The 72,089-nt window shown below is 40.3% G+C and overlaps 3 protein-coding genes across 3 annotated transcripts in view; 2 read left to right on the forward strand and 1 right to left on the reverse strand.

Annotated features, from left to right (window-relative positions):
* The window catches only part of slc30a8 (solute carrier family 30 member 8), a 6,326-nt gene extending 5,807 nt beyond the window's left edge, over positions 1-519 (forward strand). Inside the window, exon 9 of the mRNA XM_062435898.1 lies at positions 316-519. Within this exon, the coding sequence (XP_062291882.1) occupies positions 316-461 (146 nt within the window). The 3' untranslated portion in view covers positions 462-519. The remainder of the gene's footprint in view (positions 1-315) is intronic.
* A 5,191-nt stretch (positions 520-5,710) lies between these two features.
* On the forward strand, positions 5,711-47,328 carry med30 (mediator complex subunit 30). The gene is made up of 5 exons (XM_062435974.1): positions 5,711-5,779; positions 6,768-7,045; positions 10,520-10,678; positions 18,115-18,222; positions 46,370-47,328. Exons 2-5 carry the CDS (start codon positions 6,863-6,865, stop codon positions 46,463-46,465), a joined length of 546 nt encoding a protein of 181 aa, XP_062291958.1. The 5' UTR covers positions 5,711-5,779; positions 6,768-6,862; the 3' UTR covers positions 46,466-47,328.
* Positions 47,329-53,997: 6,669 nt separating this feature from the next.
* Positions 53,998-72,089, reverse strand: part of ext1b (exostosin glycosyltransferase 1b) — a 121,974-nt gene continuing 103,882 nt past the window's right edge. Inside the window, exons 7-11 of the mRNA XM_062435973.1 lie at positions 70,904-70,999; positions 62,449-62,538; positions 60,067-60,227; positions 57,759-57,930; positions 53,998-56,975 (exon numbers count right to left, since the gene is read on the reverse strand). Of these exons, the coding sequence (XP_062291957.1) occupies positions 56,790-56,975; positions 57,759-57,930; positions 60,067-60,227; positions 62,449-62,538; positions 70,904-70,999 (705 nt within the window). The 3' untranslated portion in view covers positions 53,998-56,789. The remainder of the gene's footprint in view (positions 56,976-57,758; positions 57,931-60,066; positions 60,228-62,448; positions 62,539-70,903; positions 71,000-72,089) is intronic.

Below are 72,089 nucleotides of genomic sequence, written 5' to 3' on the forward strand. Positions count from 1 at the left end.
CACTAATTTAAGACTAGAGCCTACAGGCAGGATCAAGAGCTTTTCTTCCTCCAAGAAAAAGCTAACGTAGTAACTGACTGAATGCTCCACTCATCTGTGAAATGGTCACTTTACATTTTGACTTAGGTCTCTGATGTTACCCTCAGGCAAAATTTAACTTCTTTTCTGTTACAATTGGGAAAAACTCGAAGAAAAAGTTCTTACACTCTGTCATTACAGCCTAGTGTTACTCAGTATTTTGTCTTGTCCTTTATATACAGTATAAAGCAGTGACTAAAATTCTCCATTAACATTGTCTTCCTCTCCCTTCTGCAGACGAGTCAGTGGATGCTCAGACAGTTTTAAGAGAAATGACACAGGCTTGTTACTCCTCTTACAACTTCCACTCCATTACGATTCAAATGGAACGACAGGCCGACCTGAAGCCTGGATGTACCCTGTGTGAGGATCCTAAGAAGTAGAAAAAAAACCTACCTACAGTAATGTTTAGATGCTGTAACCTGTGGTGATAACGGTATTTAATTGTTCTGCACTGTGAATTAAACCCTGCACTGTGAGTCGCAAGACTTTGAGACACATGACTGTGCCTTAAGTGCCTTTTTGTGGTGACTTTCCCAAAGAAGTGCTCGTATTAAAATAATAATAACCAGCATGTGCCTAAATAAAAGACAAGCTGGCTAATGATGGAAATTATTTTAAAGGAAAAGCTCCCTTTACGTATCCTCTTGTGTGAAGTTTTAAGTTTATATTCATGAGATGTTTTTGCTTTTAAGTGTGTTCATGTAGAAATAGAAATCCCTATGCACTGTACAAAATAAATGTTTGTTTTTTCTGAATCTTTATATTGTATTAGATCAAGTGTGGTAAGTGCCTGCTGATTTTATTCACTATCCGAAACGCATTTTAAAAAAACGGGTTCACAAGTCTTCAAGTTTGTCTTGAAACAACTTTCAGGTGCCAAAATTAACAATGAAACAGGTTTTTCTTGCTGTAATCATTCTTCCTGTAGAAGATCCCTTCATAATGCACTTACAGTGAAAGTTATGGGGGATAAAATCCACTGTCCTTTGCAAATGTATTTAAAAGTTTACCTGAAACTAATGAGAGAGACTATGAAGCTTCAGCCATCCAAACGAGTCAAATCAAGCAGATATCTTTTTAAAGTTACAATCTTTTTAGTGCCAAAGTCCTTTTATTATTATACTCCCACTGCAGCTCAACAGGGAAACACAAAGAGGGAATTTCATCCTACACAGACTGTAAACAAAATGACTGAAAAAATGATGAATTTTGGCCTTCATCTCTTACATTTAAAGTGCATTTGAATCTTTTAACGGAGTATGAACAGGAGGAATGATTACAGCAAGGAAAACCTCTTTTATTATTCATTTTGACACCTGACTACTGTTTTAAAACACACTTGAAAAAACGGTGAACCTATCCTGTAACTACTGTGTTTGTGTGTTTACTGTTTTTTGAGTTATATCAACCTAAGTCATAGGATACAAACAAGGCCTTTTGCACATACATTTACTGTACATGTAAATACTGACCAATGAATAGTTGTAGGCCTATGCATGAACTATTACACCAGCACACAAGTACTGTATTTTAATACATGATCACACTGCCTGAAATGAATTATTCAATAAAATATTTCTTATCAGATACTTTCTCTTAAGAGTATTGCTTTAAAAGTCTTGATTTACACTGTCATAAAGTCCTTTGTGAAAAAAACTATCCAGTTAACCCCTTACTACCAACATGCTCCTCTGTTGCTGGGGAACAACTCTACACATTCGCCCACCTCTTTCACCTTGAGCCGACCACTTTTTGTGTGATTTTTCATGGACCTGAGCGACCATGTGATACCAGGGGCCCCTGACATGTTACTGACACTGAAATGTTTACTGCTCGTTTCCATTTGACCTTCTTCCATGCTCAGGTTTCCTGGAGTGAGAGTCATGAGTCCTTCTCTGCAGTAGCATATCAAGGGCACCATTAATAACACCTGACTCATAGATGGCCATGTGCCATCTTCTACAGTCTCAATTATTCTTTATGGAGTCTTTATTATATCATAGATTTCAATTCCATCTCAACTAATTTACATAGTTGTCCCCTTAAGTGGCTTTAAGGTCGTAAAAATCTTCTTGTTCCACGCTGTCTGATGATGATATGTTATAGTATTTTCTCTATTACTGTAACTCCTAATAAATACAATATTCAGTCAAGACAGACCAACACTACTCCTGCTTTTATGGCTGCACATTTCTATCAAATGGAAATGTTCCAGGTGCACATTTCTCCAAAATTCAGACTGACATGTTTGATATATTTGGAAACTAACTTTGGGATCTCCACTTATACTTCAAAGGTTATGTGGTTTTGAGTAATGATCAGCTGCACCCCATGAGGTTTGTGCCTGCTAATAGATTTTTAAGGGTTTAAATATAGGTGCTGTAAGTGGACTGTCTATTTAACTTAGTTTGTATGACAGTATAAAAAGGGATTTATTGGTCAGGTAGCCTTTGACACGTAGATATCTAGATAGTTACTTTATCAAGCAATTTATAAATGAACTTACATTGAATTGTGACAACAGGCAAGTTATATAAATCACAAAACATATAACACTAGAACATATAAAATCATAAATAACAAAATCTAAATAATTATAAACTAAAATCTTAATAAGAAACAGAGCTAAACTGAAAATGAGGTCATACCCTGAAAATATGCAATGACAGGGTCTGGTAATATGTTGTACATCAGTACTGCAAGTATAGTTCATATTTATGTATTTTATTGGTATGACAAGGTGCTTTATTTGAGCCCTAAGCATAACTAGAAATAATCTCTGTATGGTATGTAGAGGTATTTATTTTGATTAAATACTAATAATACTAATATTTGAATGGATAATGTAGTTTAGATCAAGATCTCTTTATCAAAAGAGGCCTGAGCACACAGCAAACATATTCAGTATAAGCATGGATAAACATGGTGAAATACACAACACAACTTTAACATGCAAAACAGACACTAGTTTGACATTAAACAAAAAAAATCATGTGTGGTGTTCACATTTGCTTGAGTTTAATGCCTTAAAATCCTCAAAAGGAATGAAAAAAAAGTCATTTCAATGTAATACACACATATATACTTTACTTTACAATTGAATATAGGATTATAACATAATGTACTACAAAGATTAATACTGGGATATTAAATAAAAGAGGCTTTTAATTGCTGTACTTCTTACATGCCTGCTTACATACACACAGTATATATGCACACCCGCTCATATCCTCACACTCACACACTCTATCCCTGAATCCCAAACCTTCAGCTATTTTAATCTCATTCTTGCGTTTGGAGACTTTTGGAAGTGAAATTTTGCTGTCAGCAGTTGAATGGACTTTGCATGCTGCTGCATTCAGAGCCGACCATTGTACTCTCTCTCTCCCCCCCCCCCCCCCCCCCCCCCCCTCTCTCTCGCTCCATCTGAACTTAGCCCTGGAGGGACCAGATCAGTGCGTATTTAATTAAAGCGTGAGTAATGCAGTAGGTACCTAGATAATCCGTTTTTAGGCCTGATACCCCCTCAGCTAATAATTATTAACGGTTTGTGTTTCCTCACAAGAGGTGTTATGTCTGTTACTCTTTCAGGTTTTTGTTACTGTACCTTTGGCTCTCTCTCTCTGCCTCTCATCTCTTTTCCCTTTGTGCCTTTCCTTCTCATTCACCACCTATCCATCCTTCTCTGTTTCTCTTTCACTCTCGCTCTTTTGCTCTCTCATGTTCAAGGTTCAAGCCTTTGCAGCATTGATGAGATGATGCGGTGTTATGAACCTGCCGGCAGTTTCATGGTAATCTTTGTTGCCTGGCCTCAGTTACATGCAACAGCACTTCATGTACAGTACAGTATGCCGCATGAAACACACAGAGGTAAGGAGATATAGTACTGCCTATTTGTTCATGATTTTTATTTCATTGTAATCTTCATCCTCCTGCTTTCTCCTGTAAGGTTTGTCACTGTGGTAACCACACAAATTTGGGTGAAAATGATAAGAAACTCTTGAGATTTCTGATGACATTACCTTGTGATTGAATGAAGTACTTTGATATTTACAAGAATGTTTTGTCTCCAATGTGGTTCAATTACACTGACATGAAAAAGCCTTTTGAAATCAATGCATTTTCCATCAACTCGCCTTGATGTGATCAATGCATTCTCACTGCTTCTCTATACACATTAATCAGTGATGATAGATGGGCTCTCAAGTCGCTATGGTCCCGTAGACAGCTGTCTTATCACATGCTCAACCAACATGATAAACTCACACACACACACACACACACACACACACACACACACACACACACACACACACACACACGCACGCACGCACGCACGCACGCACGCACGCACGCACGCACACACACACACACACACACACACACACACACACACACACACAACCCATTGCATTCTCCACCCTTTTTTGTAACGTGTGAATGAATGTAGTTATTTTTAAGATTCATTCTTACGTTGTCAAATGTAAAAATTCAGCCTCGCACTACCTGCCTCCACCCACCCACTCACCATCATGTCTCCCAATTAAACACACCAGGAGGACATGCTGGATGACTATGGAGAAACTAATTTATAGATGGCATGGCTCAGATGGTCTGGCGCTATGGCAGATGGGGATTGTAAGAGTAACACTCATTCATCCTGGCAAGCTAACCTGCACTGCTTCTGCAATTAAGAAGTTGTGGGCAGTCAAGTGAACCTGAGACAGTGTTTTTCATATCAGTGTTGTGTATTGTAGATAGGATGTATTTTTTTTTAGAGAAAGAACATATGAGAAAGGAAATTACTTCAGGTTATTATTACACAAAATGTGTTCCAGATAAAAGGAAATTGAAATCCAGCCTGTAACCCTAAATTTGAATGAATAATGTAAATTAAGTAATAGGCATCCTAATCTACTTTTTCAGCCCCACTCAAGCCTGAAGGCAAAGCCTTTCGTTTTTTCAATAAAGCTCTTATTTCCAGTCTCTGTAAGTCAAAGCAGTAATTCTGCATGGCAGAGCACATGCTGGAGAAGCAGCCTTGTGTAACCCAGTGTCTATTTAAGACACGTCTTGTATTTCAAATTAATTTGAATTCTGACGCCTCACAAAATGATCCAAGCACTATAGCTATACAGTATAAGTAATGGATGGATGGATGGGTGCATTGAGGGATTTCATTTAATACAGAGTACACAACGTAGGCAGTTATGGGATGAATTTGAATAATGCTTTCTAAAAAGTTATAATGACCCATGAGAGGCAATCATGTGGTGTAAATTGGCTTGCGGGCTGATGAAGTCAGATGTGTGTGTGTGAGCTTGCTGCTATGTATAAATAAACCAGACAGTGGTGCTGTTAGTCTGGAAGCATGGATAAAGGTGCGGTGCGCTTTGTTTTACCGTAATGTTCTACTACATGATGAAGCATTTAGAAGAAAGGACGTGATTAAAAAGATAGATATCGAATATAGTTTGTGTAAAATGATATGAACTCTCAGTTATGTATATTTTAATATTATCATTTGGTAAGAAAATCACAAAAACTCCTTTTAAATTGCGCATCTACTTCATTCATTACCATCACTAATCTCGGTGCTGATGTGTAATCTCGCGATAGTAGCAGCAAGCTGACATCCTTGGAGCAGAGCAGGAGAGACTTGACATGTCAACAAATCAGATAAATTATCGGCACACAGGTAACATTTACACCTCCTCAAATGTGCTATTAAATAAATACGAACACTCACCGTGATGTTAAGTGTGCCGTCGTGCCAGAATAGTTTTAAAAAGACACCATAAATAGACCCGAGAGAAAAGCTGGAGATGTCGTGGTTGGCTGTGACTGTGTCCACTTCCACATGGTACATTTTTTAACCTCTGTGTCAGGTCAAATAACCCAGTTACACGACTGAAAGCATTTGGGTGTGGCATTTTAGGTTTAAAGATAGCATCTGACACACTTTTATTAATGTAAAGGCATGTTAAATAGTGTCTAAACCTCTTGTGAATACAACTATTATAGAGAAAGCTAGGATGTTAGCACTGTGTCTACTAGTGTTAAATCATTTAATGTTAAATCTGAGCCAGACAGCTGTTTCGTTTTAGCTGATTTATAACAGCTGTGAAGTTTTTAGAGAGCTCTACCATATTTCTGTGTGTCAAATGCATTTAAAACATGTTATATGGTGTGTGCCTCTTTATTAGGTACACCTGTGCTATCTTATTCAATCCAGTACACTAGTTCTGCTTCTACATTTATGAAGCTTATACATTTGCAGAAAGGTGATAATTCTGCTTTCTGTCTTATTATTGAGGGTCATAGTGGGTGATGGTGGTGTATAAGGGTGCATTATATTGTATGGTGTTTCTAATATTTTTGTCCACTCCAATAACATACATGAGAGGGGGGTTAATATGAGGAACATCAGTCAATATAATGTACTTCAGTACGCCACCACCACTTAGTACGACCTCAGTAATAAACATAGAGTAGAATTATCACTTTTTTGACAATGTTAACAACAACTTAAATTTATAAACCTAAAACAAGTAGAATTTGTAGCAGAGCGGTGATTGTATATTCATTTTATTACTGTTTTGTTTTTGGATACTAAGCTAATATCTGTCACTTTGTCCCACTTTCCCCTTTCTTTATCTTCTATTCTTCTTCTGTCAATCATCAAGGCATGTAAGGGTGTGCCAGTGGTGTGAAATAGCCTGACAGGTAACTTCACCTGCCCCTGAACCTCCATCCTCCATCATCTTCACCTGCTGTCTCCATGACAACCCCTCCTCTGGTACCGCCTTTTGGCGGGCAGCCGCCTTCCCAACAGCAGCAACAGCAGCAGGCGCAGGCGGCACGCGATGTCAACACGGCCTCGCTGTGCCGCATCGGCCAGGAGACGGTCCAAGACATTGTCCTCAGGACCATGGAGATCTTCCAGCTCCTCAGGAACATGCAGGTCCATCTCCATCTCTCTCTCTCTCTCTGTCTCTCTCTCTCTCTCTCTCATGCCTGTCAAGTTACATTCCCCTTTCACTTTTCTGTATGCCCTTCCTTCAGTTTTTTTTATGTCACATAGTCGCAACCCACTTACAAGAAGAACAGCATAAAAGGAGTAAAAACAGCAATATTTAGATGCAACATGATCAACCACATCAGTATAAAAGATTAAACAGCAGAATATATTAATACAAAGCCCACAAATAGACACAAAAGAAAAAAAGACTAGAATAATATATGCCAAAATAGTAATAATAGGTCTGATGATAAGATGGCAGACGACTATTGTACAAGTAACAATGCAGCTGTCAGTCAGTTCTTTTAAAATATGTTTTGATGCTCCATCACAAAGCAGACAGACTGAATATTTAAGGATAGGCTCACAACTTTTCAAGTCTGTCTTAAAACAATTGTCATTTGCCCAAATAAACATTGAAACACGTTTTACTCACTGTTCATACTGACCACTAGAAGATCCCCTTTCAAATGGTCTTTCAGTGTAAATGACTGGGGACAAAATCCACAGTCCTCGTCTTGAACAAAAATGCATTTTGAAGTTCATCTTAAAATATAACGAGGCTCCAGCCACATAAAGTGGATATCGTTAACAATCACAGTCTTTTTAGTTAAAGTTCCCTCTTTGTGATTCGACAGACAGCGTTCTCATGTCCAGCTGCAGTGAAGGGATAGTAACAAAAAGGGAGAACTTGGCATTAAACTTTGAAAGATATTGAATTGATTTGACTAATTTGAAAATCTGAAGCCTCAAAATCTTCAAATTAACATTTAAATACATTTTTGCATAGAAGGAAGACTGTGGATTTTGTCCCCCATCACTTACATCGACAGCACATTATGATGGCATCTTTTTAAGTACCAGTCTGTAAGATTTAGTAACATCTAGTGGTGAGGTTGCAGATTGACACCAAATGAATACCTCTCCACTTCCAAAAGTGTGTAGGAGAAACTATGAAACTCACCAAAAACACATAAAGTCCTCTCTAGAACCAGTGTTTGGTTCGTCTGGTCTGGCCTATTGTAGAAACATGGTGGCCTCTGTGGAAGGGGATCCACTCTCTATGTAAATGTAAAGGGCTCATTCTAAGGTAATGAAAACACAGCAATTCTTATGTTCACCTGATTTTAGACTAATTAAAACATGCTTATAAATATGATATTCAATTTCTGCCAAGTCTTTTCGACCAAATGTCATTAAATATTACACACTGGTCCTTTAATGGCCAGTATGAGCAGGAGGAATGATTACAGCAAGAAAAACATTAAACATTAATGTTCATTTGGGCACCATTATGGTTAGAAATAAGACTTTGTCAGATTTTAGAGTTCATTCCAAAAGAATATGACAACCACTGCAAACACACCAAGCTAGTGAATGGATTTTGGTGTGAGGATACTGACAAAGATTCAATGTTCTCAATATAAAGTTGAAAATGGTTTGAGCTGGCAAAAACATGACTGAAATATGTGTTCAGTGTTTTCGCTTGAGTGCTGTCAGAAATAACAATAACAGTCTTATAAATGAAATGAGTCGGAGTTCAGGTGCAACATTCGATCTGTCATCATAGCTAAGAAGCTTCACGGGGGGGGGGGCTTGTTGAAATTAAAAGGTTTTACATGACAATGGTATAAGTCTAGCAATAACATAAAGTAGACACTTTAAAAAAGGCTACAGACTTAACTTTTTCCCAGTGGTTCATTTTTCATAGAGTCATGCAGTTATCTCAAATATGTCCCTTATTTTTATGTAGGGCAGAAGCTTACTGCAATCAGGTGATGGAGGGTAGCTGTCAAGATGCCCTCAAGACATGTTTTAAGACCTAAAATACTCTCCTTGAAATACTAATTTGTCTCTTAATGTGGTTTCTCCTAAAAAAAAAAAAAAAAAAAAGTTTAGTTACCTCGTTAAAATCCTTCAAATGACATTACCTCTCCTTCTCTTTTAGTGTCAAACTCTGCACAGTGAAGCTCAAACATCCAAGTGACGCAGTGATTACAAAACACATTTTTGAGTGGAGGGAGACTTTAAAAAGTGACGCTAGCTTTGTATTCAGGATATTAGTCTCTACATCTTTAATACATTGGTCTTATCATCAGTTTGCTCTGCAGTTCTTTTGTAGTTCAGCTCGGATTGTGTCCGGCAGACGCGGTCAGCAGAGTTTATCACAAATGTTTGCTTTTTCTGCAGAGACAATCCTTCTGCACCTTGTTAAAAATCACAGCCGGGGACAAGCCAAACAAGCACGCCTCTGCCACAGAATGCACAAACAGCATTGTTGTGACTTGTTTTTTGCTTTCTTTATAAATCACAGGCTGTCTTTATACTCATAAAAATTCTTCATCTAGCTTCTCCTCCTCGCCTCCCTCCCTCTTTTTCTATCAGTCTGTCTGCGTGTCTCCCCCTTATTTCTTTGTGTCTGTCTCTCTCCTCCCTTTGCTTGCCCCGAAGGCAAGGCTTGTTTTCATGTAACGCAGGATGTTAATAATCAGACAGTGCTGCCCCAGAGGCTAGTCGATCCTCTCAATAAAAAAATAAAATAAATCCTGTCACTTTTTTAACACCCATTGTAGTTACAAGGCACTGCAGCCTCAGTTTCAGGGCGAGAGAAAACATTCAAATCTCAGCAACTGAAGCAGTGAAACATTTGATCTTCTGAGTTTGTGTTTGGTGGTTTTAAGATGTGATTTTTATAATACCGGTAATACCTTACCGTAACATGATCATAACAGTGTTTCCTCTAGGTTGACTGCTGTTGGCCGGCGGTGGTGACGAGTCTTTACTTGGTCTTGTGAAACTGCAACATTTATTAACTGAGCTGTAAATTCACTGCCAGTTTGACAACTTACTGCTAACCTTTTCCTCTGCGCCACTCGCTTTCACTGTGACTTTTCTGCCACTCGCTACACACACACACACACATGTATAACGTGCTCTGCCCTGTGCCCTTCGACAAAATGAGGAGCGGAGAGCGAGGAATCTGGGATGCACTCGTTAACGACTCAAAACAATTCCACGATAACTTAGCGTGTTATCGTCCTCTCGCAGTCTGCAAGTGAAAATCATTAGTAGCTCATTGGTATTAACGACCATTGATATAAATGATCGTTCCTATAGGGGGAAACGCTGCATAAAGTGGTTTCATAAACATTTTTCTGTGCAGCCTCCTTAAGCAGAAAAGAAAATATCACTTTTGTTATCAGTATAAATGAAAGTGCATCTGTTGTGCATTAGTAGAAAGCTTCTAATGGACTTTTACCAGCTAGAGAACAACAGAGGCTTTGTAGTGCATTTGGCAGTCAGTGGGGATCAATGGCTGTAGCTTTTTATTAGCACTAGCAAAAAAAAAAAAAGGAGAGAGATGTAGGTCTGTACTTTGCTTAACACACAACCTTTTTCCTCTGTGGTGCTTCTCAGCTGCCTAATGGAGTCACTTACCATCCGAACACCCACCAGGACCGGCTGGGAAAACTCCAAGAGCACCTACGAATGCTTTCCGTGCTGTTCCGCAAGCTGCGCCTCGTCTACGACAAATGCAATGAAAACTGTGCTGGGCTGGACCCCATATTACCAGAGGTGAGTCCTGGCCACTCTGACAAATATAGGGTTTATAATAAATAAATAAATCAAGTTTTCATATCGATCTGATTGCAGCTATAACCGGGATGTTATCAGATGTAATTTGAAGACTTCAGTTCATTAATAATTTAAAGTCAAAGTCAAAGGTGCCCCTGAAAAAAATCCTGCATTCTGTCATACACTTGTACTGCTAATATTAACAATGTTTTGGTCCTCAAATGCAACACAAGTCATGCAACGTGCAGCCTGTATCAGACCGAAGAATGAAGAAGAAAATAATAATTAAGGATAACCTATTAAACAAAACAGACAGATAAAAGCAGTACCAGTCAGGGTGCAGTTGGCCGGGAGTGAATGTGATAAAACTGCTGCAGGTTGAAAGATTTTCAATGCAACTCACGATAGTATGCGTCAAGACTACACCAGTGTGTAAGGTTGCATATATAAAACAGTCGGTGATGGTAGTGTTTGGACGTATGGCATCATATTTGTATAACATTCATCCAGTAAGAGTCCACCAGTCTGAGGAGACCAGCAGTAACACCTGGGATCCTCACATGTAGCTCAAAAACAAAACTTTATCATGTTGACGGATACAGTACTCCTTTAATTCCTGTAGACTGAGGTGTGTAAATGTATGATATAACATAAAGTTTAAACATGAAGATCAAAGCAGTTCTTACTGGTTGTAATGTTTCCCCAATTTATCTAATAACTTGTGCTGATAGAAGAGATTGTAGAAAAATACAGAATAAAATAACTTTATAATAATAACAGATTTCAAAGTGGTTATTGCCTAAAAAGAAAATAAAAATAAATAATGTCTGTTCTTAATTTGTGCTCATAGAAGAGACTGTAACACCTCATCTAATAACTTTTTAAGTATATAGTACAAAAGTAAAAGTGATTATTACAGAAAAAGAAATAATGATTAAATACTTCTGCTCACTTGCTAAGGTACAGTTATTTTTATATTATTTCTTTATTATATTGCCACTTTAAATGTTACTCACACTCTATTTATTACAATCTTAAATTAAAATATTCCAACCTCCATATGGAGAAATACCTTGTATTGAAAGCAGCAGTGCGATATGTTATATTTTCCAAAGGGTTTTGCATGCTTGCTACATCTTTAAAAGATTTTGGACAGATTTCCTGTTCTGTCAAAATATAATATAATATAATATTATATCTTCCATATTTCTCCAACCACCATAATTCCCGTTATGCTTTTGTAAAATATGTCCTGCACACCTGTCTGTGCAATTAAATCCCACATGATGTGGCTGTAATTACTGAACCGTTTGAGCAACATTTTTAATTTTAAATGATTGATTGATACCTCCAGATGAAAACGTCAAAACATTCTCTGTTTGCTCGTCAAATATGTAGGTTTTTTTTTTCTTTTTAGTGCTCTGAGCCACTGCCGCACATAACTCAGCATTTCACACAAAATTCAGGCTAAATTAAGAAGCTGTTAGTATAAAGGAAGGAGGCAATTGTTACTGCTACACCTTCTTGCTCCCTTACTCTTGCTCTCTCACGCGCACACACACACACACACACACACACACACATACACACACACACACACACACACACACACACACACACACACACACACACACACACACACACACACACACACACATAGCCACACACATATTTATCCCAGGGGGACTCTTATCTCACCTACTCCCTCTAGGTCTGTCTTTTCTCGGCTCGCAGCAGATTCATTGGTTGCTTCAGGTGAGTCTCTAGAGTCTCTTTACCGCTGGTTACGGTCACCATCCACCTTCAGGATCAACAGCACTTCAGCTCTACCTGCATTCCATCCCTGCCTGCATGCCCACACACAAAGTAGATACACATGTGTGCACACAAAACAACAACATACACACGCACACAAAACAACAACATACACACACACACACACACACACACACACTCACACACGGACATGCATGTGGTGCACTTCTAGCATGTTACCACAACACACACACACACACACACACACTGGCTCTCTGGACATGCAGTGTGCGAGGCTCCACGCAGGGCTACAGCGAGGCTATCCACCACTGTTTGATTGGATTTATGACTGCGGCAGTCCCTTCCCAATTTCTACAGATTGGCTCGGAGCTAATCTCTCTCACCAGACTCCTACTGAGGATAAAGGAGGATGTGGGAGGAGACCAGTCTTAAATTGGAACAAATTTGTGATGGCTGGCACTGTGTACATTTTTCCGCATTGAATAGTACAGTCACTCAGAAGCATTTCAAATGATGTATCCGTCTTTATCAACATCTTCTTCTTCTTCTCGTTCTCGCCCTTAAATCAAAGTCCACGAAGGCCACGCTTTGACGTTTTGAGTCCGACGCCGTCTACCCGTTTTTTCCTCCCTTCTTCTTTTCACCTTTATCTAAATGTTTATTTGTTTCCCCCTTGAGGCATGAGAGCCAGCCCGGTGCTGACCAGCCAATAGCACAGCTCACTGTGTTTGTCTGGGACTGAGGGTTGTTGATCTTGGCCCCAGCACGCACGCCATTTATCATCCCGGAGAATTCAGGTGCCCGCCTGACAGCCGCTCACTATTGGCTGCCCGAAACAGGAAGTGGAATCAATGACTCGGGCAGTGTGACCTCATCACAGCCTAATTAGCAACAGACCCGTTTAATGAACAGCTGGACCAAATGCACACGTCAGCGCTTTCCTCCGTTTTTTCTTTTTTTCTTTCCAGCTGTCGTTGCAGTCTGGTTGTTTTTTTTTCTTCTCTCTCTCTTTCTCTCCTTTTCCTCAAAGTCTTACATGCCTTTCCTCATGTATTTATTCCGTTTTTCTCTCTCTCATCCCTCTCTTTCTACCTTTTCTCCCTTCACACTCTCTCTCTGTTAGCTGCTCAATATTGGCTCTCTCTCCATTATTCTCCCTCTTTCTTTATATCGGTTCGTTCAAGGCTTAATTTCCCTCTTTTTCTCTCTCTCTTTCTTCAGCTTCTTCTGTTATCCAAGTCTTCCTCCTCTCTGTCATTTCTTTCACTGAACAGCCAAGCCATTTTCATTTCCACCCACCCGTACATGTTCACCCTGTAAATTTTCTTCTCTATTTTAGAGTTTATTTTCTTCTTCTTCTGCCAGTTCTGTCTTTTACCTTACCTTTTTTTCCCCTTCTTTTTGTCTCAGCGAAGGCAACCTGGAGAACTTCATTAGCCCATTCTTCTCTGTCAGGCAGGAAACCACATCCATCTTTCTGTGGAGGAGGCAGGGGTTATGACTCACACAGTCACACACACACACACACACACACACACACACACACACACACACACACACACACACACACACACACACACACACACACACACACACACTCTCTCATGCTGCATGGGTACACACACTGCATATGCCTGAACACGTACACACACACACACACACACACACACACACACACACACACACACACACACACACACACACACACACACACACACACACACACACACACACACAAAATACACCCTCCATCCATCTTTCCCACCCTACTCAGCACATTTCATTTTCCCCCCTTAAAGCTGCCAAAACCAGCCCAGTACCTTTTAAAATTTGATATTTCATTGGCTTTTGGTCTGAAATTATCTAATGAAAAAACATTCCTCTCTTCCTACTAAAAGTTTTTCTCGGGCCAGTAGACAAGCTCAAAGTATGTCTGATTATAATATCCTGCACATATCCTAGCTGTCTTTTCTCCCTCCAAGAGTCGGAGCTTTTAGTTTTTGGAGGCTGGCATGGAGCTCGGCCTGGAAACTGACAGGAGCACAGAAACTTTTACATCTTCCTGCCACTCTCTTTTTTCCCCTCTGCGACTCTTTGTCTCTTTATTTTTGTGTCTTACATTCTCTTCTCTCTTTTAATCTCTTTCTGTCTTCCTCTTTTCCCACCCGTCTCCCTGCACTTTTCACCCCTGTTCCACGTCCCTCTGACTATCAAACTTTTTTTTTTATGTTACCCATCTCCTCACAGTATTCATCTGTTTGTCTACATTTCTGTCTGCCCACTCTGTCCTTAGTCATCCATTTCTTCCAGACAAAGAGGCTTACTAAAATCATTGTCTAGTATCCGCAGGGCGTCCGCTCCAGCTGCATAACCTCAGGTCAAACAGTTGTAGTCTAGCAGAATAATCTTAAGAACTTTGCACGATTTAGATTAGCATTGTGCCAAGTCGTTATTGGAGCGAGGTTTGTTTTCCCACTGTATAGCAGTTATCGTTGGCTTCTTAGTTGTTAAGAGAGTCTCCCACCTAATCTGTGTTTGTGATCTTGTCTGGTATGATCGTTTTTGTTTTGGAAAGGAAACCTCTGAGATGTTAGTTTTTTCTTGTCACAGGAACTTCTTGCTTCCTGTGCAACAAATTACTGCAGATTATCATTTCGGCTTTAATGAAACACATTAAACGGGAGGGGTATTATACGCCTGGAAGTTTTGGAGCAGGATAGGCATGTAGATTTTTTTTTTCTTAAGATTTATTTTTGGGCTTTTTTGCCTTTATTTATACAGTATCTGGCAAAGAGGCCAACAGGAAACAGGGAGAAAGAGAGGGGAATGACCTGCAGCATCGGTCCCTCGCTGGATTCGAACCAGGGACGCTGCGATTATGTGCTCTAACCACTCGACCACCAGGGCGCTCCAGGCATGTAGATTTTTTTTGAGAGTGTGAAACTAGAAACTTCAAGGGAAAAAACACCACTGTGAGTTTAATTTATTAAAACTAGGTCACCTATGTGGTAGAAATGTACAATAATTTTTTTTAAATTGGTGACCTATGACTACAGAAGACTAAGAAAAAGGCTGTATATTCCCTAAACTGCTCTTACGGGGGAATCCTACAACATCCAGAATGCATTGCCAGTGTCCCGTCCAATCAGACTGACTCTTAGGGCTCGGTACTCGATACCAAGTAGTATTGAAACATCTCCGATCAAACGATACCTGCAATCGATCCTATCTGCACCTAGAGCTAAAAAATATGACTATTTGTACAGAATTGCTCACAGCCAATCAACAGCAAGCGTTCTTCGATTTAATGCGACATGTGATTGGCCCACTGCCACAGCAGCTACGACCCGTCTGTGGTGGTGAATTTGAGTTAGCGTGCTTAGCAGTTCAGGAGCCAAGATGCCACCTAAACGCTCTAAAGTGTGGCTACACTACACGCCTGTTACACCGGATAAAAGCAAGTGCACCAAATGTGTAATGGGTATCGAACGAAGCACTCAGTTGGAATCAGTATCACTTTAAGGTATCATCATTTTTTAAACGATATCCAGCCCTACTGACTCTATATATGGTGTGTTTATGGTCAGCAGAACGGCCATTTAGCAAAGATCAAGCAGCGTTATGTCTCTTTACTGAGGCTTATTTACATTTATAAAATGGTTTTCCTCATGGAGTCAGGATATATCATACTGGTATGCAAATATTATAAACCAAATGGCACACTGGAGTCAGTTAAGTTGATCCATTCAAACTTAATGAGAGCTGCACAGCTGCACACAAGCTGCTGATGAACACACCTCAGAGTCCATTTGAGCTTGTTTTGGAAAACAATAGTGGATGAAAGGGTTAAAAATGCAACCCAACACTGTTTCTTCTACACATAATTGATGATGAGAAACCGGATTGTGCTCAAGCTGGACGCAGCTGCATGAATGAACTCTCAGGTAACTTAACACAGTCGCTGTTCGCTGTTCTGTATACAGAGTTAAAGTCTGATATAATATTCTGTCAGAAAACAAAGACAAGTTTACCAAAGCACTGCAGAGTTTGTTGAAGCGTGATGTCTTCAGTCTGTCTTCATTCTTCTTCCTGACCATCCTCACCAGGCGGGTGCCGGTCATGCCTCTCCAGTGGTGGTTGCTTCCTCCTGTCACACTGATGTCTGACTCCACAGCAATATATTCGGCCTCATAAGTTGTAAAAGTTGCCCCTCATCTCTGCTCCGACATTATATTGTAAAGCTAGTTGTTTGCATTAGTGCTGACACAGAAACCGAGCAGCTGAAGTTTGGGTGTCAGACTGCAAGCTGTAACATCCCTGCAGCAGCTTTGTATCTTTGATTTAGTTTTTAGTAGTATCTGGTAGCATGATAGTGTGATAGAAGGCAACAGTGTCTGCTTTTCCTATTCACTGGCATAACATAGAAGACTGGAGTGTTTTTGGGAGACCCACATTTGACCGTCCTTGAAGGCACCAGCATAGAAAATTAGGCAACATTTGTAGACTGAGGCAAATCTTCAAAGACTTTTGCTGGTAAATGAGCGGGGAGCTCTGAGTGCAGGCAACATAGAGGGAAGTTAAACATTGTTTATTTGCATACACAACCCACATTGTAATGATACAACAGTTGTTGAAAATCAGCAGTTTCCCTCTAACCTAATGTTAACATAACTGGTTTAAAGTTGTGTGTTTTGTGGAACAACAGCATAGACATTTGACTGCATTAACACTGTGTAGGCAGCACTGACTGGCTTGTTTCAGTCAAAATGATATTCCATGAAGTATTTTTGCAAAGATCACCAAGTATACCATCAATCACACATTCTTGGTATAAGAATCTTTATGTCCTGGCTGTGTTTTGTATCAGGAACAGTGTGTTCTCAAGATTTTCACACATTACTTGATGTGTGACTGCAGCAAGCCTCCTGCCCTCCTCCTCCTCCTCCTCCTCCTCTAAGAGGTGACCACTAGGGGGCAGTACGATGTAAAGCAGCAGGCACTGACCCTGTCGGGCTCTCAGGAATGCCGCCTTGCCTGAAGCTCTTGCACATCAGCCTCACTGTAGTGTCAAGCAGACAAGGTCAAGCACACAGAGCGTTTAAAAATGAATTAATCTCCCACTCGCTTTTTCTCTCTCTCTCTCTCCCCCTCACTCTCTCTGTCCTGTCTCTCTACGTTCATGAGAGACGAGTGAGACTCGGCCTGTGTTCAAGAGCTTACACAGAATCCCCATTTTCACCACTTCATGGGAACAAGATTATTAGACAGCACAGGAATATCTTCAGCGTAGCCTAGCACTCATAGGTTGAGATTGCCCATACGCACATTATTCTGAACTATAACTGCACTCAGCAGGCATATAGGAAAAATGTGAATGTGTAATATAGCGCTTTTACTGCCTTTGGACTATGAACTGAATAAGAGGAGAGAGGCGTAAGAGAAAAGTGCAAGTGAGTTTTATTCCTGTATAGCTACCAAAGTGAAACATTATGATACTGTCACAGTGTAGATTATTATATGCACTGTAAGTGATAAACTTAAGGCAGTCCAATTCAGTGAGTATGTCAGCATTTTGGAAATGATCCTCTTACGGTTGTCTTGCTTGCATTGAATAGACAATTGAACAGCCCTTTTTTTGTTTTGTTTGCTGTCCCTTCCAGCAACTGATACCTTTTGTGGAGGATGACAGCTCCAAACACGAGGATCGCTCAGCCGGCCAGAGCCGCCCTGCCTCCGAGGAGAGGAGAGAAATCCTGGAGGTCAACAAGGTATTGTGTTCTGCAGCTTAACACCGCCACACTGTCAGGGGTCAGAGGTTTAATTTCCAACCCTGTAGTAAAGATGTTAGAAGGTGAGGCTACTTTTAAAAAAAAAACATAGTTGCATTGGTTTCCTGTGTATTTGCCATATAAGCTTTGATTAAGGTATTGTGATATGAAACTTCATCACAGCTTAACATGAATTTATTTCATATCAGTGAAAGACGCATCGACCTCCAGACAGAAAAAGAGTTAAATCTACCTGAGCCTCTAGTCTAATCTTGGGGGAAACACTGGATCTAATATAATTCTAAAGAAAATGATAATTAGGTGTGAAATTCATTATAGACTAGTCAATTTACACACCATCATTAACCTGCAGCTTTAAAGGAAAAAATCCACCACTGAATGTGATGATTTATTAAAACTAGGTCACCTATGTAGTTGAAATTTGCAATTATCTTTGTAATTGGTGCCCTACGACTTGAGAAAACCGAGAGAAAGTCTGCAGATTCCTCTCACAGTTCTTAAAGAGGAACCAGAACACATGTTGTGTGTCTTGTGTGTTGAGCTTCCAGTGTGTAACTCATGGTGTGTTTACAGGGGGCGCTGTGTCAATCATTGTATTTAAATGTTGTCCACAACTGACTAAACAGCAACGCTAACATTAGCAAAAAAACCCACAGTATCACAATATATTTCACATGTTCTACTACTATTATCTAACCTGACTGTGTAGTGGTGGGTGTTGGTCCTTTGTTGATGTTATTGGACTCCATTTCTAAGCTAAAGTTAGCTATCTGAGTGGCTCTCTCCAAAAGCCACTTAGAATTGCACATAAACTTCACATCTTTTGGATTTTTGTGGAAAAGCCAGCCTTTACATTGAAAAGCTGTTATAGGCAACTGAGACAGTCAGGGAAGGTGTAATTTATTAATCTATGTTACAATCCGTTCACTCACTGGCAATAGAAAATGATTAACACATGTAAATTGCTTCTCAATTCTTACATATAGCACCTTTCTAAGCAGATTTAATTGCGTGACCACAGTATATTTAGAAGAATGTAATTCTTTATTTTTAATTCACAAATGTATTCTGATTTAAAATGATTAATTTAATAAGTATTCATATGTAATGTTTACTTGTGATTCAAGTACAATTCATAATCCCCATCATAATATCATATTTAAGTGCCATATTTCATGGTTTCATTTGTCTATTAACAGTCAGAAACTTTTAATTTTGTTCTTTTTTAGGGTTGCCTCTTAAAATGTAAGTTTTTTAAAAATCCTGTTGTTAGAGCTCAGATTAAGGTTCAGACTTAAAATGTGTTGTTCAGTAAAGGGCTTAAGTTGTTGCTAGCAGTCATCTTGTCCTAATATAAGTGAAATATAAGGGGAAGTTGTGTCTGTAATCTTGATAATAAGTCAAACTTGTTTATAGTCAGCTTTGGTTTCTGCCTCGTTGTGCTTTTCCGAGGACCGAGGAGAAGACAGTGTATGGTTTTGGTATCCTCAGGACTGCATCTCAGCTCTTTATTGATGATGTAGTTCTGTTGGCTTCACCGCGCCGTGAACAACAGCTTGCACTAACGCGGTTCGCAGCAGAATATGAAGTGGTAGGTCAAAGCTTCCAAATCTGAGGCTGTGTGATGCCGTACCAGAAAATAGTGGATTTCCCTTGTCAGGCGGGGCATATGTTCCTGCCCTGAGGGAAGGAGGTGAAGTATCTCGGTGTCTTGTTCGTGGATTAGGGTAAAAATGAAGTGTGAGACCCGACTTCCAAATGGGTGTGATGCCAGCAGCGATAGCCTATTGTACTGAACTTTTGGAGTGAAAATGAAAGCTCGGCCTGAAGCTCTCAAGTCGAACCAGTTAATTTACATCTCAAGCCCTCACCTGGTTGTGGTAGTTAAATGTGACACGGCTGTGATTCGAGCATGTCTGGTTTCCCCTTCACTGAACCCAGATTATAAAAAAAAAAAAAAAAAGAGTAAAAGAATGAATGTCTTTGTGTTGCCAGTGTGCATGAAAAGAGTCTAGTAGCCATGAAAATGTGATAGAAATAAGGAGCTACCTGTGTAGTGTATAAATATATTTCAAAAGTGAAGGGACGATGGGCTGACCATTGGATACAAAAGAGCCAACTTGAGCGAGATAATAGCTGAATAAAGAATGACTTTTGATTTCCTTTCTTTTTTCTCCTTGTGAGTGCAGGCTTCACTTTTGGAGTGGTTTCAAGTGTCGGACATCAAACACACCTAAGAGCTTTTTCAAATCTATTCACTATCAGATATGTTTTCTTTTTTGCCCAGCTGTGATAGAGAGGTTGTTTTATGACACTCTTAAGTGCAATGAACACAGCTTTTTTCTAGACTGACACACGGTAATGCTACATCAAGATAGAAAGTTTGTTGCAGAAAGATTGAATCCTGAGTTATAAATAAGTCAAATGAAAACAAGTCTGATTGCAACCCCTACTTCCTCTTTGTGGTGACATCAGAATATTTTTGCATGCTTACAAATTAGGGGATGCACTGATCCGACTTTTTCAGTACTAATAACGATACCGATACCTGGGCTTTGCATATCTCCTGATACCCGCTACAGATCCGATACCATTGTTGAATGAATTAATAAACTGAATACCTCGTTGTGTGGAAGAGACTGAAAGCGTCAGGCTTGACTTAAACATTACTTTCCTAACTTTATTAAACAAAATGTAACAAATTAACACAGATATAAATGTACTGAATTGTTATTTATTATTAAAATAATAAATCATTGTGCACCGGCGGCCACTTGTAACAGCATTCAGAATAAACAGGAATCAAACTACTACGTGAATGTTTATTTTTGCATGACGTAGTACGCCTCGCAAACATAGTATTGAAATGAATAGATCGGCCCCATTATCCAATACTTGATCTAGCTATTTAGTCAATATATTTGTATATATTACAAATAGCTGTCCATAGCTTTTGTTGCTAAAGTTGTTGAGAAGGTTGTTCATTGGGTTTTTCCCCTTGTCCACTCAAACATGTACTGATGTTTATTATTATTTATTTATTTCGAACCTGTTAAAATAACGCAACAAAATAAACTGTGGCTGTGGATTACAACAAAACAACAACCATCCAGTGTTCGAAAGGGTGTGGGATGAAGAAAATAACTTTTCCAGTGCTATTTTAAACTGTAACAGTCACTCTCAAGCCAAAAAAAGAGACGAAAAAAACAAAACAAACAAAAAAAACCAACAACAAAACAAAACAGCCAAACAAAAAAAACCATACGAGTGAATAATGAAACAATAACAAAACAAACAAACTTTTTTTTTGTATTTGAAAGGTTTCCATTTCAAGTAAAGAACAACAAAAAAAAAAAGAGGTGAAATCCTATTACTACTATTTCTTTACCCTTCCTTAGGGCATACTGTAATGTCTCTCTGCCTGTTAGATTGTATTAGCTGCTGGTACACTGCACTGCTCACTTTATCATTATCTGTTTATTTTATGTACTTATTTATTTATTGACTTATTATGCCCTATTGTGTAGATGTTGTTGTTTTATTATATATATATATTTTTCCCATCATGATCTGCAGGACCTGAGTACAGTAATTTGTTCTCTTTCATGTATCTACATGTATGGAATGACAATTCAAATCTTTGATACTTGAGTCTCCCAATAAGCTGGCCAATCAGTACAGAGTGGATTCAGAGGAGATGCCTTAAAGACACAGGAGCTGAAACAGCCTGTTACAAACAGAGGCTGAACTGAGAGGCTTCAGTAAGGAGCAGTGTAAGATAAAAGGTTTTTTCGAACTGCAAGTCATGCGAACATATACCAGCTGAGCATCAGATTACGAATATAGACTTGAAAGTGTGTTTGGTATTTCCCCCTTTAAGAAAAATCTACGATAAATGACAAGTTGATTTACATGAGAAAAGAAAAGGCAATTTATTCTTGGACAAAATGCAGGAATATGGCTGTTTTTGTCACAGCGCCGCATCGCATAGCTGAGCTTACAGATGGGACATGATACAGGCTCTCTTTACACTGGCAAACCCTGCCCCTTGATGTTCTGGTATTTGCCATCATAGATTATTTTGAGTCCAGGATTACGTTTAATCTCTTCCTGGGAAACAGGCCCATCAAGATGACATTAAAGCACTGTGTGCAAAAATCAGCCTCGGGTCGATGAAACCTATATCCTGTATAGATGCAGGTGAGGTAAACAACCAGCAGTCAAAGACAATACCTCCCAGCACTTCCCATATCTCACCAGAGTGCAGTAGTTACGGACAGTGGAGCATGGCTAAAGTTCAACTAAAACACATCATGCATTATTTAGGAGGCCTTTTAGTTCGCCTCCTCTGTCATGGATTTGTTTTGTTTGTATATATCTGTGTGTGTGTGTGTGTACATTGAGTGAGACAGCTTTTGTTCTTTCTTCAGAGACACAAGATTGTGTTTGCACTTGCCTGCACACACATGTGCATGCGAGCTGAAGCCCCTCTCTCTGTCTCTCTCTCTTTCTTCTCTATGTATATGCTGTATTGTGCTGGCTCTGTACAGATTGTGCATGCCAAGCTGTCTGAGTGTGCTGCAACGATAATGGTCCAAGGTCAGGAGTGTCAGCAACAGCAGAGATGAGAATTGGTTATTTTTAAGAGCTCAGCACAGCTCCCCTGGCTGCTTTTAAATGTTAACACTACAGTGAAACATTGCAGCGAACCCTGCATTCAGCTGCACTCAGCCTCGTCCAAAACAAACAGCGTCTCCTTTTCACACAAAGCCACCATACCCACAAAGAGCACAGTAAAAGCCTGCTGATACTGTAGCGGTTAAATAACCAAAAGCTTATTGATATATCTTGAATGCAATACAGAAATTTGTCTTCAGCATTCTCGCAAAAAAAAAAGAAGAAAAAATCCCTAAAAGCATAAAAGTTTTGCCTCTTTTCATCTTAACTGAACTTATCTTTGTGAGCTTCAGCGACAGTAAATAAAATATTGGACTTGAAAGTGAATGTAATTTAGTACTATTAGAGACCTGTGTATGCATGTGATAAATAACCTTGTTTGTGATGTGACCTTCCCCCTATGCAAAGCATTAGCATGCAAATAGAGTTCTGTCAAATGATCCAAGCATATAGAGATTGAGAAGACATGCTAACGAAAAATCGCTTGGGGCAAGATTTCCTCACACTCTGCAATCTCTAACACATAGCAAGACCTTATCATGCGATTGCACATAATACAATATATATACGGTATATAGGCATATTCCCCTGTGATGAATGTATGAAATATAAATGATGTATTGATATTGATTTGGATTTGCAGCTACATCTCAATTACCTGAACACATAAATATATGTGTTCACCATGTCTGTTACTCTTTATTTTACATCTTTGTGATTAGTTTAGGATACTTAAACCACTGAACAGCCACACAGGTGGACGCGTCCTTTACATGACCAGCTGGATCAGTTCCATTATTGTGTATATAGTGCATTATTTTAAGTATAAAACCCAGAGGTTAGGTTAGGAGATTTGGGAGAAAATAGTATAACATTGGTAAATATTAGGGGACCTACTTTTGGGGCCAATACTGATACTAGGGAGTAAAAAACTCAGGCATAGGTATATCAGTATATACAGAATGTATACATAAATGCACATTTTTCGCAATTATCCCTCAAATGTGGTTATCAAACGCTCGTGACAAAGCTATGTAAAAGGAGGCGTGATATTTTACAATTTAGCAATAAACTTTATTGTATAAAATGACGTCAGTGCACTGAAACAGTAAACTACACTGGGAATTTAAGAATGATAAATAACTTTGAATAATAAAAACAAAAACATGAATGTATATATTGAACTTGAGTTAAGAAAAATGATCAAATATACATTCAATGCTGCGTATATAATTTAAAAAGTAAATATCAGTGCATATAACATATACGCCAATGCTGATATATCTGTGATAGGCCAATATCAGCTGATAATATAGGCTGATTTCTTTTCACTTAAAATTCCCTACAAATGACCAATAATTGTATGAACTATGAAGAAAGAATGTGCTTAAATTAATTAATTATACACAAACAAAACAGATCTTGGCAGTCTGTATCGTTAAATATTCCACAGTGTGAAACATTTACTGCCAATAAGCTCATTTCTTGTGTCAGTTATTATTTCTCATCCATTGGCAGCGTGTGTTTTGCTGTTAAGCTAGCGGACAAATTAAAATCTTGACCTGAAAATCTGAAGATCCTCAAAATCAACAAAGATTCATCCTCTGGGGATCATGAATGTTTAAAGAACATTTCATGGCATTTCATCCAATAGTTGAGTCATTTCAATCTGGATCAAAGTGGCTTAAAACAGCAACAGCTTGTGTCATGTGTCTCTCTGCTGCTCATTCGACGGGACGGGTCTAATTGCTGGTGTTTTTGAGACTGTACGCTTTTATTGGATGGTGATAAACTCGGTTTGTGGTATTTCCTGTGTTTGTTGGCACAGAGTTAGCAACATTATGTTTTGGATTTTATGTTGTTTAACCCTATTTGAGAGTGTATCATTCACTTAGTGGCCAAATGGGGCCTTAGGTAGACAAAGTAATGCCACTGCACCAATCTAATGTTACTTTGTTTATCCATATTTAAGGCTGTTATCACACTCACACACAATAGTATCAGAGCAAGTTCGCTTCTCATGCCAAACTATCAAACAGTATATTGCTAGTTTTTCTTATTAAGGACATTTTCTGAGTGTTCATATGGTTTCTATCGCCTACTCCGTGCCAGAGGCTAAAATTTGAACTTATTAGAAACACATATTTCCAATCTGGCCCTCAAAAACTGAGTGTATGCCTCATGTGTTTGCAACATATTTAGCTGTGATTTTTTGCCCAGGCTGGCCAGCTGCACATTAAGGCAGCAGTAAGGACAGCAAGCTTTGGGGAGTTAAAGCGGTTAGTCTGATCAGCAGAGTAGAGATGCTGCGGGACAGGGGGAAGCAGATGTTTGTGGCCTGGCTACATCTGCTGCAGTCACTCCAGCCAGATAGGATAGTTCTGGATGAGAGAGGAGGGTGAGATGGCAGGAAAGAGGGAGCGAACAGGGTAGGAAGAGAGCTAAATGGTAGAGTGATGTTACAATGAAAGGATTGATGGAGGAGTAGATATAGATGTAAAAAAAAAAGAGAGAAATGTGGAAAGAAAACCTTCTGTTGAGTAGAGGAAGAGAGAGAAGTGGACTGTTCAGGTGGGAAAGGTGTAGGAAGACAGATAGTTGTGTTGCCAAAGAGGGTAGATGTGTGAAGTGGAGGGTAAAGGACGAATAATCACTGAGGGGGGAAAAAACAAACTCCACCAATACAAACAAGTACCAAAGAACATTTACATGATGTTATTGACACAAGTGAAACTGTGTACAGCAGCAAATAGAGAATCTGGAGGCCCGCTTGATGTGCAGGGAAGAGAGGACAGGTTAAAGATTGATGAAAGAATGGATTGATAGATGTGTAGACAGCTGCGGATCGTCAGAGTTAAGCCGTTCCCCATTCAGATAGGGTCTTCAAAAGGAATAACAGAAGACTGATGAAATTCAGTTGCAGCGGGGGAAATAGGATGCCTTCTGTAACAAGATGCTGAGAGACAGACAGAGAGAGAGAGAGAGAGAGAAGATTGATGCATAAGTGAAAAGATAGGTCCAAGCATGCTGCAAACTCTCCAGCTGATATGTCACACCGGTCTAGGATTGCCAAGCTCATATTTCCCCTTAGAAAAGCCCCAAAGTAGATTTTTTTTTGTTGAAAAAGATGACTTCTATCAAAATTTAAATTCACTCATGGCTGTAAATAATGAACAATGATATAATGCATCGTGGAGGAAAGGAGGAGGAGGAGGCAAGGGGGGGTGATGATAGGAGGAGTGATAGGATAGTAGGGTAATAGGACTCTAAATCCACAGATGGGGATTTTTGTTCTCTCTGTTCTCGAGTGAAATAACCTTGGAACAGACGCCACCCTAGTTACTATTCGGCAGAAGAAAGTGATCTGAAGTTGAGTTGTTGAAGTGTGTGTGTGTGTGTGTGTGTGTGTGTGTGTGTGTGTGTGTTCAGTGCGAGAGGACAATAATGGAAAGCAGGAGTGTTGGCCCAGCCATGAATGTCCGCATCGTCCAATCCCTACCTAATCCCTGCCTGTAGCCCTTTCCCAAGCCCCGCTTCCTCTGTAGACTGTAGGAAATATTGACATAGAACCTGTGACGCCTGACGTTGAGTTTAATACTCGCCACCCTGTCTTTATTTTTTGGGGGGCTTTTTGGGTTACTGAATACAAATGTGGAGGCGGCGGCGGCGGAGGAGGAGCTGAGGGTTGTTGGAAGAAGTGGCAACCACCACCACAGATGTGTGTGTGTATTATCATGAGAGAGATGTCAATTAAGGCAAACATGATTAAAAACGAGCGTCTCTTTAAATGTTAATGAAACAAAAACCTTAGAAATCACCGCCAAGACACCAATTAGCACATCTGAAATTAGCTATTCAGACCCTAACTTGCTGTGTAAACACACATATTGATCGCTGATGAGTCATTGTTGACTCGTAGTCGTCTCTTCATCACGGCCGGGCTGCAACTAAAGAATATTTTCATTGTAAATTGATCTGCTGATTATTTTCTTGATAAATCGTTTGGTCTATAAAATGTGGTGTTTTGTAAAGCTCAAGGTGATATCACATTGCTTTTTTTATTTATTTGTTCAACCAGTAGGCCAAAAGTCAAAGAGATTCAGTTTACTATCATAGATAACAAAGAAAACCATTGAGACCATAACGACTTGTGGAAGAAATACTGGGTGTGACTTTGGGTGTTTTCATTGACTGAATCGAACCCTGGAGTGTTAACGTCCTTGGTGCGGCTCATTTTGGCAGGTGTGAACACAGCAGTCGCATCCGGGTGCAGACTTCAGTACTGGACTGAGTCTTTGTTGAAGGAGGTGGTCTCGGTCTGGTTACTAACGAACTTTGGTGCGGTTCATTTGCGGTATGAACTTGATCTGAACTGGATCCCAACTGCAGAAAGCAATGCACATTTCTTGGATTAAAGCAGCTCCAGTAGCCAGCTGCACTGCACATTATGCTCCTTCTTCTCTTTAGCCGACTCAAGGCAGCACGTCTTCTTCCCAACAACGTAAAACATCACATAGTTCTCTTGACTTTATCTTGAAGCACGTTCAAATGTACCCTTCTGCTCTCTTGGTATATGGCCCAAACGTCTGGCTTGGATCATTCATATATAGCTTTGGGCGAGTGCCTGGGGGGCACCAGCCAATTTGCTGTGCTCAGGGGCACCAATGTGAAAAAAAAGGAAATTGTAAATAGTTTTTTGGTAGGATTGGCTTGATTAAGCTTTTATTCATATTAATAAGAATTTAAATAATAAGAATAAAAAAAGAATTGTTGAATAGCTGCTACTGTGCATCTTTCAGCACCGAGAGAGAGAGAGAAAAATACACTTTATTGCTGATAGAAAATATGTTCAAGGACCATTTTACTAATCCACCCAGCTGTGTGGAACTAGCACACCTTCGTATCCCTGAGTGCTACGGTTCATACATTAGTTTTCTTTTCTTTTTACAAAGGCAAGATTTATTCAGTCTTTTTTTATAAATGTTGTAGCGTATCTGCTTTTCCTCAAAAATAAACTCTCCCCCCCTACAAGATTTTGGAGCATTGAACGTAGTGACAGCTCAGACAGCTTTTGTTGAAATATTGCTGTGTGAAACCGAACCAAAGGAAAAAAAATGCAACAAAGCAGAAACTCATACACTTATTCAGACCAAAGCAAACAAATATTTCTACAGAGAAGTTGACCCTATCACAGATTTCTTCAGCAGTCATCGGTGGCGTTGCACTGGAAGGTACTTCTGCGTTTGTTACAGCCTCAAGCCGTGGTAGTTCCCCCTCGGCCACATCCTTTGCCCTTTTCCCGCTGAAACCTGAAGCCTGAAGCCCACCCGGCAAGCTGATACCATTGAACAGGTAGTAGAAGTAAAGATCAGCGAGGGGTGGTAGAAAGGGTGGTGGTGGTAGTAGTGGTTGGGGGGGGGGGTATGGTTAGGGGAGAGGCAGATAAATGACTTCTCCATGGTAATGTCTGGCTGCTTTATGGGGCGTCCTGGCTGTGAGTGATAGCCTTGCTCTCGTTATCTGTCGATTGGGGTAATTGCTGTTTGTCGGAGTCTGGCTGACGGATGGTGATGCAATCTGCCCAGAGTTGGAGGGGAGGAGGAGGCAACACGCTCATCACTCTCCACAAGTGTCTTTTTACTAGGGAGAGCGAGCCGCGTGTGACAATATGCGTTTAAATTGAAGTGTGCTCGAAAGGGTTGGTCTCCAGTTTACAACGTGCCTGAATGTAAATGTGATCGTTGGCCCGCGATTGTCTTATAATGCTTGTTCTCTCACAGGCATGTAGCATGTAGTGAGCTGCAGATTATGCAAATGTGAGCGTATGTGTGTGAAGAAGTAAACTTTACCAGAGCATGTGTGAAAGTCAACAGTGTTTGCATAAATGTTTAAGATGCATTAGCTATAATTCATTGGTGCCTAATGGGTTGCGATTGTTCAATCTCTGTGGCGCAGACCTCTGGTGCCGCAGAATGTGATTGTGCATATCAATTCAGGGTTCCCGCTTATCCACACTATGTTTCTGCTCCAATAATAATAAAAAAAAACACAGACCGAATTCTGTGGCACCCCCAAGTGACCACAAATTACACCCCCTAATGAATATCCTACAATACCAGTCACACACCACATAATGAAGGAAAACAAAAGAATATGAGAAATGTATTCAGCAGCTGAATATTTCTCTCAACGCTAATTTGGATGGCGCTTTGTGTTTTTTTTTGGAGCGGTTTCTATTTTCCGCCAGCTGTCTGTAGCGAGCGCCGTCCAAGTCGGTGGAAAAAGCAAGCCCTCCTTTCTGCCCGCCTGACTGACTGATTACTTGACAGATTGGCTGGCTGGCTGGCTGGCTGACTGGCTGGATGTCTGGTGTGAGTGACGGTGCATTTTGCGAGCACACAGGAAGGATGATTCATAGCGGCTCTCCGAACTACTTGATAATCATTCCATCTGGGGCGTGGGACAGGCTGTCTTGTCATTGGCACATCACTCATCGTTTGTTCTCCTCATACGTCTCCTGCCCGCTCCATCTCTCCATCCCTCTATCTCTCCCCAAGGGTCCTTGGAAGATGACCCTCCTTCACGAAGCGGGGGCTGTAATGCCGGACCTGTGCGACACGGCAGACCCTTGTCGTTCTCTCTGCTGCTGCACCTGCCCCCCCCCTCCTACCTCCTTCCCTCCTCTCCCTCCTCTCCCTCCCCTCCCTGCCCCACCCTTCTGCTGCAGCCTGCCACTGCCACTCGCCTCGCGTTTGATTTAATACCAGCCTAAGTGTGAATAAATTCCTGTCACAGCCCATTAAGGAGGCCTTGGAGAGATCTGGCCTGTTATTAATTCTCCACAGCTCCTCTCTTTCTCTTCCCCCCCTCTTTTTAGTTACTATCTCTCCCACTCTGCTGCTGCCTCTTCTCTTTCTCTTTCTCTCTCTCTCTCTCTCTCTCTCTCTCTCTCTCTCCCCCATGCCCCTTCACCCTCCTCTTCCTCCTCTTCTTCTTTCCCCTTTTCCTCCCTCACTGTACACTGCTTTGCCTTTTTAAAAAAATGTAATACGCCGTTAATTACCGCGTCTGTCCTCTTTATTTAAATGAGAAAGGGAGAAATTAAAATCAGGAGGAGGAGGAGGCAGTAGTGTGTGTGTGGGGGGGGGGGTGTTTATAATTTCAAATAGAAAAGCCATCCACTGTCTGGCTTTGCTCTTCCCTCCTCTCCAGACCTGTGTGAGCTAGTTGCCGGCTCAGCGTGTATAATGAATTCCAGTGGCACTGGCGGTTAGTTTTATCTGAAGAGCGAGCGGGGAGTCTGCCGAGGCCTGATGATAAACAAACGCAACCTCCTAACTGTAATAAGACCGGGAGAGAGGGACGCAGCTTGGTTGGCAGATGCTCTCTCTCTCTCTCTCTCTCTCTCTCTCTCTCTCTCTCTCTCTCTCTCTCTCTCTCTCTCTTTGCATCTTACGCTTTTGCATTTCTGCCTTCCTCTTGATTCCCTGTCTCCTTTTTTCCTCTTTTGTGTTTCTCCTCTTCTCAGTTTATATCTATTCCCCCTACGCCCACAGTCGCCAACCCCTGCTGTGCTCCACTTCCTTTTTCCCCTTTCCTCTCTATACGTCTCTCTCCCTCTCTTCTATCCCTCTTTTTCTTCTGTCGCTCCCTTCCCATCCTCCAACGCTATGTTCAGGATACAGAAATTAGTAGGCTGTGCACAGCAGGTGCCCGTACCTCTGTCTTATTAGCAGCCTCATATGTGGCCCATTAGAGGCTCTCTGTATGCCAAGGGCTTTTTAATTGTTTTGCTGGGGTCAGAGGGGCAGTGTAGCCAGCAAAGCTCTTGTGGAGGAGGAATCAGAGCTGTGTTTTTTGTGGGGGGGTGGGATATGTGTTTTCCTAGCATTTTGTTGCATTTAGTGTGAAGTGCAACCCCAATTATTTCTACTTTGTGTTACACTATAAGGGCTATGTAAGCAATTAGAGGTGCAGAGTTTTTTTTTTTTTTATTATTGTCTAACTGTTGTGATGCTCACAGCCACATGAAAGAGAGGCGGGATGAAAGTTGGAAACCTTTTTTTTTTTGTGTTGTGTTGTATTGTGCATACCATTTACCGGTTATGGTGTTGGTAGATCACTTATGCAGCATCACTAAAAAAAAAAAGGCATATCAACGCATGTTTTTTGTCTTTTTCTGATGCTTTTATACCAAAAGCATCTTTTCACTTTAAAGAGGAATAGAAATATACAATGAAGACTTGCGTAAACATCAAACAGAAGTTAGTTCACATAAAAGACCAAAGGCTCCAGTAAAGAAAGATGTTTTCAATTTACTTTCAAAGGAACGTCGGCCCGGGGCACTTTTCAGGTCATCAGGCATCCGTTTGGAGCATAAATGACAAAGAAAGTTTTACCCGGTCACAAGTTTACATAGGTAAAAAAAAAGTCATAGTTTGAACATCTTCCAAGTTTTACCAGACTTAAAAATTGTACATTTGCATCAAAGAAAACCCCAAAATCATTGTATATGATCCTATATTCCAACATCTGGGATAGGGCTTACTTTCAAAAATGGATTTTGTTAGGATGCCCTGGATGTTTTTGATCAATGTTCAAATGAATGAAACTTTTATTGCCCCTGGGGGAATTTGCTTTGAACAAAGAGACCACAAAAAAACATACAAAAAAAAACACATCAAAGCATCAACAGCCATGCATGACAAAAGATCATAAGTAAAAAAAGAAGCATCATTTGGTTAATCAATAAAAACATGAAGTGCAAATTGAGTAAAGTGTGTTGTGATCAAAGCTTGTTAAGCAGCTGAATACAGCGTGGGACAAAGGATGTGATGCCTTTTTTTTCTTCTTTTCTTTAAAAAAATTATGTTGTGTCATTTTTGCTTTTATTCTAAAGTAGCTGGTATAGAGGCTGACAGGAAACAGGGAGAGAGAGAGCAGAACATAGCAGACAACAAAAGTCCCTTGATGGAGTCAAATCAGGGACGTTGCCAGTTTTAGTCCACATCCTGGGCACGCTATACCTTAACCCTGAGGATAAAAGTGCATATTCAGACCAAGGTGGGTGCTGTCGGTCCGCTATGATCTTACGAGCTCAATTCTTGGTGTAACGATATGTCATATAAGTGATACTGCTCATCGGTTATCTTTCCACCCAATTTAACACCCCTGTCCAGCATGTTCTCGTTAATACATGCAGGAGTAGATCAAAAGATTAGTGGACCGGTATCAGTCACATGTATGAGGTTTTAGTTTCTATTGGTGATCATGAAAGATAAAAGCTGAAACATAGAGAGCTTTGTAATGAGGTAGTGCTAGTAGATGTGCTGCAGTAGGTGGTAGAATCGGTGGGATCGTGGAGCGAGGTGCCTATAAACAAACACCCTCTTCCTCCTCGCTTTCTAGCACAATCTGGACTGCAAGTCTCTGCGGAGCTGGTTAGGGTCTTTGGCTTCTCTCCAAGTCGTATCCATGGATGTTCCACCTCCGCTGGTACAGTGTTAGGCAGAGTTGCACGCTCACCACCATATGGATCTGCAGTGGCGCTCGGCCAAGGGATTGTTTTCAATTAAGGGTATCCTGCAGAGTTTCAGTGTAAGTAAACACTGTTTTATTGAAATTGTGGAAAGATGTCTTATGTGTCCTTTAACAAGCATCACACCTTGCGGCTCATTATTTGAATGAAATGATGCAAACTCCGCAGTGCTACAAAATCTTCTCTCTGACTTCCCCTTTGTCCACTGTGTAAAACCCTCATCGTTGTGTACATGTTTGTGCCCATTGTCGTTTGCTCTCTCTTTTTAATTCTCCAGCCGCCTCCAGCCGCACATCTGTCACACTGTCACATTGTTGTCAGCCTAACAACTCCACACCAAACAAACTGTCTGATGACTTGTGCGTTGAATGCTGTCAAGAGCGCGGCAATCAAAGCCATGAAGACACTGGCTCTTGACATTTTATCACTGAACTTGGATCACAATGCCAACGTTTCACTTTGTTTGACAGTGTGACAGTCACGGAGATTTTGAGACCAGCTCATGAAAACGTTGCTCTGTTGCTCGTCGGGCTGATGTTCAAAAACATGGGAAAATTTAAATGTTCGATTCTCAATAAAGGCTGTTTTTTAACTTAATATACGTACTGTCCATCAGACCCATTTGGAGCCAGCCATGAGTAAACTAGCCATTGCTGTTATCTTTATTAACAAGAAAATGGAGAAAAATGATAAACCATGGTGGGCTAAACCTTTGAGATATAATTAAAACATTTTGGATTTCAAACCATTGATGGAAAAATTGTGGATATACTGTTAGTAATGTTAGCTTGTCACCCAAACGAAGCAGTGGAGGCATTGCTAATCAACCAAATTATAATAATTCAACAACACATTTTAGGATTAGGCTCAATTTTGTTAAAAATTGTTTGAACTTTATGTTTGCTGACAGGTGTTTATCTTGCTATCTACATGGAGGATTTAGCAGAGTTTAGACGCTCATATTAAACGGTATGTGTTGAGGATTCAGCATTCGGTCCAACAATAAAAAAAAGAAAAAGAAGCATGTAGTAGACAACAAACAACAACAACATGCTCTCTGATGTGCAATTCGGTCGTGTACATGGTCTGATATGGTGCGTTTGTTTCCAGCTTTAGCTTTAGTCAGAGTTAGTTGTCAAGAATGATTGAAGATCTGTGCCATGACTGCCAAAGGCCATGTTACATCACCTGAAAGCACTCCCATTTATTTTTTTCTTCCTTCAAACTCTGTCATCACTTTTCATTCTACCTTTTTTATTTAGTGAAGGAAAAAAAAAGCTGCTTGCTCAGGTGCTGGCAGAAATGTTTGCATTTGAACTTGAGAAACCGCTTTATGTGAAGGGTCTATTACAGTTTTGACTGGGGGTGAAGCACAAGTAACAAGTGCTTGTTCTCTTTTCAACATCGTCTTTATTACACTAGATAAACAACATCTGGGACGGGAGGAATGGAGGTATTCAGTCGGAGTTACCTCTCTTTTATCTTTGCAGAAATCTGCTTGCCTGTCTCTTTTTCTTATCCCCCCCCCATACGGGTGCCTTCACTCTTAAAACGATAAAGGTAATTAAAAACCAAAATTACATCAGTGGAGAGATGCCATAGGGGAAGCTGATTTAAAGTGCATGTGTGTGATTATACCAATTTACCATATCTCTGAGTCACAAGATGCTTTTGACGTCTGGAGAACCGTTGGTGGCACCTGAAGGGCGCTACATTTAAATCAAAGTTTTTTTTTCTTTTCAAACCTCTTGAAAAACCCTCCACTGGCCATTAAAAACCCTTGAAGTATCATGTTTACTTAGAGTGTGGCCTCAGAATATGATATAAGCCCCTGACAGACATCTGAGAGAGATGAAAGGAAGACGTCCTGTCTGCTCTGAGATTGAGGCGGCGGGATATCACTCTTCAAATGCCGGCTTCTAGCTCTCAACGCTCACGTGCATGTGTGTATTCATGAGCACACACTGTTGTACATGTTCAGACACATCTGCAGTCATACCTACTCTTCACTGATAAACAAAAATGCATACAGATGCCTATGCGCCCACTTAATTACATCCACATATTACCTGCATATTAAAACAGTCCTTCAAGCAGCAGCAAGTCTCTGCAGCTACTTTCAGACTGAACTCTACTTCCTCTTTAAACCCTGCCATAAAATAGCTAGTTAGCAGCAGAGATGTCAAAAAGGGAAAACCTTTAATTAAAGGGAGTCAGCAGCCGTTTGACACGGTTTAATGCCGACTGATGCTGTGTTGAGTGAACCTGCAACTACAGACCAATATTATAGGCCACAGTTAAACAGATACAACTTCATGGCCATAGGCATTTTGACCCCCTTTTTCTTTTTGTCTCTTTTTATTTAGAACCAATTAAACACATTTAATGCAAATAAATAAAAACAATCATCAAGCAAAACTGGTCACCCAGTGGTGTTAATATGTCTTACTCAAACGTTTAATTATATTCAGACTCAGATATGGTAGCATTCTTGTTCTATTCAGTGAAAGTGATCAATTTCTATCTGGGGAGAGACCTCCCACTCATTAATCAATGAAAAAGTAATGTTTTCCCACCGCACCTATTTCACTAACTAATTTTTCTTAATTAAAGCTTTAAATACATTTGTTGTATTTTAATACTTACTGTAATGCTTTATTTCTGGTGACATTTACTGTCAAGAATTTACTGTAATCATATTTTTTCTTATGTTTATTATTTAACTGTATATCCTGTCTCAAGATTTATCACAACCTTTTAATAACAAACCTTTTAAGGTAAATTTGTTTATTTGGTGGAACCTTACAACCACAGACTGCTATGATGTCACCCGTTGGTTTGTGGACTGCTGTTTTGATGCCTTGAGTTTGCCGTTTTGACAGTTGCCATTTTTGATTTTTGAAGCCAGAAGTGACCATATTTGGACAAGAGGGTGGAGCTGATCCTAGCTCTAGCTGCTAGCTTGGTTAGAATGGGGCATTTACAGTCTATGTATAAGTGTGATAATGCTTATTAGTGCTAATGCTTATATTCTCTAACGAAAAACAGGCGTAACACCATTAAGAAGAAATGTACTTACTGGAGAAACTGAACAGAGGGTCTTTTAGTACAACTAAATGCTGAACAATATTGTTTTAAGTGACTACAATGTTACAATTAACTTTCATGAACTGAAAACATACTGTGAATAGTGACAACTACGCCTATTTTCCGGGGTTATGCCCAGGTTATGTAACATAATCAATGTTGTCATAGTAACTTGTCAATCACAAGGTAGCCACGCTTTGAACATACCCTGCTTTATCGTCTGTTTTACTCTAAATATGATCATCATTTACTAAATGAACATCATGTTGTATTGAAGAAAAATTGTAACTAGAGATTGAGACCATAAACTCATTAAGAAACAGTTTACTGAGTTAATGAATCAAGTGAGAAGAAGTGTCATTTTCTCATTGACTTCCATAGAATCTGACTTTTATTTCGCCCCCTGCTGGCTATTAGAGATAATACATGTGTACGTCACTTCCACATTGGTGTCACCTTTTTGACACGCAGCTTCCTGGGACCTTGGTGACTGCTTGTCGGTGCTTTTATTATGAGACCCAGAAATGTGCGATTTAAATTTCATTATGCTTATCATTTCCCAAGCTGCTGCGGCTTATCTGCTGCTGTATACGAATTAACACTTTTGCACCCCTGAACTAAGTATGAACTTAGATATGTACTCAGGCAAAATATTGTGTGCAATGTGCTTAGCCCTGAAAAACAGATAAATGAGGGTGATTAATATAATAGGATTTCTGCTGTGAAATAGACATTTTCTTTAGCGTGTCACTAAGCCCGTACCCAGTAAACATAGCTGTGTACCCTGGATTTTACTCTGATGTGCAATTTTGCTGATGGTTAAGTCACTTGGTTGGCTGCCCATCATTGGTTTTAAAGCAACAGCACTCCAACCTTCTTGCCCCTCATTTATTATCACTGGGAACCAAATCACAAAGGAAAGCCCAATCGATGGGGCTACCTGGCAGAGACTCAAGTGCTTAGGAGGGAGTGAGGGGGCGCCTAGCCCCAGATACTTCTAAAAGGCTAAATCGATTGCAACCGTTCTGCAACAGTCGGCTGACACTGCAGGCTTTCCACCTCAATGCTGAGGAGGTATTGGAAGAACCCCGTTGGTAGGTGTATGCAAGGATGACAACATGACTATTGTATTTCTGCCACCCCTGGAAGAGAAGGCTTTTATCTGCCTTCAAAATCCCTTTAAAGGGCTTCGTTCCCCTGGGAATGCCCATGCCAAACACAGAGCACACTGGCACTTAAACCTTCCCATTGAGAAAAAGCCATAAAGTTTATAAAGTCAATTAAGGGCTTTTAAAAAAAAAAAGAACTGATGTCAGGCAAATTAAAGCCGCTTGGCCCGACTCCCTGTGGGTATACTGTCAGATGGTAAACCAGGGTCCACTTAGTGTCACAGGGTTCCCCAGATAGGGCGCGGAGCAGTAAGCAGCTTACTCACCCCCAACTCACTTGTGCTTTTTACAAGTTTCCTCTTAAGTGGGCAATGTGTTTTGCCTCAACTGACATCTCACTTTGGTGGAACATTTTTAGTACACATGCACAACATCAAGTGCAACCTGGGAGCAAAAAAACACTGACATTTAAAATCTAATGTATTAATCAATTTAAAATGAAGTGAATTAATAGCATTAGATGTTACTGGACATTGTAAAATTGGTGTAATTAGTGTCAACAAATCTTGCTTCCAACTTACTAATTTATTAGGTAGAAGCAGGTTTGACTTTGGGTCTGTGCTCCTGGACTTCAGAAACTTCCAGAATACAGTGTTACATTAACAGGGCTGCAACTTATAAGGTTTTTCATTAAAGGTTAATCTTTCAATCCTGTTTTTGCTTAATCGTTTTGTAAAAGAAAATGCAAAATGTCCATCACTACTGTCCAGTCCAAGGTTACAGCTACAAATTACTACAGCCTGGAGATGGTTAGTTTAGCTTAGCATAAAAAATGGTAAATGGGGGAGAAACTTCAAGTGTGGCTCTAAAGGAAACAAAAAGGGTAGGTTTTTAGACTTGAGTTTGTGTACAGATTAATCAAACAAGATGTAGTGTGTTAATCAGTGTGCTTTAGAGGGGCTGGTTGGTTTCGGATTTTTGAAGGAAACTAGAAGACTAGAAGACCAATCGAAGGCCTTTGTGTGCAGGTGTACATTAGTTTCTCAGGTTAGTTTATCGCATACAGATTCTCTCAGCTTCTACTGTAGACAAGCTCCTTACTAAAAACAGTGTGTCCTGATTCTTCTGCCAAACAGGGAGTTGCATTTCCTGGAGGACATTTTTCATTTTGCATAATTTAGGAGATCGCTGGTTTCTGGAAAAAAAAAAAGCACCTTTCCACATAGCTGAGGCTCCTCTCCAAGTTTTTGTCACACTCAATATAAACCTGAACATTTAATTATATTTGACTTCTGCCAAGGAAACATCATCAAACTGTCTGAGGAGCTGAGCTGGTTTTGCATCAAAAGACAAAAACTGTTTTTCTTCACTGAAATCTAAATGTAGTTTTCAATTTCCATCATTCCCATCGGTGGTGATACTGACCTTACGTGGCCTGCCCTTTTTTTTGTTCGTTCTATTTCTAGTTTAGCCTCTTCAGGCTGATATTGCTGGTTATAATACACATAAGTAAAACATTGCCGTCCTGATTGGCTCACAATGCCTGCTATAACTTTTTCAAATTTGGGAACACACCACTACTAGGGCTGGGCGATATGGGCAGAAACAAATATCACTATATTTTTGACCAAATACCTCAATATCGATATTTTGACAATATTGTAGGAATGACTATTGGTGCTTTTTGATGAATAATCATCAGTTATGTGGATATAATGACTAAGTGGATAAAGGCAGATAATAGAACAGTCTGCTAAGCTCGGAAAATTATATTTTTACTGTAATGCAGCCTTTAAAAGCAGGAAAAGACACTTATTCCATATCACGATATTACGATATTTAAAATCTAAGACGATATCTATAAAATATCACAATATCGATATAATATTGATTTATTGCCCAGCCCTAACCACCACATAGTTACTTATAGCATTAACAAGCTGGCAGTACAGTTAGCTCAATTACTTTGTGTTTCAGCAGTACTTTGATGTTTCTATGGTGAAATATCTCAAGAGCTTTGATGCTAAAAAAATTGAAAAAATGTTAAAATTCAGGTGCAGCAAAAAAATAAGTCATAGCAGTTTTTTTAAATGCTGAAACACAACCTTTCTTCCTCTTTCCTCCCCTTCTCTCCTTTCCTCTTCCTCCTCTTCTCTTCTTCCTCTCTTCTCCTCTTCCATCCTCTGCTTTCCTTTTCTTCTTTCTCTCTTCTCTCTTCTTGTCCTCTCCTCTCATTTTCCTCCTTCTTTCCTCTCCTTTACTCTCTCCCCTCTCCTCTCCACTGCTTTCCCCTCCTCTCCTTTCCTCCCTCTTTCCTCTTCCTCTCCTCTCATTTTCCATCTTCCACTCTCCTCTTCATTTCTCTCCTCTTCTCTTCCATCTTCCGCTCTCCTCTTCTTTCCCCTCCTCTCCTTCTCCTCTTCTTCCTTTACTCTTCTATCTTCTGCTCTCCTCTTCGCTTCTTTCCTCTCCTCTTCTTCCTTTCCTCTTCCATCTTCCGCTCTCCTCTTCACTCATTTCCCCTCCTCTCCTCTTCTTCCTTTCCTCTTCCTTCTTCCACTCTCCTCTTCTACTTCTTCCCCCTTTCTTCTTCCTCTCCTCTCCACTACTCTCTTCTCCTCTCCTGTCCTCTCCTCTTCCTCTTCCTCTTCCTCTCCTCTTTCTTGTTCTCCCCTCTCTTGTCCTCTCCTCTGTACTCCTCCTCCATCTCCCTAATCCCTTCTCTTCACTCACAGACACTTATACTTGTAATTCCCAGCCAGATCCGTCGGTGTCAAAGCTGCGATTTGAGTCGCCAGCGACAGGACGGATTAGCAGAGGAATCCTGAGTGAAGGCACGTTTTTGCTCCACTTGCTATATTCCTCCTCTCCCCTCCTCCTCCTCTTCTCGTGTGTGTGCGTGTATATTTTAATATAAGTCATTTCTTCCCAGCCATTATCTCAAAGCCACTCATCAAAAAAACAACGCTCGGGTTCTTAATGTGCTCAGAGAGCGTGGTGGTCATGTTTTTAATCGTAGATGAAACAGGCTAAATGGCTAAAAAGCAGATGAATACCTCATCTTATTCATATAATAATATAATTACAAGATTAGCTTGATTTTTCTATAATGTCTAATGGATAAAAAAAAACTCCCCAATCGGCTTTAATATGGAGATAATGCAACAGAATTAATTAATATAGAGATGCCAATTATCAAGCTTGATAAGCCTGAAGACACCCTGCTTTTTTTTTTTCTTTTAATGTGATGGCCTACATTTTGACAAATCCCAAGTGTTAACAGATTACTATGTTGTACTGGTTTGTTGCATCTGATGAGAGCAACTGAGCAGTGATGTATTGGCATTGTAGAAATCTGTTCACTTTTAATTGAAAGCGATATTCAAAGGGCCGAAGATGTGAGTGTGTGAATACATTTTGTTACTAATGGATTTCAGGTCAGGGGGTTGGGGGGGGGGGGGTCGTCTTTTTGGTGGCCTGAGTCAGATATCCATCTTGACATTATACACGGAGATACAGTAGTTAGTTAGAGCCTCTCTCTCTCTCGTGGCAAAGTTTCAGTGGAGCAGAATTTTAATAAAGTGATTTTTTTCGATGAAAAATTCAGCTGCTTTTTTTTTTCTTCCTCCTCCTTTTTCACATCTGTCTTTCACCCTTATACTGAGGACAGCGTCTTTGATCTGATTTGGACGAGTAGGAGAGAAAGGGAGCATGATGAAGGGAATCTGAGAGCGTCAGACAGGGAGAAGCAGAGAAGGAGAGGAGAAGAGATGGAGTAACACAACCCTTCATCCGTGTCATTTAAACAAGTTGTCTTCTGTCCTGGTAGCAAAGAGCTCTTTGTCCCTTTTCCAGTTGTTCTTCTTTTTTTTTTTTAAAGGCTTTGGCTAATGACGGAGCCACTGTCCTCCCCTTGTACATCTAATCATTTCTCAGATACGTATAACCCATCTTTGTGGAATCTCTGGTATTTTATCACTGAGATCCAAACTGATAGTTAAAGCTGATGGTCATCACGGCGTCAGATGCTGTCAGGATAAAAGCTGCACATACTAATGAGTCACAGGTCTGTATCTCTTCGGCTATAAAATATATAGGATCTTTTTCTTTAAGGAAGAGCAGAAGTCAAAGGACAAATTGAGACTTTTACACTTAATGTTGCTGCTACTTAGTAAAAAAAAGTGAAAATGGTAATCTTGTAGATTTTTGGACTATTAACAGACTTTAAGACATCTTTTAAAAGACTAAATGTAGAAGCATACATCTATGGGGCTCAATTAAGATCAACTTGTGCTGATTTATTTAAACTATAGTAAAAGAATAAAAAATTAAATTAAACGACACCTGGTAACCCGCAGTTTCACAAGCTTTGGAAAACCTGCTACGACAAGATGAATTTAGGTCAAACTGCAGTGTGACTCCAGTTTTCCACTCTGTTCATATTCAACTTTTTTAAATTTTTTTTTTATTCAGTGGATATGAAGAAGAGGTAAATTACAGCAGGGACAGGAACTCTTGACATATCCGTCATACTTTAGCTTACAGGGACTGGAATCGGATTTGTTTTTGACTCCACGTTGCCAAAAGTGTTTAATCTCTCGTGATGACAGGTTTCCAAAACTCTGTCCAATAAACAAACTACTTATGAGTCCATGTGACTTGTAACAAGACTGTCTATGTGCGTTTGAAAAGCAGATCTCACCCCGGCCTGTGCTTTGTCCAGATGTGCCATAAGAGCACCTGAGGGCTTCCTGTTGTTGGACACAGTTGATTTATATGGCCGTCCTAATATTACAGGAACAGTTTGGCATATTTAGAAATATGCCCTTTTGCTTTTCTTCCTGAGAGTTAGATTAAAAGATAGGTATCACTTGTCTTAAACTAAAATATGAAACTGCAACTAGTAAACGGTTACATAAGCTTAGCATCAAAAGTCAAAACTGGGAGAAAAGATCAAGTGGCTTTGTCCAAAATCTATTTACCAGCTCCTCATTTTTCTAATCCATTAAAAAAACCAAGGTGTCAAAATGATAATTTGTGTTTTTATGCGGTGGCTACGAGCAGGAATATTTTTTTGTTCTGGAGCATTGACTTCCTGGCGTCTTTGCTTGATTCCTCATGGTAACGACCAGACGGGCAGTCACTCCACCTGACCAAAAAATACCACACATAAACCCCTGTAAAACCATAACTTGTCATGTTCTTTTAAGCATCATATGTCATTTTAAAGGGCCATTGTGTAAGATTTAGGGAGATCTATTGGTAGAAAAGAAATATAATATTCACATGTAAGAATCACATGTTTTTGTCCCCTCAAAATGAGCCCTTTAAATATACATAGGAAGCTAGTCCTCTTCCATGGATCCCGCTATGTGGCACTGCCATGTTTCTACAGTAGCCCAGAATGGACAAACTAAACACTGGCTCTAGAGAGGGTATAATGTTTTTTCGTGTTGGCTACAATTATTGACTGTATATGGACAACATGTCTCCACTACCCATAGCTATGCAAAACTGAAGCCAACCTATCTCCTTTCCGGGAGTTGCCATCTTGCTTGTGTGATGTCATTTGGAGCCAGAGTCTGTGCAGTAGAGTCACGCCCCCTTTTTATATAATCAAATAACTCATTAAAAGTAAACTTATCAGAAAAATGAGCACTTCGACAAACATCAGTGTGATAAGAACTACATAAAATGACATGATGTCCATCTTTATATACAGTCAATGGCTTCAATCTGCATTCTCACCTCTAGCTGACACTAAATGGTACACATTGGTCTTTTAATTAATGAGATGTACTTGTTTAATTGGCAGATTTTGTTACTGTTGGACAAAAAAAAGGCGAGCTGTTTCCCCCGAGCTGTGTCCATTGTTTTTGCTAAGCTACATACCGTACAGGCATGAGAGTGGTACTGACTTTCTCATCTAACTCTCATCTAAAGTAAATAAACAAGCAAAATTCTACATGCAGCGACACCTTCGAGCTCTACACCCACGCACAAAAACACATTTCCAAGTTCACACAAATAAACACTTGTCCAGAAGCAACTCTCAGACACTCGCATACACACAAGCGCACACACATTTTTCCGCTCGCTCCGCGTCTCCTGTGTGCGTGCCATTCTCCATTTCATTCCACCTCGGGTCACTGTGCTTTTCCACTTTCTCTCCCCTCCGCCAATCCCGCCGACGTCTGCCAGCATTTCCAGGTTATGTGAAGCAGGTAGGCAGTCTGCCAGTCTGCAGGAGGCCTTCGGAGACAGGATCTCAGACAGCGCTTCCTTGTTTACTTTCATGAATTGTTGACTGGCCACCCTGCCGAGGCTGATGCAGTGTCGGAGCGTGTCAGAAGGGGCCTACTGCGGATTGAAAAGGCATCAAAACATTATTGTGGGACTCGGTCGTTGAGTGGCAGGCCAAGAAATGAGGTGGAGCATCTGCAGGATTCCTGAAGAGGTGTTTTTATATGTGTGTGAGAGAGCCTCGCAAATCCTTATAGAAGAAAACAGTTCAGAGCTCCTCTCTCCTCTGCTTTGTTCTCAGTAGTAAACCCCTCTTTTTTTTCTTCTTTTTTTTTTACAAACATCATATTATAGGTGTGAAGGATTAGAGTTACGCTAATTATGAGCTTATGAAAGGAATTATATCTCCCTGAGGTTGTGGAATCATCTCGGTGATAAAATAGCAGTCTTGTTATTCATATATCAAGATATGGCAGCCCAGAGTTTTATAATGAAGGTGCTGTGAAGGCTCCGCTGCCTCCGAAGTCTTATTTCCACTGTGAAAAATGTGAAATTTCATGTCTGATTTCAAAGAAAGCCCAGACTGGATTTTTTTTGCAGAAGAATCTGGATTCAGAAGTAACAGATTTTTTTGTTCTTTGAAGCCAAATCTGTCCGTTTACGCTCCAAAACTGAGATGAAAAACATAACTGTGGGTTTTCTCTTTTTGAAAAAATCTTCAAGCACCAAAAAAAAAAAGAAAATCATTGCTGTTTAAAAGCGGTTCAGTGTCGTATTCTGTGTTTAAAAAGTGTTTAGCTGAAATTACAAAGGCTTAGGGTATCATCTCATTAATAACACAGTAAATGACCAAGTTATTTCAAGACTCGCTCGTCAGTGTAATGAGGCATATCTCATGTGATGCACGCACACACACACACACACACACACACACACACACACACACACACACACGCTCTGATTCAAAGTGAAAGTCAGAAGAGAGAGAGATAGAAAGATATAAAGAGGGAGATACAAGGGAGAAAGAAGGAGTGAGAGAGCACGAGAAGCAGTGAGAGCCCCCCCAGAGAGAGAGAGAGAGAGAGAAAAAGAGAGCGAGAAAGGGAGACTGGACGACTTCCAAATGTTCCACTCTGAAATATCTTCAAGGACAATCAGCTAAACAGTTGATATTAAGAGAGCTGTGTGAAATCGATTGCTCAAGGTGTTATCTGCACTGCAAAAATGGCTGGTAATTAGTCATGGCTAAAGGAGTGTTACCGAGAGAGTGAGATGGATTTAATCTTAATAGATTTCACTGCACTGCAGATACAGTAGCTCCTGAGTGAAGGAGCTCTCCTCTTTTCTCTCTCTCTATCTCTTTTGCTTTCTTGCTATCTATCAAGAAGAAAAGAAGCAAGTTGCTGTGATGTACTGCTGTTGCTAAAATTTGCCCGAACCACCAAACGTAGATGTTTTACTGTTCAAAGGTGGCACTGATTTGGCAGCTGTACCTGTTTTTATTGTATTTATTCTGACTATCCAGCAGCAGCAGCAGCAGCAGCAGCTCAGGACCATTATTTATTTATGTATAAAAGCTCGGGCAATGAGGTACTTCAGTCCGCGGCAGCTGTTGACTTAGAGATCTGGGTAAGCGCATTCAGAGGCAATCAGCGCTCAAAGCCCCCGAGTGACTGACAGGGAGATTGGGTTGTTTGCTTCTCTGTGATGTTACCTGTGTGCACCCCTGAATCCGGCCAGATGTGTTAGTTTAGTGATTAGCGGAGACGCGGAGGCCGCGATTGATGAAGTCAACTCTGAAGTGCGCGGTATTTAAGGGAGAGGTTAGCAGGCAGGTGGGAAAACTTTGACTATTGTATTTGAGAAAAAAAGAAAGAATTACCTGAAGTGAAATGTGGCTTTAAAAGTTTTACTAATCTATGTCCCATTCAAACCCTTTACATACTGTTAGAGTATAAGTCTGGTGTTTCTTAGTGTCGACAAATCAAACAAAAAGACCAAACCCAACATGTTAGTCTGGCTCTTAATACTTTCTGCCTTCTGTACTCTGTCTTAAATATTCTGAGTCATAAATATACACTTTCATCTCCTAAGGAAAGGTTTAGAAATGTGCTAAAACAGCTCTGCATAGTAGCTATTAGTGAATGTTATTCAAGAGTAAATTGGCTGCAAATCTATATACATTTTGGTGTATTAAGTGAGTATTTACATCAGTGTATGTGGGATTTATTCAGAGGAAACTACAGCGCCTCTTGTTCATAATTAAGAAACGTGTTCCTCGGTGCAGTAGAGCAACACTGTGGCTCTTTTATGCGTTTTAAATAATATTTTGGACAACAATGGAGATCTGTGGCTCAGAGGAATAAGCTACATAATTAAGCATTGACTACACAGACAATACTTGTTAGTGCGGGAAAAATTCATCATTTCCTCTGGTATTATGAATTTCTGACATTAAGAAAACTGTATAATATATTAGATCAATGGTGGCTGAATGGATTAATTGATTTGAGTCATTTTTAAAGAATGAAACACTAAAATTCTCCTCCTCCAGCATCTTAAATGTGGAGCTTTTCTGGTTTCTTTAGTTTTCTATGATAGTAAACTGAATATCTTTGGTTGTGTAAAACAAGATATTTGTGGTTGTTTCTTGGGGTTAGAAAAAAATGTAGTTAATTTGTAATTTCTGAGAGAAAATGGGAAAAACAATAAAATTCCTCCAAAACTACTATTACTACTACCTCTGAACTATCTCTTAAACCAAATCACACACATTTAATCTACTTGATGTGAGCTCCTTTTGATAAATACTATATTTATTCACCTTATTCACCGAACCTCCCCTGAAACTGTGTGTACCCCAAACAATAAATGATTTAATCAAGACAAATGACAGAGTAATCAATAATGACAATAATATTTACAGCCCTTCCATCTGTCTTTGAAGTGTGTTTTTTAAACATTGCTTAAGCATGAAAACCCTCACACATTAAAAAGTAACTATAATAATAATAATGATAATAATGAGAGTGTGTTTTGGTCGAATACAGCAGTTATTGTCCTTTGTGTGACTTGGACTCGGTTTGAGGAAGAGAATCCGAGGCATCTTTCTCACAGGAAATCCTGCTGTGCAAAAAAACCCTCCTTGTTCATTTTCTCATGCCAGCAGCAAAACAGCAAAGTCATTAGCACAGAGCGTACATCTGGAATCTGTTGAAATATGGTTAAGTAAATTATATTTCACAAGAATGTGTGGTGGGAAGTGTGAATTTTATGCTGTGAAGATAGCATGACGCTGGTGGGAAAAATGCGTAGTTCAGTGCAGCAGCTGTTTTTCAACACCAGTGCCATGTGCAACCTAAATTAAAAAAAAGAAAAAAGAAAACCCTGCAGTGTAATTGTTTCAGCAGATAAATATTTGTTAGATTTTTAAGGAATTTATATTTTGTGGTTTCTGTCATTTTTCCTGCAGAAACTGAAGCAGAAGAATCAGCAGCTGAAGCAGATCATGGACCAACTCCGCAACCTCATCTGGGAGATCAACTCCATGCTGGCCGTCAGGAGCTGAACCACAGTCACTCAAACATATATATAAAACACACACACACACACACACACACACACACACACACACACACACACACACACACACACACACACACACACACACACACACACACACACACACACATTCACTACACATAATGGACAGGAAGGTATGGTCGTTAACTGGAACGTGTGTGACAGGGTACCTCAGACTGTTTGAGGCTGCACTTTACAGAAGAAATGGGGGCTTTGGCAATATCAACTCATTTCCTGAAGAAGAAAGAAGAAGGAGATGGTGTAGTGAAACGACAGAAGAATAAAAGGAGAGTGGACAAATGAAGATAGTAAGGGCTCGACACCGCAGAGAGGTGAGCAGCCCACTGAAGAACAGGGACGGGAGGGGTGCAGGTGACATCATTGCGGGCGATGGCAGAGAATAGTCTGTCTACCTCGATAATCTACATTTCAATCAGCATTAAGACTTTTAAATTCATCTGAAGAATTGATATATTGTTTTATCTATTTGTAGGTACTAGCCTCGGTTTAGGGTTTAGGCCTGTAGAAACTCATTGATATATTCTATTTAATCCTCATATTCCGTACATCTGTTACTATTTCATAGTATTAGAGTTGTCTGAAGTCCAAAATGTATGCTTCCTCTGAACTTTAATAAGAAAGACATACACTGTGGCCAAATCCGGAGTCTTATTTCTATTATATTGCTTCTGCTTTTTCTTTTTTTTATTGGTTTTATTTTTAATGTAAATTCATCAATACTCTCTGCTATGATTGGACTTGACATGTCATTACGATGCCTTGTTAAAGATTCTGCTGATCTACGGTATAAATCTTACTGTGATTTCTTAAAAAGAACAAAAAAGTCAACGCTGCTTTGTGCTGTCATTTTTTCCCCATTTTTTCATCAGTCCATCGGTCGTGTATGTGGCTCGTGTTTATGGATCACGTTGAAAGTTAACCGCGGTGCTACCTCAGAGCAGAACAGGAGAATTCGCTATGAAGCTTCCTACACCGACTTTAAGTTAAGAGGAGAGTGTGACGTCGCTGTTTTACGACACTCAGAGCCGCACAAAGTAGAAATTACGATGTTCGCTGTTGAAGTTTAACATCTAAAATTCAAAATGCAGAAAAAAGAACAAAAAGTTATCTCAAGGCACTTTTCACATACAGCAGGTCTAGACCGTACTCTTTCATTTAATAATAATAATTAAATAAATTAATAATTTAATTTGATGTTAAAAGATGAATAATAATAGGAAACTAAGTTGTCTGAATCAATTATACAACTATTTGATGCCAAAATTGAATTTATAGCTTAAATCTATATTAACAGAAGGGTGCATATAGTGATTTGGCTTCTCTATGCAAACTCAGTGATGGGGCCTCATTTGCACCTTATATTCACCCTTTTTCTAATTGGTATTGGCAGTGATAGAAAAAGTAGTCCACTCAAAACTTTTAAACTAACCCAACCCAACTGCCCAACCAGTCCACATGTGCTTTGTGGACTTGGAAAAGGCATTCGACCGTGTCCCTCGGGGGGTCCTGTGGGGGGTTCTCCGGGAGTACGGGGTATCGGACCCCCTGATACAGGCCGTCCGTTCCCTGTACAACCGGTGTCAGAGCTTGGTCCGCATAGCTGGTAGTAAGTCGGACTCGTTTCCGGTGGGGGTTGGACTCCGCCAGGGCTGCCCTTTGTCACCGATCCTGTTCATAATTTTTATGGACAGGATTTCTAGGCGCAGCCAGGGCGTTGAGGGGTTCCGGTTTGGTGACCTCAGGATTGGGTCACTGCTTTTTGCAGATGATGTGGTCCTGTTGGCTTCATCAGACCGTGACCTCCAACTCTCACTGGATCGGTTCGCCGCCGAGTGTGAAGCGGCCGGGATGAAAATCAGCACCTCCAAATCGGAGTCCATGGTCCTCAGCCGGAAAAGGGTGGAGTGCACCCTTCGGGTCGGGGATGAGATCCTGCCCCAAGTGGAGGAGTTCAAGTACCTCGGGATCTTGTTCACGAGTGAGGGAAGGATGGAGCGGGAGATCGACAGGCGGATCGGTGCAGCGTCTGCAGTAATGCGGGCTCTGCACAGATCCGTCGTGGTGAAGAGAGAGCTGAGCCGAAAGGCGAAGCTCTCGATTTACCAGTCGATCTTCGTTCCTACCCTCACCTATGGTCATGAGCTTTGGGTAGTGACCGAAAGAACGAGATCGCGGGTACAAGCGGCCGAAATGAGCTTCCTCCGTAGGGTGGCTGGGCTCTCCCTTAGAGATAGGGTGAGAAGCTCGGCCATCCGGGAGGAGCTCGGAGTAGACCCGCTGCTCCTCCGCGTTGAGAAGAGCCAGATGAGGTGGCTCGGGCATCTAGTTAGGATGCCTCCCGGACGCCTCCCGGGTGAGGTGTTCAGGGCACGTCCCACCGGTAGGAGACCCCGGGGAAGACCCAGGACACGCTGGAGAGACTATGTCTCTCGGCTGGCCTGGGAACGCCTCGGGATCCCCCGGGAAGAGCTGGACGAAGTGGCTGGGGAGAGGGAAGTCTGGGTTTCCCTGCTTAGGCTGCTGCCCCCGCGACCCGACCCCGGATAAGCGGAAAGAAGATGGATGGATGGATGGATTAATAACACATTAAACAAAGTCTTTTAAAAGTTCAAAAATATACTGAGGTAAAAATGCGGAAGTATTATCACTCCAATTTATTTACATTAATTTAACATCTGTTCAAGTTGGAGCTCATTTTAGCTGCTTTATAAACTGCTGGACAGTTTAATCTCTAATAATGAATCATATTTTATTTGTTGATCATATTTTTTAGTGTGTAAAATCTTAATATGTAACAAGCTGCCAGATAAATGTAGCTGAATGATAAATAACAGTGTTTCTCCCTCTGAAACAGAAGCAACTTTAATCATCCTAGTAGAAGTGGAGGAGAAATGAACAGTCACATAAAATGGAAATATTAAAGTAAAGTAAATGCACCTCATTAACTGTAAGGATAACACTTAAGTGAATTTATTTGGTTACTTTTCACCGTATGATATTAAGGAGGTTGATGATTTGTAAAACTGTAGTCATTTACCACGTTTTTCTTCAGCCTCTGTGACATAAACTCACTGAAGCAGCTGGTGGCGGAAAAAAACTACATTTATTTACTAAATTGAGGTAAAATATGAAGCATTATTATAGATGAAACTAGCCAGCAGTATATCAGGTAGTTAAAATTAACCTTCAGATGTTGCTTATAAGGTAATGTATCTGTTTTTATAATAAGGAAGCATACAACATAACACAAGTAAAACTTTAAATGCAGGACTTGTGAAGTATAATGAGGTATTTCTATATACTTCTTCCATCACTCCACACTGTCTTCCTATTTCCAAACAGTTTTCCTTTCTTACAGGCTGCTAGTTGACTTTTCCACCTCCATGATTGCAGCATCTTCTTATATTATCATCTTTCTCTTTGTCTGTTTTCATGAGGGGTTTTGTGGGGAGGGGAGGGGAGGGGAGGGGAGGGGAGAGGGTCGCTGCCAGTAGTTTTGAGCGGGAGCAACTGAAAAGCGGATTAACTTTGTGAGTTTTTACAACGATTTGCTTTACTTCGCCTCTTTGTATTTTCTTTCTTTTGAAATGTGCTCTGTGATGACGCCGTTTCACAGTTTGATGTTGTGTTACCTCGAGGCGTTTTATGCGTCTTTACCAACATGTGAGTCGAGAGATGTGCGGTAGCAGTGCTGGGGGAGTTAGTGGGGTCTCACATTGACAGTAATCTTTTTAAAAGTTATTTTGGTGGAGTTTTATTAGTCATTTTGGGGTATAATAAGTTAGAATAGTAATATAATTTTGTATGTTTCATATCTTAATATCATAATACATTTATAGCAGTCTGGGGCCCCAGTGAAGTCCGCCCCTGTATTCACCACTACACCAATCAATAGAAAGGAAGTGATCACTGGTAAGCCACTAAAGCAGCTTAATTTATACACAATTTAAAATAGTAGATCCTTTAATTCAGCTGTGTGACACATCCTAGTCGGCTCTATCCAGTCACATCTTTTTACGCTGCCTGCACTCATCCTGCACATCCAGTGACGATGCTGCAAACTGTGTGAGCATTGAAATGATCTCATCCTCCACTGCCCGGTTTACCTTTCAGCTTCACCTTTTATTAAGACTATTACTGTAGCTCACACCGTGTTGGGGAAAATACACCCTGACATTTTAAACCTATCTCAAATATAGCACAGCCATTGTTCATTTTGAATGAATTAATTAATATTTAAATAAATAGACCTACAATTTGTGCAAATGCGGCTTGTTCATGACTTTGTGCTGAATGGTTTTGGAAATGAATGAATCCGCACATTATCAAAGGAGCCATAGAAGCAATCAGACTTATTGTTACTGCAGAAATTAATGACACAAAATTGTCACAAAGCTACGTTTTTCCTGTTGCTGTATAATCACGAGGTAAATGTGGCTAGAGAAAACTTTTATATTAATCATCAGTGAAAGGTCTTTCAATTAGTTTGTTGCCAAAATAGCATCTTAAAATATACACTCATACTCATCAATGACAGTCTGCCTGAACACCATCTCTGAGGGACTAATGGCAACTCTGCAGCTCTCCTAAATATTAGCAGATATAGGACTCCTATGTCTGAAAATAGAAGCAAAATGAGTGCTTTTTTGGCAAAGTTATAGGACCAATTTTCTACTCTGGGTGCTTATTAAATGTTGGTGTTTTGTGGTTTTGCCCACACTTCACAAAAAAACCCTAATTTTATAGAAGAGAAAAGAGAGAAGGAGTTAGAAAGATGGAATAATTCACATTCAAAGGACCTCATTTAACACAAACATGAAACATGAGCTAAAGTCTGAGCACATGTGTGTGCACACACAGATCCACACACATATACATGCTCATATGGCATCACTGTCAGGTCACAGATATGCATGAGAATATCTGTAGCTGATATGGGTGCGTTTAATAATTCAGAGCAAAGCCAGAATCGTATCTAAGATGTGTTATGAGGCCGTTGTCCTCCGGGAGACGTGGAAGGACAGATGCAGCATCGTAGCAGCAGCAGAAAGGCTTTCGGGGGAGAGAGAAAAAAAAAATCGATGCTCTGAGTAGTGACTAATAAACCCCTCCTCAATGGTCTAATACAGGGGTGGTTATTATATCTCAGAGGGCAATGCAGCATTGAGGGACTATTATTACTGTACAAATGGAGTGTGTTCTCATTCAGCTGAGGGCGAGGTGAGGGGCTGAGTGCTCGTGTCAGTGCGCACATGACGAAACTAATACAAACACGCAGGGTTACACTCTTGATATTTACTCTGTGTGTGCAATAAAACGAAGGATGCACCGACACAAACCATCAGTCCTATTATCAGATGGTTAGATCCTCTTCTCATGTATCTACAGTGTTATTGTTCAGGAAAGAGGTTGGTTTTTGTAATACTTGACCTCATACTGTAGATATGGAAGGTGGAGAAGGTGAGACTGATGTAGTAAACTGAGACTTTATGTTACTATGATGAATTTCTGTGCTACATAGTAAAGTCTTTTCAAAAATAACACAGTTCTTGACACTGTGGGACTGAAACCAAAACCTGATGTTTTAGTTAAAGGTGTAATATGTAACTTTTCTGCACTAAAACGTATAAAAATGACATGTACTTACATTAATCCAAATGTTTCCAACAATGTTCAAAACCCGGAAAAATATGCAGTTTTAACCAAGGTAACGGTCCGTTTTATTTCATATAGCGTCATATCCCCTTTGTCCATGTGTCAGCGTTGTGGTTGTCCACCTGAAGCGTTCATTAATTGACTTTTTATCCAGTTTTTTAGCTCTTTTAGCAGTTTTACTCAATGTGTTTCACTGACAACTTAAAATCCAGATGATTAAAAATGTAAATCCTTCGTCCTGCTGAAAGACAACCAAGATCTGGGAGATGTCACAAAAGAGTAGTAGCATCACAAAAAAGTAAAGTCAAGAAAAGTGTAGAAACAGTCAAAAGGTTTCGTTATTGTTTCAAATGTTTTGTCTACAAGACTCTCTCTTTACAATTAAACATTATGGATCCGAGCAGACATTTGATGGCAATTTCGTCTGCGGACATATTTTGGTAAGTATCAAAAAATTATTAATTTAATTATTAAAGTATTACTTACATAACACACAGTAAAACACAGCCCGTTAACAAAAGTGCACAGAGATCTGCTTTTATCATCAAATATGAGTTTATTTCTTTTTTTTTTTTATAAATCATTCTTACAAAATTGGCATTTATCTATTTCATTTGTGACCTCTATAAAAGTCTTCTGTTAATTACAAGGTAGGAGGGAGGAGAAGGCATCAGGACAGCTGGGCTTTGACAGAGTCCTTAACAGATCAACAGATACCACTGCCGATTAATATGATACAGCCAATCACTGATAAATAATCCCAAACAGGAAGTGGTCATGCGTTGTCGCCTTGGCAACAGTGTCCAAACACAAAAAAAGATGGAAAAACTGGGGGATTGGATGGGATGGGGGGGCGTCGTAATGAGGAGAATGGAAGCTGTGACTCATCCAGTGTATGATGAAGGCAGGGCTGTTTAGGCCCCCCCCTCATGGTGCCTATCGCTGCCTGTCTTACTGGAAAGCCTCGGACAGGACAGACAGTGCTCGGCATGTCGAAACTGAAATGTTGATTAAAAAAAAGGCACAAATCAAGAACAGACTAGTTTCCAGCACCGCTACCCCTACCTAACTATAAACACCAACTGCCTGGCACGGTTTTTTTTGTTTTGGGGGGGGGTAAACCTTCTTCCATCTGTGATATCTTGCATAAATTTTTCCCTCTGATCCATATGACAGACGATGATAGAGGCGTTTGAGCGGAAGCAGGGGTTCGTCCTGGTCCATCACACCGGACTCAATGATTTACAGGCACGCCGATTGAAAGATGGAGCAAGTTTGCTGTCGGTTGCAAAGTTATCTGATTCTGACCTGACGCCAAGCAAGCTGCGAAAGAGGCAATTTAAACAACTGCGTCACAGCCTCGGAGCCATTATTGTATTATTGTATGCACGGAGGGAAAAAGATGTTACAACAGGATCTGAAAAATGTTTCCATCTGGTACAGAGGACCCAGCTGCTTATTATTTCTCCATGTTTCAGTTGGCGTAGTCTTTATTGGGACTTTGCAATTTGACTCCCGCCGAGAGAGTCAAGATTGTGCGACCCAATCCAATTTTAGATCACTGGTGTATGCAATCTTTTAAAGAGTTAAATCTCTCGCTACGACTCTGAAAACGTTACGTCTCTCTTGGGGGAAGTTCAGTACGAGAAAAAGTAGAGGACGAGAGCGTGATAGATGATGTTTTTTTCCCCCTGGAAACATAATACGAGTTGTATATCGGCGTCTGTGCAGATTAATGTGCACAGCGTGGAGAAAATAAACTGAATAAATACCATTAACTCCGCTCAGCGATGCAGGATCAGTCTCGCGTTCTCGCCACATCGTCTCAAATCGTACACAGCCTTTCTTTTTTTTTGTTTTTAAAAAGAAAAAATAAATATATATCATTGTACAGTGCTGAGAGTCGAGGTGGGTGGATGGGAGGGGGGCATTCAAATGGGCGGCGTTTTTTTGTTGATTATCTGCAAAGCTGGGTGAGCACGGTTCTCTGGAGATGATCAACAGCAATTTAAACAATCAGACATAAAAGGCTTGATATGGATTTAAACAATATGGTTCTCTGTAGATGAATGAAATCAGGACCAGATGCAAACAAAGTGAGGAGTGTTTTTTTCCCCTCCTCCTTTGCTGTTCTGTAGATGAACTTTGTTTTGTTTTTTGTCTGTTGTGACTCCACATGTAACACATAATAAATCTCTCCTGGCAAACAAATCTCACTCCAAACTTCTTAAAAGTCCGATGAACACATTTTCCAGGATGAAAATACAAACATGATTTTCCAAACAATGATCTTGGGGACCAAAAAAAAAAAAAAAGAAGACAGAAGAAAAGAGAGCCCAGCTGGGTTACATGATAGTTTCGCTGTAGTAACATTTTGATTGACACCGTTGTCGACACTGTAAAGGCTTTACAACACATTTCACAGAAACTCAGAACATAAATGGCAACAAATCAATGAAAAAGTAAAGCAGCTGATTGAACGTGTGACACTGATATTGGCGATGCGGATGACAGCTACTGATTAACACACGCACACACACACACACACACACACACACAGAGCAGCTTTGGCTGAGACATTGTGCTGAATGCCTGCCCGACAGAAAGGCCACTAAAAGTGCGCTTCAAGTGTCTGCAAACTAAAGCTGTGAGTGGACTGTCTGTGGTCTCGGCCGCACCGCTGCATGCAGACCTAATGACAGTTATTTTAATATTTTTGTTCTGTTAGTCTGATACCAATGAGAGGTGGTTTATAAGGTGCAAAATGTCAGGCTGTGTGATGTGAGCGGTGTGAGCGAGATGCAGCTGTTTTAAATAGCTGAGAAGAGGAGAGAGGGGAGAGGAGGGGTGGGGTGTGTGTGCGCAGTAGTGGAGGGGAAGCTGTCCTCCCAAGGCTAGCATTAGCTAGCGGGTCATGTTTGTGGGTCAGCGCTTTCACAACACAATGGTCCATAATGTTAGAGTGTTTCATCAACAGCTTGTCTCCCGGGAATAAAAACGGCACTCCAAATGAAATAGGTTTACCTAATTGAAGCCCGAACCTATCTCTGGCTGACAAATGGAGGAGAAAACCTTTTGTCAATTTAATGGCTCCGAGGTCCTCTGATATGTCACAGAAAGAAAAAAAAAAAATCACAGAGGCAGGAGAGCCATATTGGACTGATGACTAGGATATTTCAAAAACGAGAGCATCTAGGCGTTTCCAAACTGATGCAGGCAACGTGATGTGCAATAAACAATTTTTAAAGGCAGAACCTGATGTCAGAATGGCACTGATGCGCTCAGCATTAAAAAAAAAAAAAAAAAAATCTCTCTACAAACACTGCTGTGAAATGATGCTGGTCTATAGTCTGAAATTGTATTCCTCCTGTAAGGATAGTGCTCTGAGGCCGTGCAGAAGGAATAAAACGGGTGAAACGAGTTTGGGTTAGAATGCAACGTTCTGCTTCATTTCATCCAGAAATGTTCATTTCGCTCATTCCAACGGAGGGAAAATGCACTCTGATGTACACACACACACACACACACACACACACACGCATACAGAGGACTGAAAGTACAGAGAGTTTGCAGTGGGAAATAAAAGATGATGAAAGTAAGTGGAGGAAGGAAAAAAAAAGAAAAGTACAGTCATGGCAAGTATGAGAGGGAAATGGGATATGAAACGAGATGTTTTTCTATCTTATCTCAGTGATAACAGGGAAGCAGATAGACTATTATAGAAGCCATATCAGCACATCAAGGAATGAACCGAGAAGAGGACAGACGATGTTCTCAGACTTCAGGCTCGCGGATGTGTCTCCATAGCTGAGAATACCAGGAAAATAATGGCTGCTTTGCTATAAAAAACCTTGTCGGGACATTGTAACGACAGGTTTGGACGATGCTGTTTACTTTTTATTTCCTTGAAACCAAAAAAAAAAAAGGTTTAAAAACTGATGACGCTCTTGTTTCAACAGTGATACCAGACCTGATTTGTACAGAAATCAAATCAGCTAATAAAGAACGGAGGGTTTTCTTTTTTCTCTTCTTTTCTCAGGATTTAAAGCAGGGGGGGGAGGAGGGGGCGGTAGTGAATGCAGTATCATGTCGTAATGCAGACCGGGGTTGCTGGGGGCGACCAGCAGGAGGATCTGTGATGGGTGGGATTAGGAGGGGGTGGGGGTTGCCAGGTTTGCGATCACGGACACCTTCCCTCTTCTACCGTCCTGCGCATGTGCCGAGAGAGCAGGAAAGTCAATGTCGTCCTCGTTCGTGTCGTACAAAAAAATATTCTATCCAAGAGTTCTCGTCGTCAGTAGTGTGCGCTGCGTGTTTGCACATTTGCGAACATACAGTACTGTTTTGGCATGTCCGTCAGTTTCTCTTTGTCTGTCTGTGTTTGTTTCTTTTTATTTTGTTTTTTTTTTCAAATCCAAAACGCCATCTGCTTTTCTCCCGTTCGTCCGTTCCCCGTGTCAAGTCCTGGCAGCGGTGGCGGCGCTGTGGTCATTGGCAATGTGCTGAGTGGAAGACAGAGCTGCGTCGCTCCCTGTCCATCCCGCTGTAGTCCGACTACTCCTTCTACTCTCCACCGAGTCTCTCTCTCGCGCCTCCCCCTGCGTGGGGTCTCCCGCGAGGGGGCGCCGGTCCTGTCAGAGCCTCTCGATGTCCCTGTATTTCTTGCGGAGGATGGAGACCTGGTCTTTGAATAGGACGGGGTCCAGTCTCATCTGGGAGTGGACCAGCGGCATGGCGCCAAACCAGCTGGCGAACTTGTTCATGCAGGTCTGGCGCTGGGCGAAGTGGTCCGGATCGGCCCAGCGGGAAGCCCTCGAAGACTGAAGGGGAACAAAAGAAGAGAATAAAAACTTTAAAATTATAGTCATAGCTTCAGATCAGCAGTGGTGGGAAAGAGATGCCGTCATCACATGAAGACTAACAATAACAATCATTCAATCACATCGTCCAACTTCAGACTGTAAATAAATAAAGCGTTACTGAATGAAGCCTGACGTCTCAATAAATCATTTCGCTGGATAGTTTTTTATAGTTTGGACTAGAAAGTACAAAATAAAGCTTTAAACAAACACGACTCCTCTGCTTTTGTCTCCTCTAAGTGACTTGGCGTGTTTACTTGTGGGTCCCAGCAAACAATTAAGATTAATTCATGCTGTTCATAAAGCAGGAAGAGTTCGAGCCAGCTGAAAGGCCTTGAAACACACACGCACACACACACACACACACACACAGTGGAAAGAAAACAACGCTATCTTACATAAAAGCAGGAACTAAATCAAAGTGGATTATATAATATGGCTTTTTTTTTTTTTTTTTTTTCAAATCCAAGATTGTAAGAGTGTTGCTAGTTCAATCATACACTATAATGATTTCTCCTTTAATGTAAGAAAAAAAAATCAATTCTTTCAACTGGCAGCTGTCTCAGTTCGCAACAACATCTCTTACAAAAAGCGTCAAACACTAATGAGCCATCTAGATCAAAGATGTCATAATAAAAGTACAAAAAATTACACGGATTCAGTCATGAGAGGTGTTTCAGTACTTTTTCTTTCTCCTGAAAATGAGTAAAATCTTTAAATATCCTGTGTTTGTTGCTCTATTACCTGTCCCATCATGGTCTCCTTGTACTGTTTCTTCTGTGTGACCTTAATGGGCGGCAGCTTGGTGACAGCAGAAACCAAGAAGTTCATCAGGATGTCCTCGCAGTTGGCCAGCTGGTCCACCATGCTCTTCAGACTCGTGGGCAAGTAGTTGGTGTACAGGTAGTGATAATACCTGGAGGAGAGGAGGACAGGAAGGTGTTAGAATATTATCAGCAGCCATAAATCCTTCAGCGAGATGATTAATGGTGGTAAATGGAGCCTTTAAAAATGTGTGTTGCTACACATCATTTCATGGTTCAGTGTCTTGCTCAAGGATGCTTTCAACATATAAGACCGGAGGAGGCGGGGATCGAACCACCAACCCTAGCCCCTGCGATTAATGGATGAGTAATGCTCTATATCTTGAGCCACAGTATGTTTTAGCTCTTTTAAATAATTGAACTAAGAGAGCTAAAACAGGCTGCAAAATACATGTCTTAGCATATAAGATACAAAAAGGGTTTCCTATATCAAAAATACAGTTTTTTTGTGTGTATATGTGGCACAGAAGACTGAAATAAAGCAGACTGAAGGTTTTGCAGGTGAGCTTCGCTGATCCAGGAATCCACAAGGAAAGTGGGAAAAAAAGGCTTTTTTCCGAGCGGGTCAGTGAGAAATACTCCACCAGAGTGACAGAATTTAATATGCTCATTATGTGCATGAATACTGGCACTAAGTAGCATGAAGAACACAGAAAAGACTCCAGATCCAGCAGCTGCTCTGGACTGAGACGTGTTTCAAGCTCAACCGTCAACCAGCATCAAGAGGTTGATGCTGACGCAGTAAATACGTCACGCTGTGAAACCGTGTATAATAAACAATAAAAGGGTTGTTGAACTGTGTTTCTTTGTAAGGTCTGTGTTGTAAAGTTTAAAATCTGCTTCTATGATTAAGGCCAGTGGTGGAAAGTAATTAAGTATAGTACAAACACCTCAAAATTGTACTTGAGTATTTCCATTTTAGGCTTTTTGATACTTCTACTTCTACTCCTCTACAATTCAGAGGTAAATATTATACTTTTTACTCCACAATTGTTATTTTACAGCTATAGTTAAAACCTACTTTTTAAGATTGAAATTGTACATGAGTTAACATACAATAAACTCATAAGTTTCACTACATTATTAAAGATTAAACCAGCACTTAACTTAAAACTCTCTAATATATCACTAAAAAGCAAAAAAATTGGTGAAAATCTAGATAAAATTCATCCAAATGTATGTGTCAGAACTTGGTTATCTTCTTTCTTCTCCTATTGATCATCTCTTGACCCTTCAGATTTATCATGCGACCCTTTGATGGGGAACCGATGGACTAAACTGTATATGATGTAGTTTAAACTAGCTCCACCTCAGGCAGCTACAACAGTAACATGCTGCTTACACACTGATGCAACAGTCTTAATGTAATTTATTAAATGTACTTTAACATATTAATCACAGTGGTGTTGTACTTTTCATACTTTAGTAAATTTAGCTAATTATGCTTTTGTACTTGTAATGTTGTGTTTAATGTTCTTTACACCGCCGACTCTTCTAGTACACACATTAAAAGGCTATAATGATGTCGACAGATGTACAGTGAACTTAAAAATCTGCACACAACGCTGAGTCTGCTTTCAGATAAAGTCCATGTGACTGCAGCTGTGTGGTGAACTTCTTTTAAAGACTTTCTATGATCCAGGTTACACAAGTCTGGATCCAGTTATTCAGTCCTGTTTCACGGTGCATCTGACTGATAGTTCGAGTTTGCGGACGGATTGAACGAGCGACTTATTGAAAGTGATTTAGCGTCTGGCTGCAGTGATTGGCTGACTTAAGCTTAATGGACTGCTCCCATCACAGCTGAGTGAAGCCATATTAAAGCTGACAGGGCTGCCGTATGACTAAACGCAATAACTATGAAACGCTGTGTAGCAGACAAATCGACATTTTTTTTGGGATAAAACATACCCTGTGTCAAAACACCGCTTTCCTGAGGCTGTGCTACGCTGAACATCACACCTACTTTCATAATCTACAGATCACTGCATCAAAGTGTTGTATCAAAAAGAAAGACAACTGAACACTGGAGAGCTGAGTAGAGCAACGCTGTGATCCCCGTGTAACAGAAGTGTTTTTTTTAAACAGAACAGAAGTTAGAAGCATGAAAGAAAAGAGCAGAGCGGAGCAAAATTGTGCGAACAGCTCGACTTGGAGGTAAACAGCAGCACTGGAAGCATGTTTTAGAGTTCAGGAGAAGACTCTATTAAGTATGCATGGTAGCGTACCTGTGGTAGATGGCGGCTCCGGTCAGCACCATCGAATAGTCGTTGGTCCATTTGGATGTGTAGCCCCAACGCTCCTTGTTGCTGTCCCAGAAGTGGCTGCGTGCAGGGTAACCTACGATCCTCTCTGGAAAACTCTGCCACACGGTGAAGGCGAAGTCCACCTGCACAGTGACAATTAAGGTTTAGCAAGATGAGCAATTAAAAAATAAAGTCTTAAAAGCAGCATCAGGTTTGTTAAAAGGTACATTTTGCTGCATTTTTTACCAAAAGTAAGACTGAATGCTCCTGAAAATGTCAAATGGTGTAACCAAAAAAGAATGATAAACATTAAATATTTATCCACCTACAGTGTATTTAAGTGGACTTATACAAATAATTACTTGAATTTCTTGAATTTTTTTTTATGTAAATGGTTCCTGATTGACATGATTTCCCAGATTAAATGTAATATTAACAACAAATTCATTCCATTACCTTCATTTAATATAAAAAGTTATAATGTAACATCATGCCAAACTAATTGATATGGTGTTTTATTGAGAAGTGAGTTGAGTTTTTATGGTTACACCACTTAGACATTTTTGCCATAATCCTCTAATATATTCTCTCAAAATGGATTAAAAGCTGAAATTTGATGCTGGTTCCACAAAAAAATAATGTGTGCAAGTTATTCATACATTTATTTTCAAATTTTAACCCCTTTAAATTAGATTAAACCACATGGATACAAAAGGAACATCATTGACCCAGATACAGACAGATCCAGAGTTTACTGTGATGAAGCAGCATCATGTTAAAAAATGAGAACATGCACAAAAAAACTGCCGATACAAATCATGACAAATGTTGAGCGGCTAAATTTACTTTTTTCAAGCCCCTTCTATAGTTAAGTACGTCTATTTACAACATATTTTCTGCAATAATAGAAAAAAAAGACAACAAGGAGAACTAACAAAGGAGCTGCACACTCAAACAACACTTCAGTGAAAATACCACAGAAGCAAAAACCTCATCAAACACAAAGCAGTTTCCTAAGCAGCTGCCTGCAGCCAACTTCTGTGGCGGCGATCAAAGCGTTCAATCAAATAATTAGACGAGAACATCAAAAAGGCCTCGGCGGCTCCACAAACAGCCCGCTCTGCATTACACCGCGTATTACCACACAACAGTGCAGCGACAGAGTGCTTATACTAATGAATAAAAGTCAAAATCCACCATAAAACACAATGCACGTCTTCTGTTCCTTTCTAGAATTTGTGAATATGAAAACCCCCAAAGGAAGGAGAGGAGCTCTGACTCGCTTTTGCTTGCAATGCAAGAAAAAAAAAAAAAAAAAGGTAGCTGAAGGATAATTAAAGTCACAAGGAAACAGCATTTCGATGTCGTCTTGCCTCTATAATTCAACATACTTTCCAGCTGAATCAGGATGTCGGCGTGAGTCACATTTAAAGGAGGCACTGCTTGAAAAAGTTCAACCATAATTACCAACATAACTCAGAAGAAGTGGACGCTGGTTCACATTTTATTAAGATGGACATCGCTCCTTTTCACCCATTTCACTTCAGGGGGAAGAAGTACACAAAATGTTGTACTTGAGAGTCACTTTAAGCTGTGCACGCAAGCTGGTTTTATATGATTTGAAGGGCTACTACTGCTAAGAAATCTGTGACGGTATTTCTGGTTGAATTTCTTTTTTTAATTTCTTGCACTGGCACTGATGTTCCCCAGGTTCTACGACTTTGGGAACTGTGTGTTCGTGATCCAACTGTCTTTATGGGAGAAACACCGGCCGGATTTTCCCTTAGTTGCCAGCTCTGCCTTTGCCATCTTGATCCTCGGCACAAACAGCCTTTATGAGATTTAATTCTGCACTGTTCAAAGCAGCATCTGGCTTCCCATGGTGCTGCGCCAAAACATGTCCCCGGGAAAAAAACAGGAACAGTCCCGACTGCATGTGGAATGAAAAATGCCCAGAACGGCGCTGTTCTTGAGTGGGGAATTTTTTTAGAGGTACAGCACGAGTACAGACGCCAAACACATGAGTTAGAAAATGTGGGGGTGAAACAAGGGAGAATAAGAGAGAGAGGGAGAGAGAGAGAAACAGATGAGAAAGAGGAGGGGGGAAAGTAAAGTAAGGCACCGTGAGAGAGTAGTTTAAGCAGTTTAAAAATCAAGCTGCAGAGCGATAACTTGAAAACACGAGAGACGAACGGAGAGAGATAAAAAATTGAGAGAAAAATGCAATCAGAGTTGCATTTGGGATATGGAGAGAGCGTGCAACTGTTTTGTCTCAGGAGTAGCAGCGTGTCAAGAGACAGAGATATGAGGGAGATAGATAAATGTGTTATTGTTTCATTAAATTTCTATTTTATTATAACATACCTCTGTGGTGGACAACACTGTGTCTTCATCCAGGCTGAGGACAGCGTCGGTCACGATGGTTTCGTAGGGCAAGAAGCGGCTGCTCATCACCTGCAGAGAGGGGGGGGGGGGGGGGGGGGGGGCATGGAGCGTAAAGGGTTAATAAACCACATCATTACAATTACAACAGCTGCACTTTTTCCCCTCTCAAAAAACATTAATGCATGATTCTTTGGTTGGATGGGAAACATTGAAAACAAAACAAAAAGAAATAAAAAAAGAAACCTCTCATGTTTGGAGGGCTGACATCTTGTGCATGTTTTTGCAGACTAATAGTGCGGAGGTGTTTATTCACACGGGTGACAGCCTCCCATTGAATTTCTGATACTATTGTTTCCATGGAAACACTAATAGCTCCATGACATACTAAATAATGCCTGTTTGTTTTGAGAGTTTTGAGTTTTGAGTCTGGGAAAGGTTGCATTTTTAAAAACACAGTCATTTGTGAATTAAAAAATGTACTGCAAATGAAATTGCAAATAGCTGCCTTCCTTTTATAGTTTTTCTGTTTGTTTTATATTTGGATATTTATGTTAAACTTGGACACAGGAGAACTGTTTCCTCCTGACGACGTTATTATTCACGCACGCCTGCCTTTGTTGCTCTCATGGGTTATTTATGTTCTCCACTTAATTTTTTCAGACAGGATTTGGCCTCGAACATTGTTTACATTGTATACTATTGTTTGTTTATGTAGCCTTGAAACAGTGGAAATCCGTCAAACTAGCTTCCACAGGAGCTAACCAATCAGAACAGAGCAGGCTTATCAGGAGGGAGGCCTTGAAGAGATAGAAGCTAAAACGGCTGATTTCAGACAGAGGCTGAACTGAGGGGCTGCATCCATTTTTCAAACTGTAAATCATGCAAATATATTCCACTAGAGCCCCAGATTATAAATATAGACCTTGAAATGTGCATGATACGTCCTCTTTAAAATCAATCCATCCATTTTCCACCACTTATCCAGGTCCAGTTTGCAGTTGAAGCAGACTAAGCAAGGTATAGCTCTGATGTCTTTTTCCCTCGCCACATTTTCCAGCTTTGCCTGAAAGATCACAAGATGTTCCCGGGCATGAAGGCATATTTAATCCCTCCAGAGTATTCTGGGTCTGCCCTGCTATTAGTTGGACATGCCCAAAAAAAAAAAAAAAACCTCAAGGGGAAGCGTCCACAAAGCATCCTAATCTTACTACTCTGAGCTCCTTCTGGATGTCTGCGCCTCTCACCCAATCTGAGCTCAGACACCCTGTGAAGGAAACTCATTTCAGCCGCTACAATTTTAGTCTTTGGTCAGTCCCCAAAGCTCAGAGCCATAAGTGAGGTCCAGACAGTAGCTCCATGAGGAATCCTACAGTTTAGCCTGAGATAAATCCAGAATAAATATTCTTTTTGCTTGCAATATGTACTGTATGCATTTTTAATGAGTCCTTATAAATTCATGGGATTCATGGTAGACAACAAGTCATGACATCAACAGAGAGAAAAGCCAATATCTTGTGTTTTACTGCATGCTGCTCCCCATTGTTTTCAGCAGTGATATAATGCTGATACATACAAGTTTCCATAATGGTTGCAGGGTCATTTTTTCTCTTTAAACCAATAAGCACATATAAATGCAGCCAGACAAGTACAGGTTATGTGTTCCACATTTGGCGCAAATTTACTTTCCCTCCCTTCCGCTGTTAAGAAAACATCAAAACTGAATATGTGTATTTAACAGTGGATTAAACCAAGCTGTGTAATAAATGACGGTCCTTGAATATTTACTGGAAGCAAAGAGAGTGATGGTGCGCCTGGTGGGTGGATGGAAAGATCAACATCTTGAGGATATTTAGCCGGGGAAGTCTTTGGTCTGTTGCTGTGATGAAAGGCGCTCAAATGAGATTGCAGCAGCTTCTCATTGAGGAAGGGTGTGTGTGTGTGTATTGTCAAAAGGATGTGTGCTCTAACTCAAACAACCTCCCACACAAACAAGAAATGCATCGCTCTAATGGACGCAGACACCTCAACGCAGTCCTTATGCACACAAACAGCTTTGAAGCATTGCTGATATTCAGTTATTCAGCACAGGTCTGAAGGTCAGGCCTCTGTGAGAACACTTGTTCTTTTAAAAACACCACCTGCATTGAAAAACCTATTACATTTACATTTAAGAATAGCCGGTGGACCTCTTTTCTCTATAAACACCTGGCATTGTTTGCCTGCTGCGCTCTAACTTAAATGACCTCACACTCAACAGGTCCTCATCACTTCTACAGCCGGGGGCAGCAACACACACCATGAGAAATGCAAGAATACACACCATTACTGTCATGCTGAGTCAAGACTGTTATTCATTCGAGCGCTGCAGCTTTTTTTTTTTTTTTGTATTATTAAGTCTATAAAAAGTGAGAAAACAGTGGAAAAAGCCTGCCACAATTTCAATTTAGAATGACACTAAAAGACCTATTCAGCTTTTGCTTATATTCAGTCATATATATAATGTTACAATGTTGAGTGTTCATATTAAATGTGGATAAAGTGTCAAATAATGAGGAAGAGGGGCTTTAAAGAGACAGGAGCTAAGACTGCTTGTTAAGAGATACAGGCTGAACTGAGGGGCTGCATAAAGGGCCAATATATGATAAATAAAGAGTTTTATGAGCAGTGAATCTTGCAAAGCTGCTCTCGTGGAGTCCAAAAATTAAGAAATATACAGTTGGAAATGATCATAATTGAGCTTCAGTGTGCTGAATGACGTACGTGCAGAGTTTGACACTAGAGGGCTGTTTTCACATTCATCTGCTGAAAATGGAAAGTTTCTCAGTGCTCACCTTAAATGTGAGTTTACAGGGTGGGCCTGTGAGCATGATCTGCAATATCACCACTAGTTTGGAGCCAATCGTGGTCCAATATACAACTTGCACAAATCTTATCTGGAAAAGTGAAGCCTCCAGAGCACAAACATCGAGAAATGGACTTTTCAGTGAAGCAGTAAACATTAAAGCATGAGTATTTTTTATATGTCTCACAACAAGTCTGGATTAAATCTTTAAATAAATGAATGCCTGCACACTGTTTATTAGGAACGTTTAAGTCACGGACCTTCGTGAGTCATCAATCATCACACCAGAGCTGCAGACTGCAACAACCAATCAAAATAAGATTCAAATCATAAACACCAGAGAAAATTACATCATCTATGATTGATTTTTAAAAACAAAACAAAACATCCTTTAACATGTTGATGCTGTAATTATATTTTGATTGGTTGTTGCAGGGTGCGGCTCTGGTATGAAGACGCTGTTGTTTAATACTGTATTAGATGACACACATAGTTTGAGGTTCATAGTGATGAAAACGAGAAAATCTTCACATTTGAAAAGTGTTTGACATTTTATGCCTGAAGGAATTGCAAAGAAACATCAACATTACTCCATTTTAATTTTCTGTTGATCAAATAATCATTTCAGCATCAATATGTTCAGATTCACGGTGGAAACGTTTGCATCACTTCATTGGATCTTCACATTTCAGGGTCCTATTTGACATTAATGGCAGACATTTTTTATATATAATAATATAATAATATTTTTATGTAAGACCACTTAATGATGTAAATGAAGGAAAAAGGGCAAATTGCACATAGACAACATAAAGACAAGAACATCTGTTTTTCCACTAGTGGATTGGGATGGATGGATCAGAAATCTGTCATATTATATATTTAATTCATTTATTTATTTTTGTACTAGTGCACCTATTACCTGGATAGGTGATTCAGTGATTTGGAGAAAAAAAATGTGAATTTAGTGGTAAATAATGAAGGGAAAATTAAGAATAAAGCTAATTGAACATGAATTCAGAGCTATTTTAATGTCTAAAACTGTAAATGGGCAACAAAACAAGCGAAAGCAGCATTTCTAAAACATAAATGAACTGTATTAAGACATTTTCATACTATTTTAGGGACGTAGAAACAGATTTTCAGGCCTGTCTGCAGCAAAAAAGGTCAAATTTGGACTCAACTTTGCACACATCTCCCTCTTTTTTTGCTGCTGCCTCACACAGCGACAGCAGAGAGGGGTCAGACAATAAAAGCAACACCTCTGTGACACAGAATATAGGTTTATAGGTTTAAAGACGTTAAGTTTCAGAGGGCCGCCGTATCATATTGCATCATGCTGAGAGCTGACATCAGTGACCGTCCACTCAAGTGCCGTCTACTTTTTCCCCTCTTTCTCCGAAAACACTCCAGAGGCAACAACAGCTGCTGAAAGTTTTGACTGCTGCTCATATTCTAACAGGGTGAGAGTGCAAAGAGGTGTGTGACTGACAGTTGTGTTTTCAGACGAGAGAGAACGAGAGGGGGGTGGGGGAGGTGAGTGAGGAGAGTAAAGAGAAGAAGCGCTGCCTCCCTCTCATTTTTAGCGAGGCCTCACTGTGTCATCATTACCGCTGTAATCTCCTGCGGGCATAAAGCGAGAAACAAAACAAAACCCATCTCTGCGCTCCCTTGTTTTCCACTTGTTTTCCAACAGAACGTGACAGAGAATAACAGCGAAGAAGAAGAAGAAGGACAGCAGAGAGAACAAGATAGGAGACAGGAGGGGAAAAAGTGACAGCGAGACAAAGAGTTATGACAAGTGCAGCGGCAAAAAGGGGTAGAGATGGAAAAAGAAAGAGACAAAGAGAAAGAAATAGAGAGAGAGTGAGAGAGAAAGAGAGAGAGAGGATAAGAGGCTGGTGTTTCCAAACCCCAGATGGTTTGTAATGTTAGACGTGCGACATATTAGCCCGGGGCTTCCTGGTGCTCTCCAGGAATGTGAGCTCTTGCAGTAGGAATCTGCCTCCAGAACTTCATCTCCACCCAAAAGGACAGCAGGAGAAGGAGGAGAAGCGGAGAGGATAGAGGAAGGAAAGAGAGAGGGAGAGAGAGAAGAGGACCACCAGTGTGTGTTAACCATATTAAGCGCTGCTGGGATTCTCACACGGCTTAAACTAACAGTCATAAACCAGCTTTTTGGCCACCGTGCCAGACAGACAGAGAGGATGACAGAGGGAAAGACAGAGGGTGAAAAAACAAGGGAATGGTGGTTAAAGGATAATACTGGTGTTAACTTTCTATTTTTCTTGAAAAAGACCAAAACTAATCATATATTAAAGAACACAAACAGCTGGCTAGTCTTTAGCAAACAGAAACACAATAGTGCATTTGTTGGGGACTATTTTCAGCTGCGGATGCATACACATCAGTGCTGTTGTTGGTATTCACGGAAAACAAAGCGGCGGTATGTAAGACTGGCAGTAAATAAAATAAGATGTCATCCATTGCAACAGTGTGACTAACTGATGTGTTTTTAAGGTTTTGGGCAACAATGGAGGTCTATGACGCAGAGGAATAAACTGTGTCAGGCTTTGGCTTCACAGGCAAGAGGAAAATATTCATTCATAGGATTTCATTGACAGCAAGATAAATACAGATTTATCCCTTAAACACGCCATAAAACAATGCTGAATGAGGCATTATTAAAGGAACATTCTGGTATTTTGTCTATATTTGTCTTATTATCTCATTGTGTTCCTGCAGTTAGGAAACTTGTACGTACAAACCATGTTCATCTTTTTTGTTGCTAAAGCTCCAGCAGCCCCAAAGCCTGACACTAATGTACATTTTGCAGATTTTTCTTTTTTTTTTTTTAAGGGTGTGGCTCTTTTTTAAAGGCGATTTTATGTCAGCCTGCACACAAAAGTTATGTTTCCTGGTGCAACAGGACACATTATCTTTAAAACTGAGAGAAGTAAACAAGCTAAGGTCATATACGAAGGTGTATGTAGGTGCAGGTATATGTTTTCTGGGAACTATAGGATTTTACATAACTCAAGGGGAGTTGACATGCAGTTAAAGATCTAGACATAGCTTATATGTGCAGATTCCAGTATTATTAGACATGGAATTTATTTAAATTTGACTCATTTTAGATCAATAAAGAAAAAACTATTTGAATCAGCACTTATGTCTTCGTGTCGGGACATAACATTTACAGAAAGTATAACTGAACCGTCAAAGAAAAATGAAGATATAAAAAAAATAATAGTCTATAGGCTGTGCATTGGGGGGAATTAAACTCAGTATATCTGAAAACCTGGCTAGGGCCATGAGAACAGACTAGAGAGAAAAAAAAGAAGAAGAAAAGCAGGGGATAAAGGGGAGAACGATGCAACGATAGAGAAAAGAAGAAAGATGATGACAGAAAGAAATGATAAATATGTGAAAAAAATAGAGGATCAGCGAGTGAGAAAGAGGATGAAAGAGAGAGGGGATAAGCATGAAAGGAGCAGGAAAAAAAGGCAAAAGAGATGAAAAGCATTTTCTCTCTCTCTCTCTCTCTGTATATCTTTTTCTGTCTCTTTCTGCCTCTGTGGGGCGGAGGAACACAGCTTGGCTCGCCACGGTAAACACAGAACTCGCCACAACCACAACAAACCACAGGCTGCCTGGCACACACACGCACACACACATGCACATACACACACACACACGCACACACACAGAACAACGGCAGTACACTAAGCCTTTTCTGCTGACTTTTCACGGACACACAGGCCCTCCCGCTGTGATTGACAGCTTGGGAGAAACCACTCAAGAGCCACGGGGAGAGGTAAACCATAAAACCCAGCCTACCCAAGCCGGCTGACTGACACTGATGTGAAAACCACTTCCTGTGATTGGCAGGTGAAGTGAAGTCCTCACGAGCAGGATGGTGAGAGGACGGCACAGTCTGATGTCTAAGAATACAGATGAGGGAGCACATCCTGTTTCCTTTTGCTCAGAACAAACAACAACAAAAAAAAGGCCTGAGCATGAGTGTGGAAATCGCTAAAAAACCGAGCTCAGAACAGCTTTTAGGCGCAAATCCCACCATGCTTGTCTCTGTCTGACCTTTGACACGACAAAGGCAGGTCACAGGGAAGTCAAGATAAACACAGCGACCCCCCCTTCCACAGGGTTAAGGCCTCAGCATCAAAGCCTAATAATATGGTTGTCATAATAAATGCCACTGAGGCATGCTCAGGGCTGGAGCTCTGGGTTCTGTCTGGCTGGAAGGTTAAAAACACACAAAAAAACTAAATGGAAAAGATGTTTCTCTTATGAAAGTGTCAATCATGAGAACAGAGAGGGGGAAAAAAAACTATATATCACTCAACTGACATGCTGAGAAAATTGAGGCCCAATCATAAAATATTGCTTTTATGCACATGACATGTTTTTCTTTTAATGCTCTGATGTGGCAATCATGTGGTGTCGGAATAATCGGGAATATACGTTTCTGACTGGGAAAATTCACGTGAACTTTCCCTCAAGTCAGAGCAGAACATTTTGATACACAACTTGCTGGAAGTTGACGTCATATATATGCAGAAACATCCACAACTTGTTACTGATTCAAGTTTTTGTTCACATGTAATTGTCAGACAACAAAATTGTATTTTGTTGTCTGACATTAGTTAGCGAAGTTATGTATTAGCATGAACCCTGATAACAAGTCAGGTTAAGCTATGCTTTAGTAGTTTTAGGGACTATACTGATGCAGCAACAAGTCTTTATAGCTTCCATGTTGTTTCCACATTAAAAGTTCATAAACACACCAACTCTGTAAATGTGACTTCTAAGCAGCACATGAACGCCGCATTAGCCATAACTTAGCCTATGCTAACGATATTTTCTTTTACTCCACATTCAAATATTTTGTGAGAACATTTAGTAAATATATAACTTTTAATGAACTGAAAAAAACAACATAGATTTAGATATAGAAGGGTCATGAGTTATTAAACACATTAAGAAATATCCAAAGTTGACTAAAATCAGTTCTGTATCTTGTCTGCTTTGAATGAATTTCGTGTCTATTCATACTGTATATTACAGCGCTAATATAACTTATTTCTTCCGAGATTTTATCACTTTCTTTATTTAATTAGATATTTAGTTATGATTAAAGTAAAGCAAAATACATTCACCGCAAATAAATGCACATGCACTTACCCATTATGAGGTTCTTATCTTTCCTAACAATATGCATTAGCCTTTCAGCATCATTTTCTTTTATCCCAGTGTATATTATTCCCATTACTGGGCTTTAATTAAAACCACACAAACAGTCCTTTAATGGAATCAGTGCAGCGCAAATCGAAACTCATTAACTTCCAGAAACTCTCAGACTGTATAAAAAGTGTAAAGATACAGTAGCTTTCCAGTGTGGGAATATATATAAGATGAGACACGTAATTAGAAGTGATAGTGATCACCTTTGAGGTACAGGACAGGAAGTGTGTGTGTGTGTGTGTGTGTGTGTGTGTGTGTGTGTGTGTGTGTGTGAGTGTGTGTGTGTGTGTGTGTGTGTGTGAGTGTGTGAGTGTGTGTGTCCAGGCTCACCTTATTTTCACCCTCGATGACGATGACGGGCACTGAGGTGGCAGGCCAGCGGTGCTTGGAGGGGAGAGGCTTGTCACAGTTCCAGAGAACAATAATCTGGAAAAAGAAAAAAAAGAAGAAGAAGAAATGTCTTATTACTTCCACATAACTGAATTGTTATCCAATTTGATTCAAATCATTTTCTCCTCTGACGAAAACCAACTTGTTGCTGAATCAATCTGCTAACGTGTGACATTTACGTGCCCTGCGGCCAGCAAATGTCACCTTATTACGGTCTGACTGAATGTTAAAGACCCAGAAGGGCAACTGAAGTGATAAAATATTTCCAATTACGGCTCCGGACTGGTTTGTATAATTCAGTCTGTAACCAATCACGTCACACGCTGTCAGACGGGGCTTTAACTAAGACCTGTCGCTGAACACATACGATCTCACGCTTCACCTCCAAACAAATTACGTTTTACATGAATGACTCGTGTTTTCTAACCAGTCGAATCATGTTTTCTACGACTTAGGCGGCTGTTCAGCGACCTGTAGGGTCAGCCGACACGGAGATGTCACATAGAATTCCCCGTCGGCCGCTGTACGACAGCAGAGCTCATTAATGTTTGATGAGAAACACACGCACAGATACACACATGACATGTCTCCTGTCTGACCTCACACACACATACAAAGTTACAGCCCATTCTTCTCATGCATTTTAATTTCGATTTCACAAATTGACAGTTCCTGAAAACCCGAAACAGCGACTATCCAACCGTAGCAACCGTAACCAGCCACGGCACGTCTGTCAAGCTTTGGATTTCTCTACATGTTGAAGCAGCGCGAGTGAGGCTGCAGTGAGAGCTTTACTTGGTGAATGGTAAACGACTGTATAAAGCTTTTACCCAAAGTGCTTTACGATTTTTCTGCTCCTCATTCACACTCTTGCTCACACACTGATAGCAGCAATGTCTTCTAACGTTAAAACAACAGAGCAGTATAAACTAAGTAGTTGAAAAGGGCTACGTCACAACAGATTAAGAAGTCTTATGAACATTTTTTCCTTACGATATTACTATTATATACTAATATTAGGAGTAAATAGCTCTACACTGCATAAAAACCCCAATCCGGTTTCTTTATTTCCCCATCTTCTACATGAATCACGACTTTTGTTCCTTAAGCATGACATTACCATATG

Source organism: Scomber scombrus, chromosome 16 (genome assembly GCF_963691925.1).
Source record: "Scomber scombrus chromosome 16, fScoSco1.1, whole genome shotgun sequence".
NCBI lineage: Eukaryota > Metazoa > Chordata > Actinopteri > Scombriformes > Scombridae > Scomber > Scomber scombrus.

Excerpts from the sequence above, each read along its gene's own strand:
- med30 (XM_062435974.1), top strand. The coding sequence starts at position 6,863 with ATGACAACCCCTCCTCTGGTACCGCCTTTTGGCGGGCAGCCGCCTTCC. Across the intron at positions 7,046-10,519 it reads AGCTCCTCAGGAACATGCAG|CTGCCTAATGGAGTCACTTA; the intron begins GTCCATCTCCAT and ends GGTGCTTCTCAG. Across the intron at positions 18,223-46,369 it reads AAATCCTGGAGGTCAACAAG|AAACTGAAGCAGAAGAATCA; the intron begins GTATTGTGTTCT and ends TTTTTCCTGCAG.